The 72,089-nt window shown below is 39.4% G+C and overlaps 3 protein-coding genes and 1 non-coding gene across 5 annotated transcripts; 2 read left to right on the top strand and 2 right to left on the bottom strand.

The window, feature by feature from the left end:
* The first annotated feature begins 40,894 nt into the window (after positions 1-40,894).
* Positions 40,895-42,652, top strand: LOC138868192 (cytochrome P450 71AU50-like). 2 transcript variants are annotated; one of them, XM_070174091.1, is made up of 3 exons: positions 40,895-41,339; positions 41,442-41,518; positions 42,022-42,652. In XM_070174091.1, exons 1-3 carry the CDS (start codon positions 41,015-41,017, stop codon positions 42,052-42,054), a joined length of 435 nt encoding a protein of 144 aa, XP_070030192.1. In that variant the 5' UTR covers positions 40,895-41,014; the 3' UTR covers positions 42,055-42,652. The 2 variants fall into 2 exon arrangements, with proteins under 2 accessions (XP_070030192.1, XP_070030191.1); XM_070174090.1 differs by having other exon boundaries at positions 40,895-41,518.
* Positions 42,081-42,497, top strand: LOC104236981 (cytochrome P450 71AU50-like). The gene has a single exon (XM_070146957.1). It carries the CDS (start codon positions 42,081-42,083, stop codon positions 42,495-42,497), a length of 417 nt encoding a protein of 138 aa, XP_070003058.1.
* A 3,767-nt stretch (positions 42,653-46,419) lies between the features above and the next one.
* On the bottom strand, positions 46,420-47,199 carry LOC104236983 (uncharacterized). The gene has a single exon (XM_009791039.2). The coding sequence runs from the start codon at positions 47,197-47,199 to the stop codon at positions 46,420-46,422; it is 780 nt and encodes a 259-aa protein (XP_009789341.2).
* Positions 47,200-50,038: 2,839 nt separating this feature from the next.
* Positions 50,039-50,144, bottom strand: LOC138869802 (small nucleolar RNA R71). Its single transcript, XR_011400055.1, has one exon. It is a non-coding gene; the product is annotated as a small nucleolar RNA R71 (small nucleolar RNA).
* Between the last annotated feature and the right edge of the window lie 21,945 nt (positions 50,145-72,089).

Raw genomic sequence — 72,089 nt, 5'->3', positions numbered from 1 at the left:
TGTAATCTGAAAGTTGCTCAGTAGTGAAGTTGAAATCGTACAAGGGTAAATCATGGTTTTTAATCCTATTGAGCTGAGAATTTTCCACGTAAAATTTCTCTTGTCATTTATTTACTGCTGTAAGTGTGTACTATGAACCTGATAGAGAATCTGGTTCTAAGTAGAGTTTGGTGGACCCTTATATTCTATCATGGAGGAAGTCTCATTTTTCTGTCAATATATGTATTTTACCCAAAACAATATTTAAAATTAAACATCAAAATGGTGCGTGCCCACTTGCTTCCATAAGGATAACATAATACTCCATCATATTCTTTTTTGGTGGCTACAACATATCTTGATATGTTGACCACTTTGAATCATGATTTCCTTGTCTATTTCGTCTATTTTTGTCTATTTTCTCACCCTCTCTCCATAATTAGTAATGACCTTTTCCTTTCTTTAGATATAGGGGCGGCTCAACAGATCTTGTAGCCTAAGGCGAAATCATACTGAGAGGCCCTTAAATGTTTTCCATAAAAGTTTTACACTAACAATAAAATTTTCTTTCTAAATAAGAAATTAATTATTTAAGACAAAAAATAGTGAATTTTAAAAAAAACTAGGAAGAAAAGCACAAAGAATAAAGTGGTGGATTATTAGATGTTGAGGTCCAGAACTCAAAGTAAAAATTTTGATTTGTCTATCATCACAATCAAGAAAAAGAAATAAAGTCCATTATATAAAAGCTTATGTTTTGATCATTGACGGTGTCAAAAATATTTACTCCTTCTAATGAATTCAAACTATAATTGTAGTTTATTCTATTAATTAGTAGCACTTATTGGTGAGTATCTAAAATAAATTATAAATAACCTAATATAATATGTTGAATTACACAAAAAAAGCGGTGCATGAATACTTTTGTGTTCATGTAGCTTCAGAGAAGATTTTAAAAGAAATTCTTTATGTTGTCAATATATATAACTTAATTCCTATATAAAAAGGATAAAATTAAAATTGAAGAGTGAAGAAAATATACTAATTAATGAGTGGGAAAATGTCACGACTCTAAAACTGACCCGGTCGTGATGGCGCCTAACGTGAAACTAGGCCAGCTGACACAAACCCCAAACCAACCAAAAATTTCACAATAAGTCATTTTAAGTCATTAATTAACTAAAATCCCAAAATATAAGTTAAGATAACAGTGCAGAAAATATATAACACAACCCGGCATCGGGGTGTCACTAGTCATGAGCAACTACAACTTGTCTAGGAATAAGAAAGGACAACATAGTCCTAAAACAAATGCTAATACAAAGCTGAATAAGATAGGAAGGAGAAGCACTGGGCTGCGAATGCCAAGCAGCTACCTAGTTAACTCCGTAGACCTGTTGGATGACTGATTAGCACTCACTATCGTGCCTCGAGACTCCTGGATCTGCACACAATGTGCAGGGAGTAGTGTGAGTATGCCAATTCAGTAAGTAATAAAAGTAAAAGGAGATGAGCAGTAAGAAAACACATAAGTCACGTCATAACGCTACATCAAAAGAATATAAGTCCAGAACAGTACAGTAAAGAAATAAAACTCGTAAAGACATCTCAGTTCAGTAAAACCTTTTAAAACATCTTTCAATAGTTTCAAACGAGTGATGAAAATAGTGAGTAAAAGGATAGAAACGTAAACAGCCCCTCGGGCAAAACAATGTACAACGACCGCCCCTCGGCCAAAACATCAACAGAACAAGGCCCTCGGGCTACCTCACAATCACTCGTAATCAGCCCTTCGGGCAATTACATGAAACAACAACGGCCCCTCGGGCAATATCATATCTCATACTGGGTACCCACGCTCACTACGATGTTCAGACTACGGAGGGGATCCTACATCCCAAGCATTATCACAAGCCATCTTGTGGCATAACAAATCAGGCCCTTGCCCTCTCATATATCACAAATAAATACATATGTTGCGGCGCGCAGCCCGATCCCATAATGTTCTCACAATACAGGCCCTCCGCCTCACTCAGTTAGAAATCTCTCAAGCCCCCCGGGCAATAGTAAAACATGATGCTCAGCCCAAAATATCATTTAAATATCAAAAATGGAGTAAAAGTACGGCTGAGTTATGAAAACAGTAGAATACAACATGACTGAGTACAATTATGAAATCCAAACAGTGAGGAATCATAGTAAAAAGCCCTTAAGGGTCCAAAACAGTTGGCACGAGGCTCAAATATGGCATTCAGCCCCAAACATGATAATGATTTCCAAAACACAATGATATCAAACAAGTTTTAATCAAATATGCGACTTAACAGACGTACGGGACGGACCAAGTCACAATCCCCAACGGTGCACGACCCCACGCTCATCATCTAGTATGTGTGTCACCTCAAGGTGGCACAACGATGTAAAATCCGGGGTTTCATATCCTCAGTACAACATTTACAATCATTACTTACCTCAATCCGGTCCAAACTCTAGCTCGCGATTCCTTTACCTCTCGCTCGGCCTCCGAATGCTCCAAATCTTGCCAAAAACAGTACCATACCATCAAAATATGCTAAGGGAACAAAGCCCACTCAAAATTAACCAATTTACATCAAAAATTCCGAAATTGGCCAAACCCGACCCTCCGGGCCCACATCTCGGATTTCGATAAAAATCACAAAACTAGAATCCTTACACTCTCACGAGTTCATACATACCAAATACTTTAAAATCCGACCACAAACGACCCCTCAAATCCTTAAATCAAAGTCTCCAATACCAAAGCCCTAATTCTCCAACTTTTAACCCTTAATTTCCATTAATTTCAAGCCTAATCAGTGAAATAACACCATAGAAACGAGTTTTAGTTCTCGAAGTTCCCTTGAATTCCCTCTTCAAAATCCCCCAAAATGCTTCAATCCCGGATGAAAATGGTGGAAAACAACTCAAATTTCGCGAAGGAGGGCTTATATACTTTCTGACCTGTGGTCCTTTCCCCGCTTCTGCAGTTAACCAACCGCTTCTGTGGGTTTCACTTAAGTCTCCCAGGGCCGCATCTGCGTCCAGGAACCGCACCTGCGGTCCCGCAAATGCGCCCAATGCACCGCATCTGCAGCCAAGCTCCAACTAGCCAAACTCCGCTTCTGCGGCCTCCTCTACGCATCTGCGGCGTCGTACCTACGGTCCCCAATCCGCTGGTGTGGAAACAACAGGAGCAGAATATTCTGCAGGTGCTCAAAAATTCCAAAGTCTTCGTCAACCATCCAAATCCATCCCGAGTTCTTCGGAACCTCAACCAAACAAGCCAACAAGTCACGTAATATCATTCCAACTTAGTCGAGCCCTCAAATCACTCAAAGCAACACTAAAACATCAAAACACCATCGGATTCAAGCCTAAGAATTCTAAAACTTCCAAATTCCGCTTTCGATCAAAAAGTCTATCAAACCTCGTCCGAATGACCTGAAATTTTGCACACACATCCCAAATGACACAACGGACCTAGTCCAACTTCCGAAATTCCATTCCGACCCTATATCAAAATCTCTGTTACCAACCGGAAAATGCCAAAATTTCAATTTCGCCAATTCAAGCCTAAATCTACTCCGGAGCTCCAAAATACATTCTAATCACGCTCCTAAGTCCTAAATCACCTTACGAAGCTATCCGAACCATAAAACCCACGTTCCGAGATTATTTACTCACAAGTCAACTTCCGGTTCACGTTTCCAACTAAAATGCCAACTTAAGAGACTATGTGTCTCATTTCTTTACAAAACCACTTCGAACCCAAACTAACCAACACGATGCGATGAAATACAGCTAAACAACATATAAGGATGCAGAAATGGGGGAAACGGAGCAGTAACTCATGAAATGACCGGTCGGATCGTTACATCATCCCCCTCTTAAACAAACGTTCATCCTCGAACGGGTCAAGAAACATACCCGAAACCTCAAATAGGTGAGGATACCTGCTCCGCATCTCCCGCTCGGTCTCCCAGGTAGCCTCCTCCCTGGGCCGATCTCTCCACTGCACTTTCACTTAAGCTATATTCTTTGACCTCAACTTCCGAACCTGACGCTCCAAAATAGCCACTGGCTCCACATCATAAGTCAAATCACCATCTAACTGAACCGTGCTGAAATCCAAAACATGAGACGGATCACCAATGTACTTCCGGAGCATAGAAACATGAAACACGGGATGCACACTCGACAAGCTGGGTGGCAAAGCAAGCTCATAAGCCACCTCCCCAATCCTCCGAAGCACCTCAAAAGGCCCAATGAACCGGGGACTCAACTTACCCCTCTTTCCAAATCTCAGAACACCATTCATGGGTGAAACCTTCAATAGAACCTTCTCCCAACCATGTAGGACACATCATGAACCTTCCTGTCAACATAACTCTTTTGTCTCGACTGCGCTGTACGAAGCCGCTCCTAGATTACCTTGACCTTGTCTAAAGCATCCTGCACCAAGTCTGTACCCAAAAGCCTGGCCTCACCCGACTCGAACCAACCAACTGGAGATCTACACTGTCTCCCATATAAAGTCTCATATGGATCCATATGAATACTCAACTGATAACTATTATTATAAGCAAACTCCGCGAGCGGTAGAAACTGATCCCATGACCCTCCAAAATCAATGACACAAGCGCGCAACATGTCCTCCAATATCTAAATAGTAAGTTCGGATTGCTTGTCCGTTTGAGCGTGAAAGACTGTGCTCAACTCAACCTGAGTACCCAACTCTCGCTGTACGGCCCTTCAAAACTGCAAAGTAAACTATGTACCTCTATCTGAAATGATGGAAATTGGGACACCATGCAAGCGAACAATCTCCCGGATATAGATTTCTACCAATCGCTCTGAAGAATAGGTAGTACACACAGGAATTAAGTGCACGGACTTGGTCAACTAATCCACAATCACCCAAATAGTCGAACTTCTTCAAAGTCTGTGGGAGCCCAAATTCAAAGTCTGTGGGAGCCCAAATACAAAGTCTCTAGAATATCCATTTGCTGAAGCAAGCCACCCGGTCTCTGATGCTCATATTTCACCTGCTAACTATTGAGACATCGAGCTAGAGATCCCACAATATCCTTCTTCATTCTCCTCCACCAATAATTCTATATCCGATCCTGATATATCTTCGCGGCACCCGGATGGATGGAATACCGCGAGCTATGGGCCTACTTCAGGATCAACTCCCGAAGCTCGTCTACATTGGGCACACATATCCGGCCCAGAATCCTCAACACCCCGTCATCACCAATAGTAGCATCTCTGGCATCGTCGTGCTGAACTCTGTCCTTAAGGACAAGCAAATGAGGATCATCATACTGGCGCTCTTTGATGCGATCAAACAAGGAAGACTGGGAAACCATACAAGCTAAGGTCCTATTGGGCTCCGAAATATCCAACCTCACGAACCGATTAGCCAAGGCCTGAACATCAACTGCGAGAGGTCTCTCCCAACAGGATTAAATGCAAGACTGCCCATACTTACCGCCTTCCTAGTCAAAGCATCGGCCACTACATTGGCCTTCCACGGATGGTACAAGATAGTAATACCATAGTCCTTTAGAAACTCTAACCATCTTCGCTGCCTCAAATTGAGATCCTTCTGCTTGAATAAGTGTTGGAGGCTACGATGATCAGTAAACACCTCACAAGACACACCATAAAGATAATGCCTCCAAATCTTCAACACATGAACAATAGCAGCCAACTCCAAATCATGAATGGGGTAGTTCTTCTCATGGGGTTTCAACTAACAAGAAGCATAAGCAATAACTCTACCCTACTGCATCAACATACACCCAATACCCACTCTCCAAGCATCTCAATACACTATATAAGAACCTGAAGCTGATGGCAAAACTAGAACTGAAGCTTTAGTAAAGGCAGTCTTGAGCTTATGAAAGCTCGCCTCACACTCGTTCGACCACCAGAATGGAGCACCCTTTTGAGTCAACTTGGTCAAGGGTGATGCTATAGATGAAAATCCCTGAACGAACCGACGGTAATAACCCGCTAAACCAAGGAAGCTGCGAATCTCTGTGGTTGAGGACGATCTGGGCCAACTCTGAACCACCTTTATCATCTTTGGATCAACCTGAATACCCTCACTGGACACCACGTGCCCCAAGAAAGCCACTGAACTGAGCAAAAACTCATATTTGGAGAACTTTGCATAAAACTTCTCCTCCCTTAATCTCTGCAACACAACTCTCAAATGCTCCGCGTTCTCCTCCTGACTACGCAAGTATACCAAAATATCATCAATGAAAACAATCACGAACGAGTCATGATAAGGCCGAAACATATTGCTCATCAAATGCATGAATGTTGCTGGGGTATTGGTAAGACCAAAAGACATCACAAGGAACTCATAATGACCTATCGGGTCTTGAAAGTTGTCTTAAGAATATCCGAGGCCCTGATCTTCAACTGGTGATACCCTAAACGGAGATTATTCTTGGAGAACACTCTCGCTTCCTGAAGCTGGTCAAATAAATCATCGATACGAGGCAAAGGATACTTGTTCTTAATTGTAACTTTGTTCAACTGCCTGTAATCAATGCACATCCATCGTGCTATCCTTCTTCTTCACAAATAGAATAGGCGCACCCCAAGGCGACACACTAAGCCGAATAAACCCCTTATCAAGGAGTTCCTGAAGCTGCTCCTTCAACTCCGTCAACTCCACTGGTGCCATACGATACAGTGGAATAGAAATGGGCTGAGTGCCCAGCACCAGATCAATTCCAAAATCAATATCCCTATCCGGTGGCATGCCCGACAAGTCTGCAGGAAACACATCAGGAAAATCCCTCATTACTGGAACAAAATCAATACTAGGAGCCTCTACACTGACATCCCTCACAAAAGCCAAGTATGAAAGACAACCTTTCCCAATCATCCGCTGGGCCTTCAGAAATGAAATTACCCTACTGGGAACAAAATCAGTCAAACCATTCCACTCAATCTGTGGCATACCCGGTATAGCCAACGTCACTGTCTTAGCATGACAGTCTAATATCGCACGACACAGAGATAGCCAATCCATGCCCAATATCACATCAAAGTCCACCATACAAAGTAACAAAAGGTCCACTCGGGTCTCTAGACCGCCAATAGTCACCACACACGACCGGTACCCACGGTTCAGAATAATAGTATTGCCCACTGGAGTAGATACACGAACAAATGAAATAAGGGACTCACGGGGCGTATCCAAATAACGAGCAAAATATGATGACACATATGAAAAAGTGAAACCAGGATCAAATAACACAGAAACATCTTTGTGACAGACTGAGATAATACCTATAATCTCATCATCTGAAGCAATAGCATCGGGTCTAGCTGGGAGTGCATAAAAATAGGCCTGACCACCACCTGATCGACCTCCCTTTCTGGGGCGACCCCTAGCTGGGTGGGTGGGTGGTGAAGTAACTGGTGCTGAAGTCGATGACTAACTCCCTCTACGGAGATGAACTCCCAAGACAACGAGGGCACTGCCTCCACATGTGACCCAACTCTCCATACTCATAATACCCCCCTGGTGCTAGAGATGGGGACTGAATGGAACCCCTAGCAGAAGAACCTGGCATAGAAGAGCCCTGAACTGATGGAGCATGGGACAAACTCTGGGCTGGAAGGGCACTGAGGGATGAATGGCCCTGATGAGAACTGAGAACCATGGCCCGATGATGCCCTACGATAACCTGGGCGAGCTGACTGAGTAGGCCTGAATGGACGGCCTCTACCGTGCTGAAACTGACCCTATGAGGAGTACTACTGAATCCACCCTGACCACGAGGCCTTTTAGCCTCCCTCTTAATCCACTCCCGACCACGAACCATCTCAATCTGTCGAGCTATGTCAACAAACTCATCAAAGGTAGCACCAGATACTCTTTCTTTCTGGTTATAAGCAACCGAAGCTGAAAACCGAGGCCATCTATAAACCTCATGATCCTATCTTGATATGTGGGAACCAACTAAACCACATGATGAGCCAACTTAGAGAACTGCATCTCATACTGCATAACAGATCTGTCACCCTGACGAAGCTGCTCAAACTACCTGCGCAGCTCCTCTCGACGAGACTCAGGTACAAACTTCTCCAGAAAGACAACGGAGAACTGCTACCAAGAAAGGGGCGTTGCGCCAACCGACCTATGCCTCTCGTAAGCCTACCACCAACTAAGTGCATCCCTTAAGAACTGGAAAGTAGTGAACGAGACCCCACTGGTCTCCAAAATACCCGCTATCCGAAGCATCCTCTGACACTTGTCCAAGAAACCCTAGGCATCCTCGCCCTCTGCACCACTAAAAGTCGGAGGCTGAAGTCTACCAAACCTCTCCAATTTATGCTGCTCATCCTCTGGCATAACAGGAGCTACATAGTCCTGAGCAACTGCAACCGACTGGGCTGGATGTGCCCCTGGTGTTTGAAGTCCCTGCACGACCTGCTTTGGTATGCGAGCGGCGGGAGTCTGAGTGCCTCCCCCGGCCTAAGAAGTAGTTGCAGCTGTAGTAACTTAGACCGCTTAAGCTAAGCCAGTGCACACTGATAGAATCTGGGCCAGGGCCTCCTAAAGGCCTGGAATCACAATAGGCACAGCCAGTGCTGCTGGAGCGTCCACAACTGGGACCTGATCATGAACTGGGGCAGTTGGTGGATCGGCAGGTGCTGCCCTAGCTGTTGTGTGGGCTACACCCTTATCTCAATCATGGCCTCGACCACATCCTCAGCCTCTTGTGGCCCCAGCTGGTGGTACTACTGGTCGTCCATCCAGACCGGTAGAACATGTCCTCACCATCTGTGAGAGAATAGAACAACAGAAGTTTAGTACTATAATCAACAGATTCGCATGATAGGAATTCAAGAATATGAAGTTTTCCTAATGGTTCTGCAGCCTCCCGAGGATAAATACAGATATCTCTGTACGGATCCATAAGACTCTACTAAACCTGCTCACGATTCGTGAAACCTATGTAACCTAGGCTCTGATACTAACTTGTCACGACCCTAAAACTGACCCCGGTCGTGAGGGCGCCTAACGTGAAACTAGGCTAGCCGACACAAACCCAAAACTAACTAGAAATTTCATAATAAGTCATTTTAAGTCATTAATTAACTAAAAGCCCATAATATAAGTTAAGATAACAGTGCAGAAAATATATAACATAGCCCGACATCGGGGTATCACCAGTCATGAGTAACTGCAACTCGTCTAGGAATAAGAAAGGACAACATAGTCTGAAAAAAATGCTAATACAAAGCTGAATAAGATAGGAATGAGAAACACTGGGCTGCGAACGCCAAACAGCTACCTAATCAACTCCAGAGACCTGCTGAATGACTGATCAGCACTTACTAGCGCGCCTCGAGACTCCTAGATCTGCACACAATATGTAGGGAGTAATGTGAGCACTCCAACTCAGTAAGTAATTAAAGTACAAGCAGCGGAGCAGTAAGAAAACACGTAAGTCACGTCATAACACTACAACAAAATAATATAAGTTCAGAACAGTACAGTAAAGTACAAAAACTTGTAAAAACATCTCAGTTAAGTAAAACCTTTTAAAACATCTTTCAATAGTTTCAAACGAGTGATGAAAACAGTGAGTAAAAAAATAGAAACATAAACAGCCCCTCGGGCAAAACATCAACAGAACCAGCCCCTCGGGCTACCTCACAATCACTCGTAATCAGCCCTTCGGGAAAAAACATGAAACAACAATGGCCCCTCGGGAAATATCACATCTCACACTAGGTACCCACGATCACTGGGGTGTTCAGACTCCGGAGGGGCTCCTATAGCCCAAACGCTATCACAAGCCATCTCGTGGCATAACAAATTAGGCCCTCGGCCTCTCATATATCACAAATCAGTACACATGGTACGGCGTGCAACCCGATCCCATAATGTCCTCACAATACAAGCCCTTGACTTCACTTAGTCATAAATCTCTTAAGCCCCTCGGGCAACAGTAAAATATGATGCTCAGCCCAAAATATCATTTAAATATTAGAGACAGAGTAAAAATATGGCTGAGTTATGAAAATAGTAGAATACAACATGACTGAGTACAATTATGAAATCAAAATAGTGAGAAATGGTAGTAAAAAGCGCCTAAGGGTCCAAAACAGTTGGCATGAGGCCCAGATATGACATTCCGCCCAAAACATGATAATGATTTCCAAAACACAATGATATCAAACAAGTTTTAATCAAATACGCGACTTAACAGTCGTACGGGATGGACCAAGTCACAATGCCCAACAGTGCACGACCCCAAGCTCGTTATCTAGCGTGTGCGTCACGTCAAGGTAGCACAACGATGTGAAATCCGGGGTTTCATACCCTCAGGACAACATTTACAATCATTACTTACCTCAATCCGGTCCAAACTTTAGCCCGCGATGCCTTTGCCTCTTGACTCGGCCTCTGGATGCTCTAAATCTTGCCAAAAACTGTACCATACCATCAAAATATGCTAAGGTAACAAAGCCCACTCGAAATTAACCAATTTACATCAAACATTCCGAAATTGGCCAAACCCGACCCCTTGGGCTCATGTCTTGGATTCCAATAAAAATCACAAAACTAGACTCCTTACACTCTCACGAGTTCATACATACCAAATATTTCAAAATACGACCATAAACGACCCCTCAAATCTTTAAATCAAAGTCTCTAATACTAAGCCCTAATTCTCAATTTTTTAACCCTTAATTTTCATTAATTTCAAGCATAATCAGTTAAATAACACCATAGAAATGAGTTTTTGTTCTCGAAGTTCCCTTGAATTCCCTCTTCAAAATCCGCCAAAATACTTCAATCCCAGATGAAAATGGTGGAAAGCAACTCAAATTTCATGAAGGAGGGCTTATACTTTCTGACCCAGGGATTCTGCACCTGCAGCCCTTTCCTCGCTTCTGCGGTACCGCTTTTGCGGTCAACCAACCGCTTCTGTATTTTTCACTTAAGTCCTTCAGGGCCGCATCTGCATCCAGGAACCGCACCTGTGGTCCCACAGATGCGTCCAATGCACCGCATCTGCGGCCAAGCTCCAACGGGCCATTCTCTGTTTCTGTGGCCTCCTCTACTCATCTACGGCGTCGTACCTGCGGTCCCCAATATGTATGTACGGAAACAACAGAACCAGAAAATTCTGCAGCTGCTCCAAAAATCCAAACTCTCAGTCAACCATCCAAATCCATTCCTAGGCCCTAGATACCACATCCATCTTCTTTAGCCTAGGGTCTATTGGAAACAGTCTTTTTGCCCTCCCAGGGTAGGAGTAAGGCTGTGTACACCCTACCCTCCCCAGACCCCACTTGTGAAATTTTCACTGGGTTGTTGTTTTTAAATAAATGATACCACATGTATCGACTGTATTTGTTCCTACAATGAATACAACGAAGGTGAAATACAGAAAAAATAAAATATTCTTGTGGAGAGTTGTACTCAAGACCTCCACTAACTAAGTAAGCGCTCTAACCAAGAACGCTACGAGAGTTGTTGTTGTTATATAAATGATACAACAAGTATAGGCTGTATTTATTCCTGCAACGAATACAACGAAAGCGAAATACAGAAAAATAAAATGTTCTTGTGGAGAGTTGCACTCAAGACCTCCACTAACTAAGCAAGCGCTATAACCAACTAAGTTATGAGAGCTAGTATCGGTTCGTGCAATCGTATTCATTCGTGCAACAAATACAATATGTATCAACTATAACCAAGGTGAAATATAAGGGTATATACAAACGATACAACATTCATCTTCTTTAGCCGAGGGTCTATTGGAAACAGTCTCTGTATTTGTTCCTGGAACGAATACAACGAAAGCGAAATACAGAAAAATAAAATGTTTTTGTGGAGAGTTGTACTCAAGACCTCCACTAACTAAGCAAGCACTCTAACCAACTAAGCTACGAGAGCTTGTTGTTCACTTGAAAAGTTCAAAATAATTAATCTCTTATTTCATGAATTTGCTACAAAATTCAAATATAACTATGAATGATAAATTTGCTAAAAGTATAATTACGAATGGCAAATACAGTGTAAATATTTGATGTGTCGCGCAATTTTTCCAAAGAATATTAAAGCACAAAATGGAATGTTCTTGTGGAGAGTTGTTGTTGTTATACAAATGATACAACAAGTATAGGCTGTATTTGTTCCTACACCGAATACAACGAAAGCGAAATACAGAAAAATAAAATGTTCTTGTGGAGAGTTGTACTCAAGACCTCCACTAACTAAGCATGCACTCTAACCAACTGAGCTACGAGAGCTTGTTGCTCTCTTGAAAAGTTCAAAATATTTAATCTCTTATTTCGTAAATTTGCTACAAAATTCAAATATAACTACGAATGATAAATTTTCTAAAAGTATAATTACTAATGACAAATACAGTATAAATATTTGATGTGTCGCGCAATTTTTCCACGGAATAATAAGGATAAATGGAATCTGTGAAGTGATAGTGTTAATAAAAAGTTGAAAACAAAAGTAGCTCAACTTATTGAAATTTCTTCATTCAAGACTTCAAGTTAAATCATAAAATGGTATAAGTAGGACGCCATAGGGGTGCCTTTAAATTTTGGCCTTTAAGGCATATCGCTTGATTAATGAAGAAACTTTCAAGGTCAAAAGTCAAATATTTTATATTATGGGCAAAGCTTATTAAGCTTAAAGTTTTGCCCATTAGTCAAGCAATCTGCCTCAAAGGCCAAAAGTTCAAGACCAGCTCCTTTCAAGGTCTCGTGAACTTAACCTAAATTAAAGACCAAAACGGATCAAAGGTCCCATTTTTGAGGTCATACTTTAAGTTCTATTTCCAGCAATTCAGTGGGTTAAATTTCATCTAATCGGATGATTATTTTTATAGGTAAATTTTGTTTGGTGAGTTAATGGAGAACAGAATTTAAATGATGGCATAAAAAGGGTATCCACACTATGAATTAAAAATATCGCAAGCTCAAATTTTGATCTTTACTCTTCCCTTGTTAGCTCTGTAAAAGTAGCATATCCTTTGTGGTCTAACCATGATAACTGAGGCGTACGTAGAATTTTTTAGAAGCAGTATCAATATTTATAGAAGAGTGGAGAATAAATATTATTAAATATAAAATTACTTAGCAAAAAATAGCCTTTATTCATTGGTTTTGTTGAGTCTTGAGTTAAAATAGATCATGAGTTCAATTCTGCCTATCTACAATTTTTTAACAATAGAGGCTCTCTCAAATATTTCTTAAGAAATGATATTGCTGAGGTTCATATCTCCCTGTGTCACGATCCAAATCCTAACATGTCGTGATGGCGCCTATCATGGTACGAACTCAGCCGACATTTCTAAGATTTAACAAAAAATGAATAAAAATAGTTTTTAATGACTAAATTCTCATAAACGGGGTAAACCCCAAAACACAAATGTGGAACAAAACTCCCAAATCGGGATGTCACTGAGCTCATGAGCATATGTACATCACCAGTCTAGAAAAGAAATGTCTATGAAATTCTGGATCAAAATACAATAAAAGAAAAGATAAGGAAGGAGAAACAAGGACTGCGAACGTCGGGCGGCTACTTCAAAGTCTCCAATGATCGGCTGTGCGAGATATCAACACCCACCGTGTCCGAAAATACCTAGATCTGCACATGAAGTGCAGGGTGTAGCATGAGTACAACCGACTCAATAAGTAACAAGACTAAATAAAGAACTGAAGATAGTGATGGACTACACAGTTATAGTTCAATTTTAGTGTTCTCTTAGACATGCTTTCCAATCCGCCCATTTAAGTCAAATCAGTTTGTACATGCCAAGTTCAAGTAGAAACCGAGTATAATATCTCTCAGAAGTTTCAAAATAATGATAAATGGCAACAAGGTGCAACAACAATGAAATCAAATACACCTCTCAGAGCAACAGTCACTCAGTCCTCCCAATCACTCCAACCTCACAATCACTCATTCCTCATAGTCACTCAATACTCGATACTCGCACTTAGTAGGTACATGCACTCACTGGGAGTATGTATAGACTCCGGAGGGGCTCCTTCAGCCCAAGCGCTATATCAAGCCAATCATGGCAAAAAATTAATGAAACATGTTGCGGCGTGCAGCTCGATCCCATAATTATCCTCACAATCATGCCCTCGGCCTCACTCAGTCATCAATCTCTCCAGCCTCTCGGGCTCTCAGAAATCATAAATATCAATATCATGTTGAACTACCTGTTAATTATTCTTTGTACTCAGTCTCATTTCTATTTACATATTATATCTCAGTCTCTATTATCATGGCCGATGTGGGTCCCAACAGTACCGACACATATCCTAAACATGATTTCTAACATGACACACGAAAAGAATATAGCTAGCAATAAGTCATTTAACTTCATGGTTTCATGGAATGGACCAAGTCCAAATTCCTACAGTGCACACCTACACTCCTGTCACCTAGCATGTGTGACACCTCCAAACCAATCACACAATACATAATTTGGGATTTCATACCCTCAAGACCAGATTTAGAACTGTTACTTACCTCAATCCGAGCAAAATCCCTACTCCAATACGCCTTTGTTTCGCAAATCGGCCTCCAAACTACTCGAATCTAGCCACAAACTATACAATACAATCAACACGGGCTAAGGAATCAATTCTACAAGAAATTACAAAGCTATAACTCAAAAATCCAAAATTGGTTCAAACCGGCCTCCCAGGCCCACGTCTCAAAATCCAACAAAACTCACAAAAAAAAACCGAAAGTCCATCCAACAACGAGTCCAACCACACAATTTTTATCAAAATCCAACACCAATTTGTCACCCAAATCCCCAAATTACACTATCCAATTCCTTAGCATTGAACCCCCAAATTACACCTCAAAAACACACCTACTAGGTGAAAAAATCAATGGGGAAGCATTATTATTGAAGAAATTTAACCACAAGTGACTTACCTCAAGAATCCCTTCGAAATCTCTCCCAAAAATTGTCCAATTCCAAGTTCAAAATATAAATCCAAAATCGTGAGCCCTAGTATTTATATGTTCTACCCAGTTATACCGTACCTACGGTCCCAAAATCCGCTTCTGCGGTCCCGCTTTTGCGGTGAAAACTTTGCTTCTGCGGAAGTCACTAATCCCAGCTGCCTCAGCTTCTGCGACACCCTTACCGCATCTGCGCGATCGCAGGTGCGGAAAACCCATCGCACCTACGGTCGCTGCTGACTCCTTTCAACTCCTCTTCTACGCTCTACCTACCGCACCTGTGGCATCGCACCTGCGGCTAAGATCCTCGCAGGTGCAATCACACCAGCAGAAACCAAACTTCAGCTGCCTCTCAAATTCAATTCCAAGTCTATTAACCACCCGAAATCAACCCGAGTCCCCCTGGACCTCAACCAAACATATCAACACGTCTTAAAATATCATACTTCAAATCACCTCAAACAACATCAAAAACACGAATCACACCCCAATTCAAGCCTAATAAACTTTGAAATTTCCAAATTCTACAAACGATGCCAAAACCTATCAAATTAGATCTGGATAACCTCATATTTTGCACAAAAGTCACAAATGACACCACGAACCTATTCCAACTTCCGAAAATCCAATCCGACCCCGATATCAAAAAGTCCACCCCAGTCAAACTTTTCAAAATTCTGACTTTCACCATTTCAAGCCTGTCATGACCCAAAGTCTCCCTCCGTGAATTGTCGTGACGGCACCTAGTCTCTACGACTAGGTAAGCCTAACATTTGCGGAAACGAAATTAAAAACTTAAGAATTAACAACCATCAAAAACAGATAATTTAGATAAAACATTTGAGATGTCGTTGGACATGTAAAATAATCACTCTCGAAATGTACACAACTCTCTCAAGACCCGGAACACCGTAAGTCACAAGCTTCTATGAATCTCTAACTGTTCTATACATCTGTACTAGAATAAATAAAAGGGAAGCAACATCAGAAAGGAGAGAAGGGGACTCCGAGGTCTGCAGACACGATAGATGTACGTTGAAGTCTCCGGAATGGCAGCAATTGAACAACTAAGAACGCGGCTGGTAGGAGGCACCTGGATCTGCACAGGAAAAACATGTGCAGGGAAGGCATGAGTACACCCAACTGTACCTACTAAGTTCCAAGCCTAACCTCGGTCAAGTAGTGACATGGTCAGGTCAGACCCTACTGGTAAATATATATATAATTAAAACAAGATAGAATGAAATATTGCAGTAAAATAAAGACTAAAATTTAAAAAGAATGAAATCATAGAAGGTAACAGCTCAGTACACAGAGATAGCAACCGGGGATCTCCCGAGATACCGTCTCGTAGTCCCAAATGTAAATATGTAGGGGGATTCATTCTGTATTCCCAAAGTATAGGTGTGTAGGGGGATCTCACGGAATACCATTCCGTAGTCCAAAGTAAATATGCAAAACATGGGGGATCTCCCGAAATACAGTTCTGTAGTCCCAAAGTAAATATGCAGCTCAAACAACAGAAATAGCAATTACATCAAGAAAACCTACAGTTTGGACTAAGTTCAAGTCAAGGGAAAAACAGGAAATTCAATAAACATGCTGCAAAGAGTTCAGATAAACAATTAAGGCAAGTAGACATGCTATTCTAAGCTAACGGGATACTACACATGCTGATGTAACTCAAATAGGAAGAAGACAGGTTTTTACTCAGTAGAAATCAGGTTTTCACAACAATTAGCCCGTGTACCAACTCGTTACTTCACGTGCACGATGCTCACATATCAACTGTACCAAATCCTAAGGGAAGTTCCCCCCCCCCCCCTCCCCACAAGGTTAGGTAAGCCACTTGCCTAGAACCAAGCTCAAATCAATTCATAACAATGCTCTTTCCACGACTATCTGACTCTGAATGGCCAAAATCTAGCCAAAATCAATTACATAACATAAATATAACTAGAAGAAACTAATCTAGCTAATAAAATCTAAGCTAAAGCAAGAAATTAGAAAATTGCCCTAAAAAGTCTCCCCGGGACCACGTCTTGGAATCGAGTAAAAGTCAGAAAATATGAACACCCATTCACTCACAAGTTCACTCTTAAAAATAATCCTCCAAATCCGATGTCAAAATCCCAATCAAAAACCAAATTATTAGTTGAAGAACTTCTACCATTTTCCCCAATTTCTCAACCAAGTTTCTTAATTAGATGATTAAATCAACCATAGATTAGTGGAATATAACCATAATGGAGTTATATGTCGATGGATAAAATCCCTCGAAATTTTGCCTTAATCCGAGCTCTCTAGGTCCAAAAATGGAGAATGAAATCAAACCCTCACACTTAGCCCTTTTTCTGCCAGTGATCTCGCTTCTGCGAAGGGTCCACTGCATCTGCAATCCCGCACCTGCGGAAAGACCATCGCAGGTGCGGATATCACTTAAGTCCACAAAAGTCACTTCTGCAATCAGGGGGTCGCACCTACGTGTGCGCACCTGCGGATCCATGTCTTCTGCGGTCCTTCACTGCTCCTGCGATCACTATATCGCATCTGCGGGCATCACAGATGTGGAATTTACCTCGCACCTGCGACCCCTGACACTCCTCCACTTTTCCGCTTCTGCACTTGACTCACCGCACGTGCGATCCTGCATCTGCGGTCTCCCCACCGCATGTGCGAAAACACCAAATACTTGAAGACTTCAGCAACAACACAAATCCAACTTTTGAACCGTTAAGCACCAAAATGTCACCCGAGGCCCCCGGGACCTCAACCAAACATACCAACCAATCCTTAAACACCATACGAACTTATTCGAGACCTCAAATCACATCAAACAAAGCTAAAATAACGAATCACCTTCCAATTCAAACTTAAAGAACTTGAAACTTCAAATTTTTACAACTGATGCCGAAACCTATCAAACCACGTCCCAATGACCTCAACTTTTGCACACAAGTCATATTCAACATTATGGACCTACTCCAAGTTCCGGAATCAGAATCAGGCCCCGATATAAAAAATTCCACTATTGGTCCAAATCTCCAAAAATTTGACTTCGCCATTTCAAGCCAAAATAAGCTACGGACCTCCAAAATACAATCCAGACATGTCCCTTAGCTCGAAATCACCCACGGAGCTAACAGAATTGATGGAACTCCATTTCAGAGTCGTCTTCACACAATACCGACTATGGTTCAAATTTTAAGACTTAAGCCTCTGTTTAGGGGACTAAGTGTCCTAAAACACTCCAAAAACCAAAATGAAACCTCCCAGCAAGTCACAATAGCAGAAATATATATGGGGGAAGCACTTTATAGGGGATCAGGGCTATACAAATGACTGGCCAGATCGATACAAAGTCTAGTTCCATTGCGGACCTCCAAATCACAATTCGGACACGCTCCTAAGTCCAATATAACTCAACGGAGCTAACGGAACCATCAAAACTCAGATCCGGAGTCATTTACACATAAGTCAATATCCGGTCAACTTTTCCAACTTAAGCTTTCAATTATGATACTAAGTGTCTCCATTCACTCCGAAATCTGTCGAGACCCGAACCAACTAACCTGGTAAGTCATAAAACAACAGTAAAGTACAAGAATGAGCAGTAAATAGGGGAACAGGGCTACAACTCACAAAACGACCGGTCGGGTCGTTACACTCTGACCTCAACAAAATTAGGAAGCTAACCAACATGCCAAGCAACAACATATGTCAAGTAGTGTCATTTCTTTTATCTTATTATTTTCGTACAATATTACAATCTCGTAAAAAATTTCAATGACACGATATCGCATTACACCGCTTTATTCCACGTGCATCCGCCCCCGACCATGAACCAACCATGACTTGGAGTCATTGAGAAAGCGAAATAAGAAGAATAACTAATTTGCGTTAAATTGAAAAAATTGTACAGACTGCCAAATTTGGCAACAAATTTTTACCAACCCATTTATCTGGCCTGTACTGTTTAAAAACTTATAATTTCATGGGGTATTATCACTTTTAGCCTGCGTCAGAAACTATTTACATTCAATAGCCAAAAAAGTATATAAAATTTGTATAATTTTGTAGATAACATACAAAATATATATATATATATATATATATATACAAAATATACATTTTTTGGTCATTATTCTGAGAGCGGATATACAGTATCATTTTCCATAATTTCATCTGCGGCAAACTGTCACAACCCAAATCTACCCTGTCGTGATGGCGCCTATCGTGGAACTAGGCAAGCCGATTCTTCTACCCAAAATATCCCGATATTTCAATTTAAAGATTTCTTAAAGGTATTTAAACAATATAACTTTATAAGATAATCTGAATATCAAAGTGCGAAAAGAAAAGCCCGACATCGGGGTGTCACTAGTCATGAGCATCTACTAAGAACTGTCCGATAATACTAAGACTACTACAATCTGGAAACCAACTAATAGCATCTATAGGAAGATAAGAGGGAAAAGAGCCAGGTTGCGATCGCCATGCAGCTATATTGCTAGCTTCAACATATCCGCGACGGATGAAAACAACACTTACAAGCACGTCCATCAACCCCTGGATCTGCACACAAGGTGCAAGGAAGAATGTGAGTACGCCAACTCAGTAAATAATAAAGGTAAATAAAGATTTAGCGGTAGTGACGAGCAATAAAACATATACAGTTCATATCATGAAGCCTTAGTAGAATATAACAAGCTTTTAAAACTAGGATTTTGAATCAACTCAGCTCATTTAAATCCAGTTTTAGTAAAACCATTTAAAACATCTTTCAATAGTTTTCAAACGAAGTGATTAAACAATGAGTAAAAATGATGAAAACATAATCAGCCCCTCGGGCAAAACTCACTCGTATACAGCCCCTCGGACAACATAAATCATAAACAGCCCATCGGGCAAACATCACTCGTATACAGCCCCTCGGGAAAACATCACTGTCTCTCATATACAGCCCCTCAGGCATACCTCACAATCACTCATAAATAGCCCCTCGAGCATAACATGAATCAATAACAGCCCCTCGGGCAAAACATCATATCACTCACTCACGGTACCCACGCTCACTAGGGGTGTACAGACTCCGGAGGGGCTCCTACAGCCCAAACGCTATAACAAGCCACCTCGTGGCATAAATCAATCAGGCCCTCGGCCTCATAACAAGCCACCTCATGGCATAAATCAATCAGGCCCTCGGCCTCATAAAATCATGAATTACTAACAACATACTGCTGCGTGCAGCCCGATCCCATAAATATCTTCACAAAAATAGGCCCCCGGCCTCACTCAGTCATAAACCTTTCAAGCCACTTGGGCTATCAGTAAAACAGGATACTCAGCTGAAAATAACATTTTTATGCATCAAAACAAAGTAATAAAGACTGAGTTATGAAATCAGTAAATATAATATGACTGAGTATAGATTCTTAAATCAAAACAGTGAGAGGATAATAAGAAAAGGCCCCTAAGGGTCCAAACAGCTTTGGCACGAGGCCCAAATATGGCATTCAGCCCAAATTTATAGAAATTCTTTCTAAAACACAAAAAATCATATAGTTTCAGTCAAATACGCAACTTAATAGTTGCTACGGGACAGATCAAGTCACAATCCCCAATGGTGCACACCCACACGCTCGTCACCTAGTATGTGCATCACCTCACAATAGTAAAATGATGTGAAATCCAAGGTTTCATACCCTCAGGACAAGATTTACAATCATTACTTACCTCAAACAAGTCAATTCCAATATCGAGCAAGCCAAGCGATGCTCCAAAAATGCCATCTCACGCGTTCCAAATTCTGAATAGCTCAAAACTAACCAAAAACAACTCAAATACATCAAACAATGCTAAAGCAACCAATCCTAATCGAAAAAGGTCGAATCTTTAATCAAAAACCCAAAATCGGCCAAAAAGTCCAACTCGGACCCGCATCTCGGACCCCGATTAAACTCACAAAATCTAATAACTAACTCAATTATGAGTCCAACCATACTAGTTTCATCCAATTCCGCCTCCGAATCGATGTTCAAAACTTAATAGTTCACTTTTTGAAACTTTAGGCAAAAACTCCCAAATTTCACTTTGAAATCATTAATCGAATGCCAAAAATGAAGATGGATTCATGAAATATAACCAAAGCCGAGTAGAGAATACTTACCCCAATACATATGGTGAAATCCGCCTCCAAAATCGCCCAAATCCGAGCTCCCCAACTCAAAATATGACCAAATGAACAAACCCTTATTTTATATATTTTTCTGTAAGTTATTCTGCCTTGCTTCTTGTGTCAAATGATCCCAAAACTCGTTTTTGATGCCTCCAATGGATTTCTTGTGAAATTTTAGTCAAGCTAGGCTCTTGAATCACTCCATTTGACCTTATATTGAAGGAGATATGTTGGGTTTAATATTTAAAAATAGTGTAGATTTTTAAATACGAATTCAGTGGTAATTTCGTAATTAATTTGAAAAATCTAGCAACCCAATTCTTAGTAAAATGATCATAAAATCCTCATACGATGTCCAAATTAGATGATTCTTTTTCTATGGCTTTGTAATTATGATAGGGATCAAATCCTTCAATAAAAACAGAAATCAGAGCTCATTTGCTTAATGTAGTACCATTTATGCTTGGAAAACGACGCCGCAACATAAAAAACGAGCGCAACACAACTCAAACCTATCTGAAACTCACCTGAGCCCCTTGGGACCCTGTTCGAACATACCAACAAGTCTCATATCATAACACGGACCTAGTTGAGGCCTCAAAACACACATAACAACATCAAAACGACGAATCACACCTTAATTCGAAATCAATGAACTTGAAACATCAAACTTCCACAACCGATGCCGAAACCTATCAAATCACGTCCAATTAACCTCAAATTTTGCACACAAGTCACATTTGATATTATGGACCTTTTCCAACTCTCGGAATTCCATTCCGACTCCGATAGCAAATTTTCCACTGCCGTCTGGAAATCACCAAATTTCCAGTTTCGCGAATTCGAGCCTAATTCTACCACGGACCTCCAAATTACATTCTGAACACACTCCTAAGTCCAAAATAACCTAACGGAGCTAACCGAACCATAAAGATCCAAATCTGAGATCGATTACTCAATAGTCAAAACTTGGTCAAACCTTTCAAATTTAAAGCTTCAAGCTATGAATCATTCCTCCATATCTATTCCGATTAACCTGAAAACCAAAACCGACGATTTACATAAGTCATATTACATCATACGGGGCTACTCATGCCCTCAAACAATCGAGCGAAGTGCAAATGCTCAAAACAACCGATCGGATCGTTACATCCTCCCCCACTTAAACATACGTTCGTCCTCGAACGTTCCTAGAGTTGTTCCAAAAGCCATCAAATCGCTGTATAACCTTACCATACACATACATTGGGGTGATCCCACATCACCCTATCCCATATAGGTCCAATAGCACAACATAACCGAAATTTGAGAATTCACCCTAGCACATAACCTTAGAACCAAATTTCCACTTCCGAAATTATCTATAAGATCAGAATCTCACATTTACACACTGAATAAGACTGAACAAGTTGTATCCAATCATAGCCATAACGCAAGATAAAATCACATGATATCCACCATAACTCAAACACTCGTAGTGATAATTTATAATCACAATAGTTGCTCAAACAACCCAATACCAGTAATAAACCTCTTATTAAACAAAGCCTCATTCCAACACTTTCGTATACTACCAATGATGAAAGAAACACGCAGAAATCATAACCATTCCTCAGATCAACTAGTCATGGAGTTCCCTCTCCTTCGGCAAGGACTATAGTAAATATCTAAGTCTAATTTCGATATTATCCTTCCAACATGTTGAAATCAATTCCGATAGTATTAATTTTAGGTCCAATGACCACTAATCTAGTGACATGACATGTCAATACCATCTAAAGCCACAACCCGTGCAATCTGCGCACCAATAAGCGACAATCCAAATGTACTCAAATCATGGAAAATGACACAAATGAGAGAGTTGTACCGCAAGCTCACCAGTACCACCTTAACACGATGCTAAAAACCCATCACACACCGTAGAACCAGAACAAACGAATCAAACCCAAAGGATCATATCCCAACATAACTTTGCTGCAAATGCGCGACCCCATCCAAATACTGGTCTGCATATATATCTCGAGCCACCCCTGCTCAAAATCCATAACCACGTGCAATTTGATGTCTAGTACCAAAAGTGAATTACCACAACCAAGGAGAAGTAAATGACGCAATGCCATACCAGCCCGAAAGAACATATCCAATGCGCAATCAGTCATGCAACACCCAAATACTCGTCTCACTCAAATTCCACTATAAAGACCAAATAAAACAATATTATTGTGCATAAAATCAAAGAATCACAAACCTGCGTAGTTTACAAGAATAGCTCACAAATAAATCTCGGGACACGAATAAGCTTATAACAACCTAATGGCGCATTCCTCAATAATAGCAGTTCAGAGTCAACATATCCAACTCGATGCAGAACACACATCCATATTGGCCTGCCAATGAACCCAAATCAACTCTGGTCACTCACAATAGATAAATAACTCTCCGAAAGTTCACAATGACTGAATCATGGCACATAATAACATCTGACTAGCTTTGCCCACATCTTCACAACCCACGATCACGAAATAACCTATTTATGAGAATTCCCGGTCTCCAAACCCATAAAGGACACGAATCACCATATCTGATCCCAACTCTACCGCCCGTACATCTAACACACCTATGATACTCGATCATTTCGCCAGGGATACTCGTATAATTCTTCTGTGCCACCAAGCAAACTTGAATATCAACTGTCGATCTAACAAGAGAGTGCCACAATACCAATGAAGTATCCTTAGCTCGAACACATTGCCCTTTCTGAAATGTATACCCTCATCAAGCCATACCAATTAGTAATATCATTTACCTAGTCAACTGAAACTGTCCATGCTGTCTAAGAATTTATGACCTTCCTTTCAGGACTGAACCGTGACCTTACACAATGAAAATCTCAACCCTACACAACATACTGCATATACCATGCCATCTTATGATAAATATGAGAACTTCATAATCCACTCCGAGCCACTAGCAACTACGGACTCAACTAGCCAAGAACTTTCCATTTGATCCCATCTTGGAGAAAATCACTATACATCGCATGCGCCTCACGTCAGTAGAAAATATACATCTCTAACCGTGGTAGAAACTACCAAGAGCTCTCCAAACCCTATTTGCACAAAACCAAACCGTCAGGACTGAATTCTTCTAACTCAACCAAGCTATGCAAGTCACCAAAAACCCAAGAGCATTGCCACGAAACACCTGTAGAAATTCATTACCTCATAAGCACCCCAAAGAACTAATCATATCCCTAACCATCTCGATCCGACCTACTACCAAGCTGTCCTATTTATCCAAGTCCCTTCTGAATTACCTTCGAATTCGATACTTCTCCTTACCATAATACCACAATCCTTAACCCAGACTCACCACACGAGACCCAAGCATAAAACCAAACTATATAAGGCTCATAAGCCGCTGAATACTCTCTTAAATATCCCCAAAAGTACCACATTCAAAATACTTACCCTGAAGAGACTTCCTGCGAATCCAAAGCCAATACCTTCATTTTCCTGATACTGATATGCAGAATCCATAATTGATATAAAAATGCCACAAGTCTTACACCCTCCAATGTAAACCCCCATTTTGTAGCCAAGTATACATACTGAAGATCTCCAATTAATACATGTAAATCTTGAATCCTTTAAAACCATTCTCGGGAATCATCCACTCTACTCAAGTTTCAATTAAACTAGTCAAATGAACCGAACTCCCTGTGCCCCATTAGTACAACAACACCTAAGGAAGTAACCCATTATTCTAAGAAGCTGAGTGATATCCTACTTCATACCCATTACATCCCTTACAACAACAACTAATTCATCCAACGATTTCCCATATACCCATAAAGCATAACACAACCCTTATTCAAAAATTCCTTTGCTCGAGTCATCATCGGTATCAACCTCTGTAAGCCACAACTGATTCACCGGTATAACTCAAACTGAAACTAATACGACACTTAGTCGCGTAATCAACTTATCAATAGCAGACTCCCCCACTTGGCTCAAAGCCATAGGTCAAAACACATAAAAACTCACAATACCCATGCTCTATTACTGCCATAATACCATAATGAGATTAAACTAAATCCTTCATAAGCTCGTGCAACGCAAACCATCTGGTACTTCAAATCATCTGCAAATCTCACATTCACCCTCGAAATAGTCAAGCTCACTCTCATAAGCGATCCAAACTCAAATTTCAACACACATATTTCACTAGTAAAAGAGGACTTCCAACAAGCAACATAAGGATCACACAAACTTCAAAATATTCCGCAGGAGATAACCCACCTGCTTCGCCTCAAACAAACATCTCTTTCTACCCTTCCACCGTCATAAACATTACGCAATCACTTAATCTTCCTGAGTCTGAAATCATAACGCAACATGAAGATCTACTTCACTCCACAACTAAACTACACGAGAGGTCCGTCAACACACCCATAGCTCGAGTCCATACGCCAAATAAAGATAGAAGCCAAGCACCCAGTGGTCCTTGCTACATCCCCAGCAAGCTCTTTTCTCCATATTCGAACAATCTGAACACATCTCACAATCAAATCATACTCATCACGTAGCCGTCCAGCCACAAACTCCACTAATAGGGACACTACCAGACATATGAATCTAAAAGCATGTGCTCACACAATCAACACCTCAATGCTCAAGTTATAGCCAAAACCATTCCTCAAGTCCTCCAGATTGGCCCATCATCAGCATACTGAAATTATATCTCGCATTTCATTAATGGAATCACAAGTTGTCAATGCATAGATGGTACCGAGCACTCATGTGCGCATACGAATGTGTGGAAGGAATTCAAAGAGTTATATTTCAAGCTGAATCAATGTAACACGATAAAAGTTCAAGAATGTGGGATTTCCTAAAAGTTCTGCAGCCTCTAGAGGATAAGTACAAACGTCTCCATACCGATCCGTGAGACTCTACTAAACCTGCTCATGACTCATGAGACCTATGTAACCTAGGCTCTGATACCAATTTGTCACGAACCAAATCTACCTTGTCGTGTTGGCGCCTATTGTGGAACTAGTCAAGCCGACTCTTCTACCCAAAATAGCCCGATATTTCAATTTAAATATTTCTTTAAGCTATTTAAACAATAAAACTTTATAGGATAATCTGAATATCAAAGTGCGAAAAGAAAAGCCCGACATCAGGGTGTCACTAGTCATGAGCATCTACTAAAAATTGTCCGATAATACTAAGACTATTGCAATCTAGAAACCAACTAATAACATCTATAGGAAGATAAGAGGGAGAAGAGAAGGGCTACGATCGCCATGCGGCTATCTTGCTAACTCTAAAAGATCCGCGACGGAAGAAAAAAATACTCACTAGCACGTCCAGCAACCCCTGGATCTGTATCACAAGGTGCAGGGAGTAATGTGAGTATGCCAACTCAGTAAGTAATAAAGGTAAAATCTGAGGTTTCATACACTCAGGACAAGATTTACAATCATTACTTACTTAAAACAAGCCAATTCCAATACCGAGCAAGCCAAGCGATGCTGCAAAAATGTCATCTCGCGCGTTCCGACTCCGAACGGCTCAAAACTAACCAAAAACAACTCAAATACATCGAACAATGCTAAAGCAACCAATCCCAATCTAAAAAGGTCGAATCTTTAATCAAAAGCCCATAATCGGCCAAAAAGTCCATCCCAGGCCCGCATCTCGGAACCTGATTAAACTCACAAAATCCGATAACCCATTCAATTATGAGTCCAACCATACTAGTTTCATCCAATTCCGACTCCGAATCGATGTTCAAAACTTAAAAATTTATTTTATGAAACTTTAGGCAAAAACTCCCAAATCTCACTTTGAAATCATCAATCAAATGCCAAAAACGAAGATGGACTCATGAAATATAACCAAAACCGAGTAGAGAATACTTACTCCAATACATATGGTGAAACCCGCCTCCAAAATCGCCCAAATCGAGCTTCCCAACTCAAAATATGACCAAATGAACAAACCCTTATTTTATATATTTTTTGCCAGCTATTCTGCCCGCTTCTCATATCAAATGATCTCGAAACTCACTTTTGATGCCTTCAATAGATTTCTTGTGAAATTTTAGTCAAGTTAGGCTCTTGAATCACTCCATTTGACCTTATCTTGAAGGAGATATGTTTGTTTTAATATTTGAAAATAGTTCAGATTTTTTAATACGAATTTAGTGACAATTTCGTAATTAATCTGAAAAATCTGGCAACCAATTCTTAGTAAAATGACCATAAAAATCCTCATACGGTGTCCAAATTTGACGATTCTTTTTGCTATGGCTCCGTAATTACGATAGGGATCTAATGCTTCAATAAAAACAAAAATCGGAGCTCATTTGCTTAATATAGTACCATTTATGCTTGAAAAACGACGCCGAAACATAGAAAACGAGCGCAACATAATCCAAACATATCTGAAACTCACCCGAGTCCCTCGGGACCCTGTTCAAACATGCCAACAAGTCCCATATCATAACACGGACCTACTTGAGGCCTCAAAACACGCATAATAACATCGAAACGATGAATCACACCTTAATTCGAAATCAATGAACTTGAAACTTCCCCACCGATGCCGAAACCTATCAAATCACGTCCGATTGACCTCAAATTTTGCACACAAGTCTCATTTGACATTATGGACCTGCTCCAACTCTCGTAATTTCATTTCGACTCCGATATCAAATTTTCCACTGCCTACTGGAAATCACCAAATTTCCAATTTCGCCAATTCGAGCCTAATTCTACCACGGACCTCCAAATTACATAAAGATCCAAATCCGAGATCGATTACTCAATAGTCAAAACTTGGTCAAACCTTTCAAATTTAAAGCTTCAAGCTGCGAATCATTCCTCCATATTTATTCCGATTAACCTGGAAACCAAAACCGACGAATTACATAAGTCATAATACATCATACGTGGCTACTCATGCCCTGAAACAATCGAGCGAAGTGCAAATGCTTAAAACAACCGATCAGATCGTTAAACAAACTCCCCTATCACTGCAAAATGTATTTTGTCTAATCCCCACCGACCACATTTCTGAACAACTAAACCACCAAAGCCCAACTTAGTGAAAAGAAGAATTAACCTAAATGGTAGTTCACTCGATCAATTAAATAAAAAATTGTCGGCGAAAGTATAATAGTGTGTTTGTGTGTGTATATATATATATATATATATATATATATATATATATATATATATATATATATATATATATATATATATCCAACTAGCGTAAGTAAATAGTGAATTTAACCAGCTATTTCCAATTTCTTCTTTTTTCAACCTTGCATTTTCAGCAGTGGCGGACCCAAGTGGTGGCTAGCGGGTTCAACTGAACCCGCTTCACCAAAAAATAAAATTGTGTATATGTATAAATTAGCATTAAAGCTGTGTAAATTTTGTATAAATATTTATTTAAACCCACTTGACAACTACTATTTTACAATTTAAGTTATATACTTCTAAGATTGAACTCGCTTGCACAAAATCCTGAATCCGCCACTTATTTTCAGTCTATGTTTTAGCTTTTTCCCATATACAAGAACTGTAGTTTTGTTAATGGAGAGAAACTGAGAGGGGCAACTACTCTATAACAAAAAATCTGACGCACCTATTTTGCACTTTTCCATAAACAAGAGTCGTTAGTAATTTAATTAATTTTAAAGGAAATTTTCAAAAAAGATATATAAAATTATCCAATTAATAAAACAAAAAGTATATTAGTCATGGCAAGATAGTCAAATTAACAACTTTTTACAATAATGAATAATCGGTAAAAAGAATTATTATCAAAAAGATTAAAATAATGAAGAAAAATGTAATATCGTAAACAACTATAGAGGACAGTATAATAAAGTAAAATTATCTCAGGGGCAGATGTAGCTATGCTGTATCGGGTTCCTTTGAACCCAATACTTTCGATGTGAGGTATAAATTTATATGTAAAATTCATTAAAAGTATACTCCCAATAAAATCTACATATAAACCCATGACCATGACTTTAAATATATAATGTGTTCAATGCTAAAAGTTATAAATGTTGAACCCACAAAGATTAAATTCTAAATCTTAGTCTGAGTTACCCCTAGAGTTTAATATGATATCAAAATAAGCCGAGATAATTAATGTATTCTAGTATCACTTGTGACAATCAATAATTTTTCCCGTGTTTGAAAAAAAAGAGACATAATATTATATGGAGGGGATATCATATCTGAGCAAGCCTCTTTCTCAAATTTCATACCCCGAGAGTTCATTTTCATATCATATTAGGCTTGCTTTTGGCACCAGGAAATGCATAACAGTAGATATTACCGTTTGACCCAAAAATTAATTTTGAGATTACACAATTAAATTTGTATTTCTCCAAGCCACGAGCAATTTGTTTGACTCGATACAGTTGTAGATAATGAATAAAGATAAATTATAAATTGCGAAACAGATTAAAAAAAAAAGAATAATGCGACGGAGAATTTTTTTTTTTATCTTCAGTCCCGAGTGATCTATGCTCACAAGTATGACTAGATTACAAAGCTTAATCAGAAAACGGCCAGCACAAAATGATATTTTTGTTACAGCGAAAACTTTTCTATGTATATTTTATAATCCTCCTTTTGAGAATTGGAACAACTTTTATAGCGGTGAGAAGAGAACTGCCCTTCCGAGTTTTGCGCCAGCACGCCAATGGATTAGGTACTGGAGGATCCTCGATAGTGGCTTCCGTTTCGTCATAACGTAGGTACCCATAATCTAGAGATAAGGTTGACTGAGTCTCCGAACTTATTCGACCACCTCTCGAATTGTTGACCCTTTGATGACCATACCTCAGAATCTTCCGAATTCGGCGACAGGTCCCGTCACTTGATTTCTAGATCTTAATTGCCACGTGAAACTTTTCGGTCAAGCCGCATGGAGAGGGCAAACGCAGTGCTTGGTGTTGGTTGATCGTCAACCAAAGACGGTATGGATACGGCGCTCAGCCCCACAATACCAGGCGCAGCGACTAGGATCCGTAAACAGGCGTTGGCATTTTCCACCATCTCAAACTCCCCTAGAACGCCGAAGCATCTTCCTCGGTCGGTGTAACTAACTCAACAGATTGAGCAGTCTTTTGAGCTAAGGAAGGTCGTCGTCTTCTGTGTAGAGAAGTCCCCTCCTCGATGGCTTATCCATCATCGTCAATGATCACGATATCTATGACCGACCTGGGCAGAGGGCGCATCACCACGACTTCCGGAGACAACTCGGGGGCGGCATTCTTTGCCCTCTTATTCTTTCCCCCGGTTGTGGAGGAACACTTTTTTTTTGGTTGCTTGTTCTCCGGCCGGTGACTCTAAAAAGAAGCACTCGTACCAGAAGCAGGCCCGAAGATGCCTGTTCGAGTAAACGCCTCCTAAAGTAGCCTCGCCGTATCAGCATGATCAACCAAAACGTCCTCCTTGGGGACGACAACCGAGACCTGGGGTAGACCTAAATTCAGCAAAAAGAGAAAGGATTAATTAATTTTCTCACACAAAAAGCAAAGACGAGATGAGTCTAAGTTACCATGGTTTTTGGCCTTCCACCCGTATTTAAGGGCCAATTATTCTCACGTGCGGGTTTCGGGCGTATTGACGTCCAAGCTTTTTTTAGACCCACTGGTCCAAGCCTTCAACCCTAGGTGGTACCCATCGAGTTGTTGAAACAAGCAAAAGAAGGGGGATCAATAATGATATGAGATGATCTCTAATGAAAGAAAGATTAAACAAGGAACTTACGAGTGCGGTTCCATGATTCCGGGAAGGATGAAGCCGTTGCTGGAATGATATTATTGGTGGAAATTTCAACGAACTGTTCCATCCACCCATGGTCGTTGTCATCACCTATGCTAGATAGTAAAGCATGGTGGCCACGTTTGTTGAAATTCACCATTCCCCCGTGGAAGATCTTGGGAGAATAGAGGTTCATGACATGAGCTAGGGATAACTCCTCTTCCATTTCTTGGCACAAGCGCCGAAGACAAGTAATCGTCCTCCATACTGAAGGACTTACTTGTGCCAAACACACTTGGTAGCGGAGGCAGAACTCCACGATGACAGAGTCAAGCTCTCCACTCAGAGAAAACGTCCCCAAAGTGAAGGGATATGTATAGAAGTACGTAAAACCCTTCTTGGGAAGGTTACCCGCTCCACCAAATCTGGATCGATAATGTCTAAATCCTAGCAATGAAAAATCTTCCTTCACAGCAGGAATACTGGAAGACGGATGGAAGAAGGGTATCTGCCAACAGCCCATGTACGAGGGTTAGCGAAAAGAAATTTCTCTTCGAAGTCTTTAGTTGTGACGAGACTTATAGGGATGATGGCACTCACTATAGGAGGAGGAGCCTCATCGGCTTTGCCTTTGTTCTTTGAGGAACTAAGGCTTTTAGAAGAAGAAGCCATTCTATGTTAGAGAAAAAGGAAAAACTTTTCTCTTATGAAAAAAATCAAAGAAAGGTTAAAGAACAGAGTACGAGTTTAATGAAGAGAGTTTGAAGAATTATGAGGTGTGAATGAAGGAGTTTGATGCGTATAAGTGAAGAAATAGGCGGCCAAAATTGTGGCCATAATTACCTCGATAATCGGCAAAACTAATGCTAAATCATGGGATGACGCGTCTTTGGGGCATTAAATGCGGAGAGACATGCCTCTAATCAACCGTCAGAAACTTTTCAGAGGGGGTCAATAAATTTCCCGCCAAAAAGAATGTCTCTACCAACTTCCCGGTGACATAAAATTATACCACCGAAAAATAGGAGGACTATTTGTATGGGGTTAAATATGTTATTTTAAATGATCGCATGAGAAAGTGACGTGTGGAGTCGAAGATAGAGGATACTTGTAACCGAAGGCAACGATCTCGTCTATTACCGAAGAGAATGATACTCATAAAGATGAAATAAATACCTACCATCCGGTAGCATTTAATGAAGAATATTCTATAGCATTTAGTACATTATCCGTTACAAAAAAAATATGGCATTCATGGCCACTGTTACACAGATATTAAAGAGGGGCTTGATCCTAGGACATTTTTCCCTAGGTACAGCTATAAATAGTGAGCTCTACTATCATTGTAAAGGACACGAATTTTATGGCAAAAATACACTACACTATATTCAAAGCTTAATATAATCTTATTTTCTTGCTTTTTGATTTCATTGATGTTGTGGCCAGAAGCCCTGCTCCCGAAACTATTATTTCTTTTATTTCGTCTCCATCTCAAGGCTAAGTATTGCATATTTATATAATTCATTTATTATTTCAGGATCAAATTAATTCACTTGTCTAAAAACTACGTATAAATTTAACTGTACTGTTTTACAGGTAAATTATAGTAGATCGTTAAAACAACACCAATGCAAAAATGTTCAAGATACGAAACCTTTAGATTATACAAAGAAAATTAAGGACCCATTTTTCTATAGATATATTTTCTTTTTTGGAACTTTTTTTTCAAAATCGTGTTTGTTCATGAAATTTTGCAAGTTTTTGAAAATTTTTTGAAAATAAGTTTTTCAAAAAGTTACCTTTTCAAAAAATTAAAAATTTTTTGTTTCCCCACTCATAAAACTGCAACATTTTTCAAGTAAAATGCATGTTCAAACATAATTTTAAATTCCAAATACTAATTTTTTCAAAAATTATAATTTTTATCTCCAAACGCCTATTAAATATCTGCCTAATTAAATTGAGATTAAGGCACAATGTTGCGGCCAAACGCACACGCAAATATACGTGTTTGTCAAGTAATAAAGAGATAAGATAGAGTGTCGAGCTCACGAGGACTTGTTATCAATTATTAACTAAATTAGACTATCTTAATTATCTAAACAAGAATTAATCATAAAAGTATGTGACTCTAGATTAGTAAAAATGAAGAAAAACAAATAGTGAACCCTGAACAAAGAAAAAAAAGATTTTTATGTTATAAATGCAATGAAAACTCTAGGGTCATGGGTTATCTAACAATCTTACTGTATTCTTCAAGTGAATTAACTAGTTAATTTATCTGATTTATTGATTGATGGGGTTAATATTACTCATAAAAATCTATCGAGTTCTTACCCGCCTATTCAAGCTGACAAAATGCATTTATGTCTATAGAGTTAGAATCGATAAGAATGCGTTTATAATTCCCGTATAATAACCAACCAAGGCAATTAACATATGTTTATCCTAACCGCGAATCCGTACGTGTTCTCTGATATCCGATTTCAAGAACTTGTTCTACTCAATTCTATATGCAATCTAGAATTTTCACTTTCGAATTCAATTCTAAATTTGTAGATAGTATTCAATTGGTGATCAATCAATCAAATGATCAAGCGCAAGATTGAATAAATAAGCCAATACGATAAATCAAGAAATCAAAATCAATATTTGAATAACAATAGTCATGAAAGAACCACAACCCTAGAACATGAAGTTTAGCTCCACATAGACATGGTAGCCAAACAACAAATCATACAAAGAAATACAAAAATTATTAAGTTTGGTAGAAAAAAGATGAAACACGACCTTCACGGCGGCTCTGTGTTCTCCCTTAATCAAAAATTGTATAAAAATTATATTTTAGGACTATTTATAGGTGTAGAATCAAAACTTAGACGAAATAACCAAGTCCAAACAAAATAGCTTCGAAAACGAACCTGTGTGTCACCACGCGGAACGCGCGACGAACCCGACGCTGGACCTCTCGTCCTGAGGCTTAGCGCGAGGTAAAAGTTTCGCGCCACCTGCTGCTGCCCACTTTGTTTCGTTTTCAATTTTGGCTTATTGCCTAACTTTTCTTTTCCGGTGTCTGATTTTGTTTGCTGCTTCAACGTTACTTTCGTATCCTTGACTTATTTTCTTTTGTTGTCTCATGCCGCCCTTAAATTCTCTCCTATCATTACATCATAATCACCCATTATCTTCCCATATTACTTTAATTCATCAGCAAAATCCTATGAGCACAACGACTTCTTTGACTACTTTGATGACTATTTCTTCGCCAAAGTATCTATATTATTCATTTGTTTACCTTGAAAATACGAATACCAATTAAATTTGATTTGTGGTAAAGATATGCGATTTAGTTTAATATCAATTAATAATCAAGAAATATGAAGTATAGATGAAGGAAATAAATGAATCAAACTAGTGTTACTTAATCAATATCGACCTCGAGCTTAGTGACCTCGAGATGAACCAAGAACAGCAAAATAAGAGCAATAAGGATAAAAAGACAATTCTGATGAACAGTAAGAGAGAAAAGTAGGATAGTATATTCTTTGTCAATGATCAGATTATTTACAAAATAATTGGGGTCCCCTTTATATAAAAGGTGAACCCTAAATAAGGTATCTTTCTATTTACTGCAAGGAATATCCTTGATACAGTTATCTAACCCTAGTACATAATCGTATGATCCTATTCCGGGATTTGCGCCATGATCTTGGGGACGTGACAGGAATCTAGCTCGTTCTGTTACAACATAACGGTACTATTTTGAGGTCGAACATACTCGGCTTCGGTATTCCTCGTACTCCTATATCCGGGCATTGCATTCTGTCTTCAAACTCAGATCTGGTCTCTCGAGCTCGAACTCGACCTTACCTGGACTCGGGCTTCGGATGACCTCTCGAGCCTATAAATCGGGTAGCCCTGATTCCTACCGTATACAGATAGTCCCGCCGTTTCTTAGAGTATAACAACAAAAAATGAATTGAGTCCTTGATTTTTACCTCGATTTATCACGACATTATCATCGTGACGCAAGCGACTGGGGAAACCAAAGCTTGGAAGCTGGCTTTTCCCGAGGAGAACTTCGAGAACCTTTATCGAGTCTAGCGGCAGGGAAGATTTTGAGGGAGAAGACACTCCCGCCAATAAGGACTGCATCTTAGTAATTTTTTGCTCTCGAGGTTGATTGGCCCTAGCAAGGAACTCTCGATCGTGACCTATTACTTCTTTTAAAGAGGTTTATACAAAGTCCCTTTTCCTTCCATGGCTTCTGAATCTATTACCATTTTGCACGGGTCAAAGTGCCTTAGCATAAAATTCCCTTTGAATGTCCAAAGTTTGAGATGGTAATGACCGATAATAAATTTTTCCCTCGAACGTTTCTGATCAATGGTCCCCGAATGACCATTCGAACTTGAGTTTGAGTAGCTCTTAGGCTCAACAGTCGATGAGGTAAGGTAGCTTTTGGTCTTGATAGTCGAGTGAGTGCACACTCGAACTTGAAATGAAAATAGCCTTTAGGCCTTATGGCTAAGTGAGGACATGCTCGAACTTGAGACGAGGTGGCCCTTGGGCTCGAAAGCTAGTCCCCGAGTGAGAATTTTCTTGAACTAGGGTAGCCCTTGGGCTTAGTAATCGAGTGAGTACTTGCTCGAACTCGAAATGAAGTTAGCCCATAGGCTTTATGGATAGTCCTCGAGTGAGAATTTTCTTGAACTCGAGTAGCCCTTGGGCTTAGCAGTCAAGTGAGTACTTGCTCGAATCCGAAATGAAGTTAGCCCTTAGGCTTTATAGTCGAGTGAGGATTTACTCGAACTCGAAATGAAGTTAGCCCTTAGGCTTCTTTATATTGGCCCTTAGGCTTTTTTATATCGGCCCTTAGGCTATTTTAGGCAGGCCCTTAGGCTTTTTTATATAGGGCCGATTCGGCCTCTAAAGCGGCTATAATTTTTCCTTTTTTTTTTTTGGCTAAAAGACTTATTGAAAATTTCTTTATGCTTTAGCATGTGTTTTTTGTACCCGTTGGGTTTTTTGAGGGTTCAATCGATCAGAACCCATTCGTGTTAATGCCTCTTGAGGCTTTTTCGAAGGCTGATGTTATCAAAGCCTTTAAATTATTCGAGGGCTAATTTTATCGAAGCCCTTTTTGCTTTTGCCTAGGGTAGCCGAGTTTAACCGGTTTTTTGAAGTATTTGAAGGCCTTTAATTTATGGCGGAAGTCAGACATCTCCGAGCCGCATTATCTCGGCCATATCCTTTTACATGACCGAAGTCTTTAATATGGCCGTAGCCTTTTAATATGGCCGTAGCCTTGGGGTATGTCTCTAGACTTATTTTCCGATAGCCTCTCGAACTTGTCCGAAAGGTTAGTCTCCGAGTATGATGGCCTTGGCCTGTATATCGGGGGATGCCTCTTTGAGGTCTTATGATTTCGAACTTGGATAGCTCGAGTAGGTAATCCCCGAGTGTTCGAGGTATGCTCGCACTAGGGTTAAGATAGCCCTTGGGCTTTTATGATCGAGTAAGGATTTGCTCGAACTCGAAGTAAAGTTAGCCCTTAGGCTTCATAGATAGTCCCCGACTGAAAGTTTGCTCGAACTCGGGTTAAGATAGCTCTTGGGCTTTTCTATTTGTTACGAACTTTGGACGCCTCCGATCCGCGTTAACTTGGTCGTAGCCTTTTTTAGTTTGGAACTTGCCCTTTGGGATTATCTTCCGGTTCACTTCGAGCTTGACCAAAGAATCAGTCCCCGAGTGGGGCGGCCGTGGCTCGTAAAATCGAGGATCGCTTTAAGGTCTTATGGTCTCGAAATGTTATCAGTTTGTACTTCTATTGTGATCGGCCCTTAATCCTGTTTACACAATAAAGCAAGAGTATGAAATAGAAAATTTTTCTAGAAGCATGAGATAATGGCAAGGAAAAATACTTCTCTCAACAAGAGATTATACATGCATGCTTGTTTGATGTTAGAGCTCGAGTAACCTATATGGGCACGGCTCATCTGACCGTTTGACCCTTAAAACATTTTCCTATCGAGGCCCCGTTGTCATGAAGTAACTTCCTTGAAACGAAGCGGACATTCGAGGATAATGCCTTCCAGATCTCGAGGCTTATCCCAGGGAACCTCGGATACCGTTGAACTGCCCTAAATCAGCACGAACATTGGTTGCCTCGTTAAAAACCTTATCGGAAAAACCCAATTGGGACAAAAACCGATCTAAGGGAAAAAGAGTGCAATGCGTGCTTTAAGATTCAAAGCTTAGTGTCGATCCTTATCGATAGCCAGTAAGTGTTAGTCGAAAAATAGAGAGAATCAAAATGGGGTCGTACCTTTATTCGGATTTTGCATATTTAATGTGATCTTCCTTGACATCAGGCCCTCGTGAATTTTTACCTCGACCATTTCTCCTCTCATTTTGTGCGAAGCTTCGCCCAGACCCGCTGCCTCTATGGTCTCCGTTGTACGGTTGATATCGATCTCTATTTGACCTCGGCTCTTGATCGACGTCCCCTTTGATCCTACCCATGGGCCTACTAGGATAAATGGACCCCGAAGGAGTCCCAAGTTGATCACCTTCGACTCTAATCTTCGACTGGTACCGATTATGTACGTCGGCCCAAGTGACAATCGGGTACTCGAGCAAACTTTGCTTCAACTGATGTGAAACTATAGAAATCTGAGTGTTGAGACCTTACGTTAAAGCTTGAACGGCCCAATCATTGGTGACCGGAGGCAAATCCATTCTCTCTCCTTGGAATCGAGATATGAATTCCCTGAGCATCTCATTTTCTTTCTTCCTTATCTTGAAAAGGTCCGACTTCTTCGTTGCAATTTTAATGGCTCCGGCATGTGCTTTTACAAAAGAATTTGCAAGCATAGCAAACGAATCAATAGAATTAGGGAGTAAGTTCTGATCGATACCATATCAAGGCACCCTTGGACAGAGTTTCCCCGAACTTCTTCAGCAGTACAGATTTGATTTCATCATCTTCCAAGCCGTTTCTTTTGATGGCGCACATATACGAGGTGACGTGCTCAGTCGGATTGGATATCCCGTTATACTTAGGAATCTCGGGCATACAGAACTTCTTAGGAATTGGCTTCGGAGCCGCACTAGGAGGGAAGGGTCTTTGCACGAACGTTTTGGAATCTAGTCCTTCTAAGAATGGGGGTACCCCCGGTATTTGATCAACACGGGAGTTATAAGTCTCCACTTTTTTGTCATTATCCTCGATCTTCTTCTCTCTGGACTTGATTCTATTAGTGAGTTCCTCCAGCATCCTCATAATTGTGGGGTCAGTCCCCGAGCCATTACCATTTGATACCTCCGGCACCGGCTCAACACGTCGAGTGTTCCCTGGTTCGACCACACTTGGAGTTTATTCTGACTTTAAAATTGAGCGACGAAGATCTGTTGAGCTTGCAACATCTCGAATATCACTTGGAGGCTAATTCCCCCATATCCCATTCCTTGTTCTCCTTGGCCACCAGATCGGGCTTCCCTGCGTACACTCCCTCCGGGGTCTGTGCCTAAATCCGCGTTTAGAGCAACGTGTGAGCTAACATCAACTGGTTCTATATTTGGCACTTCCCTAGGGTTTATCGATGGTACACCGACCCCTGCATTGTTGTTTTCTCCAAGACCTTCATTGTCATGAACATGTGCATTTTGTGAGCTAGACATGTTTCAGCCTGAGAATCAAAAAATCTTGACAAGCAAAAGTGTAAAAACAACGTGTGTAATGAGAATCAGTAAAGAAATAATCACTATTATCTTTAGCCCCACGGTGGGCGCCAAACTATTTACCTCGAAAATACGAGTAACAATTAAATTTAATTTGTGATTTTAAAGATATATAATTTAGTTCAATACCAATTAATAATCAAGAAATATGAAGTATAGATGAAGAAAATAAGTGAATCAAACCAGTGTTACTTAACCAATATCGACCTCGAGCTCAGTGACCTCAAGATGAACCAAGAACAGCAAAGTAAGAGCAATAAGGATAACAGGACAATTCTGATGAACAATAGGAGTGAAAAGTAGGATAGTATATTCTTTGTCAATGATCAGATTATTTACAAATGATTGGGGTCCCCTTTATATAATAAGGGAACCCTAAATAAAGTATCTTTCTATTTACAGCAAGGAATATCCTTGATACAGTTGTCTAACCGCCTAGTACGGAATCGTACGATCCTATTCCGGGATTTGCGCCATGATCTCGGGAAGTGGCAAGAATTTAGCTCATTCTGTTACAAATCCATAACGGTACTATTTCGGGGTCGAACATACTCGGATTCGGTATTCCTCGTACTCCTATCTCCGGGCATTACATTCTGTGTTTGAACTCGGATCTGGTCCCTCGAGCTCGAACTCGACCTTACCTGTACTCGGGCTTCAAACGACCTCTCGAGCCTATAAATTGGATAGCCCCGATTCTTACCGTATACATCATTAACACCCTAAAAGTATAAAACTTAATAATTTAGGCATATTTAATATCAAATATAACCAAAAAGCAATAAAAATATGAGTAAATTAATATCGAGCAGCACTTTTGAGAAAAATACACTTAGAAGCACTTTTTAAAAGCTTGACCAAATAATAATTGCTGCTTAGAAGTACTTTTCAAATTATTTTGCCAAACACAAAATGCTTCTCACCAAAAGTACTTTTGAAAAAAATGCTTCTCAAAATAAGATGATTTTTCCAGCTTGGCCAAAATGGTGCGTGCCCGCTTGCTTCCATAAGGATAACATAATACTCCATCATCTTCTATTTCTGTGGTTACAACATATCTTATTATGTTGACCACTTTGAATCATGATTTCCTTGTCTATTTTCGTCTATTTTTGTCTATTTTCTCACTCTCTCTCCATAATTGGTAATGACCTTTTCCTTTATTTAGATTTATTTCTCTATTTCCAAAATAAATTAGCCACTTTCCCTTTTCCTAAATAAATAAATTTCAAATTAGAAGAATCCAGCTAATATTTTGATAAATTGAATTTGCTTAAAATTATTTGATATTTTAGGAAGTTAAAAATTATTTCTAATTTTTTTAAAGTGAGGTCCAGAAAGAATAGTGTATACGTAGACCTTACCCCTGTGATGAAATATTATAATTATTAAATATATTTCTTAAGGAGTTGATTAAAAAAGTGACTAAAAGATAATAATATGGACTCGAAGAATGCATTTTATTACTATCTTGATATAAGAGTTTAATCTCTTCTTCGAAAATTGGTCAAAGAGACAGGAGGAATATTTTTTTCCTTTCTTAGGAAAATCCAGTAAGTACAATTACGTTTATTTTCCAGGGAAACCCGCAACCGTTATCCTTCGGGTGTGCACTAGGTAACCTGTTCATTGTGCAATAACTCGCAAATCATACAGGAGATGTAAACCGCGCTAGGCACGCCCGGTACGACGAGCTCTGATTGAGGAGACTGCTGGTGAGAGAAATCTATCCCAGGTCTCCCATGTGGAAAACCACTCACCCAACCAACTCAGTACAATTGAGTTATACTTGCATTAACTATCTTGATACAAGGGGGTTGGTGGTAGTTTGCGCTCCTTTATAATAAACATTATCTATCTTGAGGCTCAAGGGACTATATTCTAGTATAACCAAAGTCAGCTATTAGAGCTCCCAAGTCCCAACCATGGCTTTAATATGGACTACACTTATACTAGCTCTAGACATATACATGTTCCATAAGTTGTAAATAGGAAAAAACTTCCACCAGGTCCAATAGGAATTCCAAGTTTGGGACATCTCCACTTAATAGGTAAAAATGCACACCAAGATTTTTACAAATTAGCCAAGAAATATGGCCCTTTTATGTACTTGCGACTTGGGTTGGTACCAACAATTATTGCTTCTTCCCCTGAGACAGTTGAAAAAGTCCTCAAGACTTATGATCATGTATTTGCTAGTAGACCTCATAACGAGGCCTCTCAATATATAAGTTATGGCCAAAGAAACTTGATTTTCTCCAAATATGGATCTTATTGGAGGAACATGAGAAAATTATGTACTTTGCAACTTCTGACTAGTCAAAAGATTAATTCATATCAATCTTCAAGAAAGGAGGAAGTTTCGATTTTGGTTAAATCAATCAAACAGGCTGTTCAAGATGGTGTTGCTGTTGATCTTAGTGCTAAAGTTTCATCCTTGAATGCAAACTTGAGTTGTTTAATGGTTTTTGGTAAAAGGTTTATGGATGAAGATTTGGACAAAAGGGGTTTTAAATCTATAGTTCAAGAAGTTGTACATTTAGCTGCAACACCAAATCTTGGTGATTTCTTTCCTTATCTTGGTGTTTTGGATCTTCAGGGACTTACTGGTAGGCTAAAGGCTCTTTCAAAGGTTTTTGATGAATTTCTTGAGAAGATTATTGAAGAACATGTTCAGTCTAAGGAACTGAGGGAAACTGAGGATTTTGTAGATACCATGATGGCCATTATGCAATCTGGTGAAGCTGGATTCGAGTTCGATCCCCGTCATATTAGAGCTGTTCTATTGGTATGTATAATTTCATTGAATCAATATTTAGTTGGTGATTAATTTACAAACATATGCTAGCATTTGAAAAATGTGTATAGAATTTTTTGTGTTGTTAAAACTTTAGTTTTATGAACCTCTCTATAGCAACCTCATTTGATCCGATATATTTTGGTTGATATAGAGTAGTGCTGTTATAGTGAATACATATTATAATATAACATGAAAATTGGTTTCGAGAAAAACTTGGCTTTTATAGTGAATGACTATTATATAGGAATGATGTTATAGATAGGTCTGACTGTACTACATCATACATTGACTAGTTTTATGTTGGTTGTCAACCTACTACTTCCAATGAGCAAGCTCACATAAGCGGCACATTCATATGACTGATCTCAACTTGTTTGGAATTAAGATATAGTAGTTGTTATTTTGTTGTTTGTCATTGTTACTACATTAATTTGTTTAATTCACATTTCTGGGGACAATTTGTGCACATGACATGCTTATGGCTTCAATAGACACTTCAGCAACATCAGTGGAATGGATATTGACAGAGCTTCTTAGGCACCCTAATTTGATGAAGAAACTCCAAAAAGAGTTAGAAGAAGTGGTAGGAATTGAAAGGATGCTAGAAGAATCAGATTTGGAGAATTTGAAGTACTTAGATATGGTTGTAAAAGAGGGCCTCAGGCTGCATTCACCTGCACCATTACTGATTCATGAGTCCATAGAAGACTGCGAGGTCGGTGGCTTCTACGTACAAAAGGGATTGCGAATTATTGTTAACATATATGCAGCTCAAAGGGATCCTATTGCCTGGCCTGAACCAGACATGTTTTTTCCAGAAAGATTTGTTGGGTGCAACGTAGATCTTTGTGGATACGACTTTCAACTTCTACCATTTGGCTCTGGTAGAAGAAGTTGCATTGGTATGCAGTTGGGGATAATAATTGTTCGCCTTGTGGTCGCGCAATTGGTGCATTGCTTTGGTTGAGAACTTCCAAATGGTATGCAGCCTAGTGAATTGGACATGAGTGGGAAATTTGGTGTTGTAACTTGTAGGGCAAAGCATCTGATGGCAATTCCTACATATAGACTCCACTATAGCTGATTTAAGTAAGCATTTTCTTGTATATGTACCATGTAATTTTCAATGTATTTTAATGGATAAGTTTAACGCTTATTATATGCAGTCAATTTGATTGCTGTTTTTTTTTTGGGTTGGAAAGATAGACAATATTATAGCATACTAAACAAATACAACGTATTAGGTTCTTGGATGCATACAGGGCATCCGTTGTACAAAGATAGAGCTAGGTGCTTGATCTCCCACTTGGGAAACAGTACTAGTAGTAGAAGTAGTAGCTACTAAAGAGTTTCTACTATTACACATAATAGATAAGCTAGATAAACTAGAGAGAGATTGTGTAACATTCCTACTAAACTTCCTAATCATCCTGTTGTGGAGTGTGCCCTGGTGATCTTGTTCATAACAAGACATAGCAAAAGGTGGCGGTGTCCCAAAAAGTAGGCAGTGCTCCTGTGCGTGCATTGCTCCATATCTAGCTAACCTATCTGCTACACAATTCTACTCTGCTCTCTGTAGATAACTTGAACTGATGGATTACCCAGCTATTGGAGCAATGACATGCAATCATTAATGATATTAGTATAGTGCATTGTAGGTTCTTTGAACATACCGATTATTACTTGTGTATCCATCTCAATGATGATTGGTGTGAGCTGTTGTTGGACAACAATTTGTAATCCTTTGAGGAGTGCAAGAAGTTTTATTTGTATAGTGGGGCCTGCTTTCACGGACCCTGCAAAGCCTATAATCCAATTGCTTTGTTGGTTGCGGAAAATTTCACCAATACCATAGGTACTTTGAGCCAGGGAGCAAGATCCGTCAATATTTAATTTATAAAAAGTATGATTTGGTGGATGCCATTTGATATAGATAGGGGACTTTGTATTCTTCTTAAGTGAATGATTAGTTAAAAAGTAATATTCAGCCACCCTTGATAACAGTGAAGGCATATGTAAATCCATTTTTTGATGTTCATAAATAAATTTATTTCTTTTAATCCAAATTTCCTATAATGCAAAAAGAATCATAGTTGTATAAGGAATTTTGTGAGGTGTCGAAACCAGTAGGGTATGTATAAGCTTGTACAACCAATTCATAATATCATTTTGGGGTATTGAGAAAGTGCTAGTGGGAGGTGGTACCCTAAGGGATTTCCAAAGATGTAGGGCGTTAGGACAATGTTGAAATAAATGACTAATTGTTTCAGTGTCTTTATGACACTGTGGACATGTTGCTAAATTGGTAATACCTAGTCGTATAAGATACACAGCTGTTGGAAGTCTGTCATGGCAAATTAACCAAAGGAAAAGGATATTTTATGAGGAATTTGATGTTTCCAAATCCACTTGTACGAGGTGGTTATGCATGTACCACTAGGTGTATTAGTGGTGCTAAGATACTTGTACATTGAGTTAACTAAGAAGATACCATTCTCTGTTAGATCCCAGTAAATTTTGTCATAGGTAGTGGATACAAGTGGTATATAAATATTATTAATTAGGGAAATTATATGCGGGGTAAGTCAAAAGGTATGTTATCTAGGTGCCATCTATTATTGTAATAATAATTAGAAGCCAATTTATTCTCCTCAAATTGAGGCATAGGTCCATAAATGTAGTTTCTAATTATTAGATTATGTTTGAGCCATGGGTCATTCCAGAACCTAACATGTTGTCCTGTTGTAATATTCCATTTATAACCTAACCTGCAATAGTTCCAGCCGTTAATTATATTACGCCAAGTATTAGAACATTTATAATTTATTAAAGATTGTGGCCGTGCATAATTATGTAAAAGAACTTTTGCCCACAGCTGTTGTGGATCATTGAACATTCGTCATGCAAGGCTTGCATGAAGTGATTGGTTTTTTGTACAGAGATTTTGTATACCTAAACCCCCCAGTTCCAAAGGTTGCGTGATTGTAGACCACTTTATGAGATGTAATTTTTCTTTTGAGGAGTTGTGCCCCATAGAAAATTCCGTTGATACCGATTAAGGTAGCTTAGTATATACGTAGGTATTTTTATATATTGCATCAAGTGATTAGGAAGGTGATTGAGGGTATATTTGATTAAAGTTAGTCTTCCCGCTCGAGATAGAAAATTAGTTTTCCATCCTGCCAATTTTGTTTTAATGATATCAAGTAAGAATTGATAGTCATTTTTGGAAAGCTTAGTTTTAAAAATAGGGAACCCCAAATACTTTCCAAAACTACGCCCTTCCTTCATACGAAAAATTTGAAGAATAATATTCTTAGTATTTGGTTGACAATTTTTTGAAAAGTAAATATTTGATGTATCAAAGTTTATAGATTGGCCAGACTGGTGAGTAAACTATGTAATAGTATTAACCATTGATTGATACGTACTAGCTGTAATTTGTAAGGTGAGGATAATATCGTCTGCAAATAATAAATGAGATAATTGTGGGCCATTTTTTGATAAAGAAATTGGTTTCCATGCCTGGTAGTCAACTGCATTATTTATTTTCCTGGAAACATTTCGAGACATAGGATGAACAGATAAGGTGACAGAGGATCACCTTGTCTAATGACTCTTGTGAGTTTAAAAGAATCAATTGGACTACCATTAATTAAATTAGAGGTTGTAGTGATGGTAATACAAGACATGATTAATTTAGTAAATTTATCAGGGAAGTTTAGACTTAATAAAGTATTACGAATGAAGGACCATTCTAATTTATCAAACGCTTTTTCTAGATCTATCTTAAGAAGCATACTAAGATTGTTACCCTTCATTTTCTGAAATTTATTAATAATTTATTGTACTATGATAGCATTATCTATAGCTCTTTTGTTTTGTTGAAAACTAGATTGTGTGGGATGGATAATATGATCCAGTATTGGCTTTAATCAGTTAACTAAAATTTTTGTAATAATTTTGTAAATAGTATTACAAAGACTAATAGATCTATATTAAGCAATTGTGGATGCGTTATTATTTTTGGGAATAAGACAGATAAAAGTAGAATTTATTTTTGGGTCAATTTCATAGTCAGTGAAGACCTTATGGTAGAAATATTTAACAAAGTCCCCTATAGTGTCCCAGTAATTTTGGTAAAAAAGAGGGTGAAAGCCATCTGGTCCAGGTGCTTTCATAGGTTTGAATAAATTAATAGCATTAAGAATTTCAAAGTCTTGTAAAGGTTGTGTGAGGGATGTTTGATCAACAAATGTTAGGATGTTTGAAGGAAGAAGTTTTGTTTTTGAAATTGAAATTGTTTTTTGAGTGGTAAATAAGTTTTGATAATAAAGGGAAATGTTATCAAGTATTTGGGTGGGATTCGTTATCCAATTTCCCCCCTGATCTTGAATAGTCGTTATTCTATTATGTCTTCTACGATTAATAGTACGTAGGTGAAAAAATTTAGTGTTGGCATCCCCATTATTAAGCCAGTCAATACGAGATTTTAGTTTCCAAGAATCTTCTTCTAACCTAAGTATTCTATTAAAATCTACCTTTAATTCATGTTCCAAGTTCTGTAAGAAATTGCTAGTTGGATAGTGGATAGATGACTGAATTCCACTTAATCTGGCTAGAATCTTCCTCTTTTGCTTAAAAATGTTACCAAAGGTAGACTTATTCCATTCTTGCACTGTGGTTGTGAAATTATCAATGACAGGAAGTAGTGCCAAGTTGTCCATCCAAGCTTGCCTAACCACAAATTGAAAAGCAGGATGACTAGTCCAAATAGTCTCAAATCTAAATATTTTTTTCCTAAGTAAAGGACAGTGTTGAAACTCTAGTCGAATGGGACAATGATCTGAGTGAGTACGGGGAAGGTGTGTAACAAGAGTGTTAGGGTATTAATTAATCCATTCATAGTTAGCAACTATACGATCAATACGTTCAAAAATGATATACTTCTTATGTCTTCCATTAGTCCAAGTATATCGACTACCCTTATATCCTAAATCAGTCATTTGGCAGTAATTAAGGCAGTCCAAAAACTTATGAGAATGTGAGTTATTTATAGGAAGTCCACCAAATTTATCAGTAACATGTGTTATTTCATTAAAGTCTCCTCCAATAATCCAAGGTCCTTTATAATTATCATATACAGACATGAAATTTTCCCATAACGATTGTCTATTAACTAATTCATTACTAGCATAGATGATAGTGAATAAAAATGTAAAAGGCAAGGGTTTCACCAGGACATGGTAGTGTATTTCTTGTGCAGTGGTGGCTACTGGATCGACATCTAGAACACTTGATAACCACAAGATTGCAATTCCTCCAAAATGGCGTGTTGCAGCAACCTCAATCATACCATCAAAGTTAAAATTTTCCTTCACATTTTGGTGAGTTTGGCAGTGTGTTTCCAAGAGAACAACTAAAGCCGGCCTATTATAGTCAAGTAAAGACCTAAAGTTACGTCTAAACTCCGTGGAAAGGGCTCCTCTACAATTCCAGATGATGAAATTCATATGATTGTCGGCTTGTTCAGTCGTTGGGCTTCTCCGTCTACTCGTCCAGTTGCTCCTGCTCTCTCCTGGACGTAGGCCAAAAGTGCGTAGTAGAAGCATCGCATATTTCCCCACCTCTGAGTTGGTGGTGGGACTTAGAAGAAAGGATACTCTCATTAGATTTAGAGGACACCTTACGAATATTTTTCTTTCGTATTCCTCCTTATGCACAAATACCTTTATTTTGTCGAGCCATGCATGTATTGGTTGTATACGACTGCTGCTTCGAGTTCTTCCTGGAAATTCTCGTCTTGTTCTTCTTGATTGGGACTGTGTGGTGGTGAGTTGGCTAGTGTTGGTGTTGGTGTTAGTAAAGTTGGTGGTTCCAAGAGAGGGAGAAGTGGTTGTGGATTCGTATAAGGCTAAATCCAGGGTGTTGCTGGGGTCGGGGGTGGATAAAACGGCATGCAAATAAGATGAGGATATAGGTAAGTAGGATCTCAAACTGGTGTTGGAAGATTGAGAGGTTGATACGGCGAGAGGTATGGTGCTTGCATCATTGACCAATGATATCTTGTGAATGGTTCCGTCCCTAGTTGCATTCTTTATGCTATTATTTGAGCAAGGTCGCGTGGATTGTTGATTAGGATTGTCACCTCTTGGTGATTGACTTCCATGGTGAAAATTAGGGCATGATTTTGAATCCCCGTCTCTAGCCAAGATGCAAGAGTTAACGGTGCTTGGGGTGATTGAGCTGTGTAAATTATCGTGTTAGGCTCCATTATCAAGTGGGATGGAGGAAATGAGATTGGATTCTAAGAGTGGTGTAGCCGATGTATATTCTGGTGTTGGGGGTGGGGTTGTGACCTTCTTAGATAATTGAGGTTGTTGGCAAGCATTGTGTAACTTAGTGGAAATTGTTGAATGAGTGATCGATGGGGATAAGGCCGAGTTGGAAGATGAAATTGCAACATGCAAGATAGGAGGATGAGTATGAGTGGAGGTGATAATAGGCTAGATTTATATAATTTGGCAATTGTTTATGCCCCAACTTAATTATGTTTCAATGTTATAATATAGTTAAATGATAAAAAAAATGGGCTCTAATTATGAATGTCACACGTTGCAGGAGTGAGGAGCTTGTATGAGGTCTTAAAGATGTGATTGGAGCTACATTGAAGCAAGAAAAAAACCCCTAGGAGCTGAGTACGGAAGAAGACGAGAAAAAGAATAGTTAAAATGAAGGCCTAGACTAGCGCGGCCATTAACGCACCCACTAGCGCGACCGCGCTAGCTCAGATGGTCGAGGCAGAATGGTAGGGCATTAGCGTGGCCATTAGCGCGCCCACTAGCGCGGCCGTGCTAGCCCGTTCCGGAATATTAATTTTCAGGGGTAAACTTGGAAGTCTGGGGGAAAAACTCACTTAACCTATAGAAGGTCAAGCTCGCCCAAGAGAGGATTAGGCAGCTTTTGATAGCTTACTGCAAGAAAAGGAGAGGCAAGAGGCAAGGAGGATGATTCAACATCAAGTTCTTCCTTTCTTCCTTTTGTTTTTATGATTTGTGATGAATTTGATTATTGTTGTGATGCACACTAGTATGAGTAGCTAAATATTTAGTCTAAGGTTTGATGGAACCTATTGAAGGATGAACTTCTTGATTATGTTAATAGTTTGCCATTTTAATCTCTATTTGTTCAACTACGTGCTTGTTGTAGTTAATTGATAGGATCCTCAATTAGCTATGCCTATATAGTATGCATAAATCGGAAGAGAGTGCATATTTAAGTAATTGTTGAACAACACCACTCCCAAAATATATGAGGGATCAATAATTGCGGGTTTAAAGGCGGGATTAGGGATAACGAAGCCTTGGGTGCATTCTAAATGAGCGGTAATAAACAAAGCCAGCTAGCGTAACTTTGGAGAGTGCGTCTAGTAGATTATCGTGATTACTCAGGAGAGATTTACGGTAGTAATAGTGCTCATGATTGATAGAGATGATTTGGTGATTCTATGTGAAGCATAATCGGAAGGGAGTCCATCAATAGGGGTAATCCTAGCCTTAGAACCTTCTCTTAATTGGTTACAACTCAATTATAGTTAGTTGTCAGTTGCTTATTTACATTCATTCGTAGTTAGTAGAAATACCCTTAATTGTTATTTACAACGTTTGAGTAGTTGATTCCGTGGAATTTAGTAAGTCTAACGAGAAGTAATGATAGGTTAAGTCCTCGTGGGTTCGACTCTGGGCTAAATACTCAGATTATATTTGCAACGTCCGCGTGTCTTTTTTATAAGGCATAGTTGGGCGTGATCAAATTTTGGCGCCGTTGCCGGGGACTTTTAACGGTGTTATAAATTATAATTGAGAGAAGTACAAAAATTCTTAGTGTAGTCAGTTTTCTCTATACCCAATCTTTACATTGAAATTTTAACGTTTGTTGACTTGGTTGCACAGGTGCATGCCTAGAAACTCATCGAGAACTTGTGAAGTATTTGAAGCATTATCAGATCCCGAGAAAGTTTTCAAGGCCTTGAACCGGGCCAACCGGAAAAACAAACAACTGAACACTTCGAAACAGAAATGGGAGATCACGAAGAGGACCCAACTGTACCAATAGCGCCAGTGGCACCTATTGTGCCAGAGGCAACTCTCTATGACTGGGCACAACCCACAGCTAAAAATCTGGCCACCTCGATTTTAGTCCCGCAGATACAGGCTGAATCATTCCAAATCACGAATAACATGCTGCACTTATTGCAAAACAAGGGACTATTTTCGGGGTCACAAGTCGAAGATCCTCAACAACACTTGAAGAATTTCCTGTCAATCTGCAAAGCCCAAAGGCAGCCCAACGTAACTCCAGAAGCAATCAAGCTGTTATTGTTTCCATTCTCAGTGACAGGAGCTGCCCAGACCTGGCTAAACTCACTCTCCATAAATTCCATAACAACTTGGGAGGAGTTAGTCAAGCAATTCGTGAACAAGTTCCACCCACCTAACAAAACCGCTCAACAAATTGATGAAATTTTGAGTTTTAAACAGAGACCAATGGAGACACTACATGAAACATGGGAACGATTCAAGGGGATGCTGGTTATATGTCCGCACCATATATTCCAGATCTGATGTTGGGGCAACGGTTTTACATGGGATTGTCAGATAGCATGAAGAACATTGTTGATGCTTTAGCTGGCGGAGCATTTTTGAGCAAAACATGGAGAGAAGGCCAGGGTCTTCTTGACAAGATGGCACAGAATTCAGGATGGATAACCAGGAATGCACCTATCACTCCTGTGGTGCACTCAATGCCCTTAGATCCATCCAACTCTATGGCTGAAAATATGGCTACTTATTGACACAAATGAGCATACTCACCAAAAAGGTGGAAGAGTTAGGGAAGAAGCAGCAGGTACACATTGTAGATACTACCAATGGGGGCTTGTGCACATCATGCATTAATCATCCAGTTGGTAACCAGTTGAATGAAGAACATGATCATCATCACTACCCTAAAGACATGAACTATGTGTCGAATTATGGAGGCCAGAGACTGGGTGGTCAGAATTGGGGCCAGCAGAATCAGCAGTACAGGCCAGCCCAGCCACGGTTCAACAATGGGAACATGGGAGGTATGAGACCCCCTAATAATATGGCGCCTTACCCAAAGGCCACAGAGATATAATAATCAGAATCAACAACATGGATATCACCCTCATCAGCAGCAGCATGGTGGAAGGTAGGAAGATGGGTTTGCTAGACTTGAAGCAATGATGCAGCAGGTTATTAGGTCTAACGCAAAGATTAGTGAGAGAATAGATGCACATGATTCAGCGATCAAGAATATTGAAATACATATGGGCCAAATTTCAATGTCTCCGAACAATCGTCCTCATGGGACACTACCTGCAGACACCCAGATCAATCCAAATGATCAAGGCCCAAAGCACCTGATGGCTGTGAGTCTACGTAATGGCAAAGATTTGGATGTAGAGCAAGAGAGGGCTTGAGAATCTAGACAAGCGGAGACACTCATACCAGTGCCCATTGAGCTGGATGAGTCAACGAAACTGACAGAGGTGACAGTCCAGCCTGCCCAAGAAGAAAATAACATTCAGATTGAGATCGAGAAAGAAGCTGACACAACCCAGGAACCATTAGTTAAGGTGGCAGCTGATAAAGATCAATCCCAAATGATTGGGAAGAAGAGACCTCCTGCACCCTTCCCTCAGAGGCTGGCTAAGTACCAAAAGGAGGAGCAATACAAGAAGTTCTTGGAGATGCTAAAACAAATCCAGGTAAATATTCCATTGATTGATACTTTGAAAGAGATGCCTGGGTATGCAAAAATGATGAAAGACTTAGTGTCTCAAAAATTTGATTTCCAAGACTTGGCCACAGTTACTCTTACTCAGACCTGTAGTGCAGTGGTGACTAGACCAATGCGGAAAAGCTATCTGACCCAGGGAGCTTTACAATTCCATGTACTATTGGTAATTTTTCTTTTGCTAAGGCACGGTGTGATCTAGGGGCCAACATTAATCTTATGCCCTTGGCGATTTATAAGAAACTGGGTATTAGAAGAGCTAAACCCACCTCTATGTTGTTGCAGCTGGCTGACAGGACTGTAAAGCAACCCTCATGTATCCTGGATGATGTGTTGATTCAGGTAGGGAAATTTGTATTCCCTGCAGATTTTGTGATCTTAGACTACAAAGTAGATGAAGAGATTCCCATAATTTTGGGAAGGCCGTTCTTGGCCACTGGGAGAGCTCTCATTGATTGTGAGACTGGGGAGCTCAAGATGAGATTGAACGACGAAGAGATAACATTCAATGTACAGAAATCTATGAGGCGACCAAGTGAATTCGCCAATTGCTCTCTTATTGAAGCCGTGGATGTAATCGTAGAGACTGATGATGAGATGCTGACTACTGAGGACCCTCTTGCTGCATGTCTGATTAATTTAGATGAGGTACATGGAGAAGAACTGGCAGAATGGGTGATGACATTAGAGGGTAGAGGGTTCTGGGATAGAACTCTTGAATTTGAGCCCTTGCACTTGGAAAATAGAGAACCACCAAAGCTGGAGTTGAAGCCACTGCCCGTCCATCTCAGGTATGAGTTCCTTCGACCTGACTCCACATTACTTGTTATTATCTCATCTAGTTTGTTAGATGTGTAGGAACAACAACTTTTGTAGGTACTCAAGGAGTGTAAGACTGCTATTGAGTGGACCATGGCAGACATAAAGGGGATTAGCCCAGCCTACTGTACACACAAAATTCTGCTGGAAGAGGGACACAAACCTTCCAGGGAATACCAAAGAAGGTTGAACCCCAACATGAAGGAAGTGGTGAAGAAAGAAGTGATAAAGTGGTTAGATGCGAGAATCATTTTCCCAATATCTGACATCAGCTGGGGTAGCCCGTTTCAATGTGTACCTAAAAAGGAGGGCATGACGGTAGTTAAAAATAATAACAATGAACTGATCTCTATGAGAACCGTCACGGGCTGGAGAATTTGCATGGATTACAGAAAGTTAAATCTAGCCACCCGGAAAGACCACTTCCCACTTCCCTTCATTGATTAGATGTTAGACATATTGGCAAGGAGGCCGCATTTTTGTTTTTTGGATGGGTACTCAGGGTACAATCAGATCTCTATTGCACCAGAGGACAGAGAGAAGACCTCTTTCACTTGCCCGTATAGCATTTATATCTTTCGGAGGATGCCCTTTGGCCTATGCAATGCACCAGCCACATTCCAAAGGTGCATGATGGCCATATTCACTGACATGGTGGAGGACACAATGGAGGTATTCATGGATGATTTCTCAGTGGTGGGGAACTCATTTGATGAGTATCTTATAAATCTGACTCGTGTGCTGAGACGGTGTATTGAGACTAACCTGATTCTTAATTGGGAGAAGTGTCATTTCATGGTACAAGAGGGCATAGTCTTGGGGCACCGGGTGTCAAGCAAAGGAATTGAGGTGGATCGTGCTAAAGTGGATGTGATAGCAAAGCTGCCCCCTCCAACTTCAGTCAAGGAAATCGGGAGCTTTCTCGGGCATGTCGGTTTCTATCGGAGATTCATAAGAGACTTCTCAAAATTGCCAACCCTCTCTGTAAGTTGTTAGAAAAAGATCACCCTTTCTTGTTTACTAATGACTGCAGGGTAGCATTCGAGGAGCTGAAGAAGAGGCTAGTCACAACACCTATCATTGTTGCCCCCGATTGGGAGCAACCATTCGAACTCATGTGTGATGCCAGTGACTACGCAGTGGGGGCAGTGCTGGGACAGCGGAAAGACAAGCTGATGCATCCAATCTACTATGCTAGTAGAACGCTGAGTGAAGCCCAACTAAATTACACTGTGACTGAGAAGGAGATGTTGGATGTGGTGTTTGCTTTCGACAAGTTCAGATCATACCTGATTGGCTCTAAGGTAATTATATACACTGATCATGCAGCTCTCATGTACTTGATTGAGAAGAAGGAGTCTAAGTCGTGCCTGATTCGTTGGGTGCTACTATTGCAAGAATTCGACCTCAAAATTCGTGACCGTAAAGGCATAGAAAATCAAGTCGATGATCATCTATCGCGACTTGAAGGAGCTAAAAACTCAATCGAGGTTGAAGATATTCTGCAAACCTTTCCAGACAAGCAAATGCTCGCTACTAGTCTTGAGGAAGTTCCATGCTATGCAGATTATGCAAATTACCTGGCCAGCGGTATAGTTCCCTATGACCTTTCATCTGTACAAAAGAAAAAATTTTATCGTGACTGTCGCATGTATTATTGGGATGAGCCCTATCTGTTTAGAATATGTGTTGACAATATGATCCATAGGTGTGTCCCCGAGATACAACAATCTTCTATTTTGCAGGCTTGTCACGCATCGACATATGGAGGACATTTTAGAGGGGTCATGATAGCTGCGAAAGTACTAGAGGCCGGATTCTTTTGGCCAACAATGTTTAAAGATGCGCACCAATGGGTGAAGGGCTGCAATGAATGTCAATGGACTGGGAATAGTCGCCATGAAATGCCCATGAACCCGATTCAAGAGGTGGAAGAGTTTGATTTTTGGGGGATTGACTTCATGGGTCCTTTCGTCATCTTTTTTGGCAATAAGTACATACTTGTTGCTGTGGATTACGTGTCCAAATAGGTAGAAGCTGCAGTGTTGCTCACTAATGATGCAAGAGTGGTGGTGGGATTTTTGAAGAAGAACATATTCACCCGCTTTGGGACACCAAGAGCGATCATCAGTGACTGAGGCGCACACTTCTATAATAGAACTTTCGAGAAGTTGCTCGCAAAGTATGATGTACGCCACAAGGTGGCTACCCCATATCATCCCCAGACTAGTGGGCAGGTTGAAGTGTCCAACAGAGAGATCAAGAGTGTGCTAACCAAGACAGTGAACGCCACAAGAACTGATTGGGCGAAAAAGCTAGATGATGCACTCTGGGCGTATAGAACCACTTTTAAAACACCAATTGGTATGTCGCCATATAAGTTGGTGTTTGGGAAGGCCTGCCACTTTCCAGTGGAACTTGAACATAAAGCTTGGTGGGCACTAAAACAACTGAACCTTGACATTAAAGCTGCGGGCACAACGAGGATCACTGAATTGCATGAGCTCGACGAGTTCCGACATCTTGCTTTTGAGAGCACAAGATTGTACAAGGAAAGAATGAAGCGGTTGCATGACTAGAACATTGTTGAGAGATATTTCAAACTCGGGGACATGGTACTGCTCTATAATTCAAGATTACAGCTATTCCCGGGTAAGCTTAAGTCACGATGGTCTGGGCCATTTCGAGTGGTTGAAGTATTCCCTTCAGGAGCTGTAGAGATCGCCTCAGAGAAAGACTCTCACACATTTAAAGTCAATGGGCAGAGATTGAAGTTATACATAGGCATGAAAGAACCAAAGGAAGTGTGAGAGGTCCACCTAACGGAACCTCCGAGGTCGAGCGAGACTTAAATGCGCTTGTCTGCGTCATGCCACAACATTAACTAAGGCGCTGGTTGAGAGGCAACCCAACGATAGTAGTGGTTGTTAATTGTGAGTTTTAGGAAGTGCTAACCAATGCAGGTGACAATGGGCGGGGTGATAAAACCATCAGAAGTGGTAAGAACAGGTGGAAAATGTGAAAACTTTCCGTCCAGGAGCGCGCCTTTTAACGCGCTACTGACCGCGCTAATGGGAAAACATTCTTCTTGGCCTGCGCTCGTGAACGCGCTCCTGGCCGCGCTACTAGCGCAATCGCCCTAGTGAGCGCGCTAGTTCCGACGATTTTTTTGTGTTATATTTTCTAAGTTATTCTAATTTTATTTTTTTTGTTAGTTGTAATAAAACCCCACCTCCTTTAATCCCCCAACCCCATGCCCCACTCCCTACGCCCCAATTCCAAACACAAGAGAAAGAGAAACTAAAACCCTCCCCAAATCCTCTTCTTCATCAAATCCCGTTCACCTTCAACTCCCCTCTTCCACAAATTTTCATCTTTTTTTTCAATTGGCCCCAAGTCTCTAACCACATTCTCCTCCACCTTTCTTCTCTGTTCCCCACCTTCTATCACTACAGGTATGCATTTTAGGGACCATTTTTTTTCTTTTGTTCCTTTTATTTCTGATTTTTGTTTTTATTTTTATTATTGTTGCTCTTGCCTTTGTTTAGTCGAAATTTGTAGTATATGTTGTAGTAACTATGTATGGAATTGTTGGTGGAGTTAGAGAATGATTTAGTTGTGCTTGTGGCTACATTGTGGTGGTTTTTGATGTTGTCAAATGCTTGAAAAGGGTTGTGAGTGCCTAATGCCCACAAGGTGTTTGTGGAAATGCCTCAATGAACGTAACTATGTAGTTGTAACCACTTATGCTTGTGAAGTCTGAGTAACCACAATGCGTCACAATTTGTGTTGGGCTGTGCTAATGTGTTCCCATTTTTCAGGTACTATGACTCCATCTCGGAAGCGCCGTACCACAGGTGCATCTTCTAGCAGCTAAGCCGGCTCGTCCAGGACACGAGGAGCAGCCCCTGCACGCCCCTTTGATAGCACCAGATTTGTCTCGACCAAGGCTCAGGACCTCTTTGCGGCGAAGGCCTTTAAAAAACTGATTCCGGAGAGGTGTATTAACATCGGAATGGGCCAGCGGCACTGCCCTCACATGTACACTGAGCTGCTAAGGTGGGGGTTGCAAACCTTCATTAATGAGCCAGGTGAGGGCAATGTCATGGTTGTTAGAGAGTTTTACTCCAATGTCGAAGCATGACAATGGTGTAGTCACGGTGCGCCGAAAGGCGGTGAATTCTTCTATTAAGGTGATACGGACGACATACCAGTTGCCCCCTCCTATGGTTGATTATGATGGCTTTTATGAGTATGGTCGTAACCCAACACACGAAAAGTGGTAGAGATTCTTTGAAACAATCTGTGTACCAGGGAAGGAGGTGGTTTGGATGAAATATGGTAAGAAGTTTCACTCCTTGGCACTAACCTTTGAAGGAAAGTGCTGGCTGTATCTTATCAACAACCGCCTGCTTTCGTCCTCCAACACTACGGAGGTAAATGGGCCCCGAGCAGCTTTGATTTGGTGCTTCGTCAATGGTCACAACTTCGACATGGCTAAAGTGATACATGAAGAGATGTTCATCTGCTGCCCAGTGAAAAGGTATAGGTTCTTTTTCCCTTCTTTAGTTACTCAGCTTTGCAGGGAAGCTCGGGTGCCAAAAATCTAGCTGTGGATGGGCTAGTACCAAAAGACCGCAAGTTCCGGACTGACAAGGTAACAATGGGTAAGGAGCCGGCGGCAGCTGAGGGGGAGGATAGTAGTGGCTCTGATGACTCGGACGAAGAGGAAGATGAGCAGGAGGATGTGGAGGCCGAACTACAGGCCCATGAGCACAGTGCAGCAGTTGCATCACCACATAGGGCTTCAACATCTTCACAGCCACGTCGTAGTACCCGCATGACCGCTTTGGAGCAGGATATGGCTGGGTTGCGTACCTCCGTCACTGATTTAGGTGTCCGCATTGACGCGGTGGCTGAGCGGTAGGTGAAGTTGAAAAAGAAATTCTTAGGCTAGCTGAGAGCTCTAGGTCGCGCATGTAATGTGAACCCAGACACCGTCTCTGATCAAGAGTGATCCTTCAGGGAAGTTCCTTTACCTCACTATTCTTTAAATTTTGATGCCATGAGGACATGTCTACATTTTAAGTGTGGGGTGGGGGATACTTCAATGTATATATGTAATTGTACACTTTGACTGTTTGATGTTTCTTTGTTTTGCGTTGATTGTTTTCGGTGTTTGAGTAATAGTTTCATTAGGTTAGTTTAAAGTAGGTAAGTGGCTTGTCCCGACGACGGATCTCTTTCGGCGGGATTCTTGAGGGACTAAGTCGATCGAAAAAAAAAGAAGAAGGAAATATGGAGACTCTTCCTGATGACGGAGCCTTTAGACAATTTTCTTGAGGGAAGTAAGTTTAGAGAAAAGACCAAAAAGATTTTTTTTAGGTAGTGTAGTAACCCCCCCCCCTTGGTTTTTCTTTGGGCCACGATTCTTTTCCAAGGGTTTAGCTTGAACCGGGTATAGGTAGTTTTTGTTCATTTTTTTTTCTTTTTAGTAGATGAGGATTAATGGGCTACAAGCTAAAATCGAAATTTAAGCCTCTAGCATTGATACACCTGAACACAATAGACACTAGAGTGTAACACTTAGTCTCAGTAGTTGATTCTTGCTAAAGTGCCTTAAAAATTGTATGTTTGTTACTGACTTGAATACTCAGAAGAGAGTGTCTTGATAAGCCAATATAGAATGAGTCATGTGCCATATGTGTGTGAGCTTTACTGTATTTCATGATTCACATTTGATGCCTAGAACTTTCCTTGTGTGTTTGCAAAGCGAAATAGTAGTTTCATTCAGTCCTAGAAGTGATATAGACATTTCTTTGTTGAGCTAGACATATAAAGTAAATCCAGCTAATTGTATTACATCTTAGTTAACCCTGTTGAGCCTATAAGCCTGTTTCTTTGGCAACCACATTGCGAACCTTACCCATTTATTTAAATAGCCTGCTGTTTGAACCCTTTTACCTCCCATAAGCACTTGAATGGTATGGAAATTATGCAAAGGCAAAAGTTTGGGGTGGTGGTTTGGTTTTTGAGTGGAACTGTTGAAATAGAGAAAATGTGCAGTGTTTGGAAAAGTAAAAGAATAAGCACCACCAGAAAAAAAAGAGTAAATGTAGTAATCGATAAGTGGTGGTTGGTTATAATTGCATCTAATGGATGAGGTTGTTGTAAATAAAAGTAAAAGTGGTTGGATGTCTGGTTGACATAACTATGGCTTTGAATGTTAATGTAATTGTACTAAAAAGTGCTTAGGAAGGTTAGTCACTATATCCAAATATATCCTACCCGTTCCTTAGCCTACATTACAACCAAGTGAAGTCCTATTGATCTTAGACTGCGTGGGCTCGATTAGTAGAGTAGTACACTAAGGGCAAGCCTATGGTGCATCTTTGTGGCATGTGAATGTTCTTTTTGAGAGTGAGCTAGTTTTGTCTATCTAAGTTCCTAATTGTTCTAAACATCATTATATGTGGAACTACTCTTTTGTGTGAATGTGAGGGCATGTGATTCATGAAGGAAGGACAAGTCTTGACCTCTGTCTAGAGTAGCTTGAGAAAATATGAATATTGCACGGCACGTGAGAGTCGACTTTTGAAGCTAAGATTGTTCACTACTAGGCATAACTCATATGATTTGTTCTTGGTGTGATGCGTTAGGGAAGAATGCTTAGTGAAGGAACCTCTATAGAGTGTGGTGGATTGCTCGAGGACTAGCAATGATTTAAGTGTGGGGTGTTGATAATAAGCTAGATTTATGTAATTTGGCGATTGTTTATGCCCCAATATAATTATGTTTCAATGTTATAATATAGTTAAATGATGAAAAATGGGCTATAATTATGAATGTCACGCGTTGCAGGAGTGAGGAGCTTGTATGAGGCCTTAAAGCTGTGATTGGAGCTACATTGAAGCAAGAAAAAAAACCTTAGGAGCTGAGTACGCGAGAAGATGAGAAAAAGAATAGTTAAAATGAAGGCCTGGACTAGAGCGGCCATTAGCGCGGCCACTAGCGCGACCGCGCTAGCCCAGATGGTCGAGGCAGAATGGTAGGGCATTAGCGCGCCCACTAGCGCGACCGCGCTTGCCCAGTTCCGGAATATTAATTTTCAGGGGTAAACTTGGAAGTCTGGGGGAAAAATTTATTTAACCTATAGAAGGTCAAGCTCGCCCAAGAGGGGATTAGGTAGTTGTTATGACCCGTATTATTACGTCGACGTTATGCTCTACAACACTATAATACGATGATATTACCCTCTGCAGTAGTATATTACGAAAATATTACATTCTGCAGTATTACATTACGGTGATGTTATGCTTTATAGTATTAAGTTACGACAATGTTGCGCCCTGTAGTATTTTTATGTTGAATTTGTCGTAAGGTAATTGACATCAGTCCAAGGAAAAGATTATTTGGGGATTATAAGGATTATGTTATTTCACAAGTGATTAGTAAATTCATGAAGGTGAAAGGGGGAGCAAGTCTAAGAAAAACGAATTTGGTCAAAGTTTGGCATTTTGAGATAAAATATGGCACGAGCTAAAATACCCGATATTTATGGATTAGTACCATACAAAGCACTACATGGCCATGATAGTAAGGTATTCAAGGTATGTTAAAACAGAGTAGTATTTAATTAAGTTGAGACAATTTTTAAATTATGCGGGTAATTGATTAATTACCGGGTACCAGGATATTACCTAATTAATCCAAATGTTTGGATAAGTATTAAATCAAAACGTGGCAGCAAGCCACTACACATCTGTACGACTCTTAGCCTTTGTTAATTATCTGGCAACTTAACAATCTATATACAAGACATTCTCTTTTAAAATTTGAATACAAAATCAAAACATGAGCTTTTCCAAATAACATGAATTCTTACAGAAAAATTCCAACTTTAATCCAATGCCAAAAATGGATGGACAATACTACTTTGGAGGTGTGCTTGGGAATTTACATTTGGTTGGTTATTTATTCAGTGAGTGGCTTCAAATAGATGTCTTTGAATTAGGAAATGACCGCTCCTCCTAGAGCTTGAAGTATCGGACTGATGAACATGAACTGTGTTCCTTTGCAATTTTAAAAAAAGTACAGTGTAATTCTTCTCAAGAATATCACACGGATTATTTCCTACTCCAGGTATGTGAGGCTATCCATTTCCTTCTTTTGCACGACTCCGATTGTACATAATGTAATGAACGAGCTTCCAAAGATACTCTACTCATAGAAGCTAGCAGTACTTACATTGTTTCCCTTTTTATAGAGCGATTGATGTTGATATTGCTTCTCTTATTCTTTTGTTATAAATGTTGTTGGTACTTCCTTATTCTTATAAGATTCATTATGAAGAGTTAGTCCTAATAACGTGTACAGAGGATACCGACCTTCCGTCATTCCGAAAGGTTCAGAATATTATTCTAATGAGTCCAACATGCATTATATATATGTGTCTATTTTACTCTACCAAGCCGCGCTATAGTCGGCCAGGTACGACATCTATTGTGCAACCACTGATCAGTTGAGTTTACCGAGCTCCACGTGGCCGGGTACGATTCTACCGAACCTTATGATGGTCGGGTACATTTTTACCGAGTCCTCTTTGAGGCCGGGTACGATATGATGATGATGATGCCCACAGAGGTGAATGTTTTAAAAAGTTTATATATATATATATATATATATATATATGTATTATGCATTTCATATCATAGCCCCTAGAGGCACTCAGATGTTACAGGTTGTATCTCCTCTATTTCTCTCTTTACCTACTGTTCTTGTTTATGCTTTCCTGCCTAACATACTCGGTACTTTATTCGTACTGACGTCCCTTTTGCCTGGGGATGCTGCGTTTCATTCTCGCAGGTCCCGATTGATAGGTTGACAGTCCTCCTAGTAGGCTATCAGCTCAGCGAAGGTGTTGGTGCACTCCACTTGCTCCGGAGTTGCCTATTTGGTCAGTATGCTTTGGATATATATTGATTGGTATGGCGGGGCCCTGTCCCGACCTTTATGATTTTATGTACTCTTAGAGGCTTGTAGACAGATGTCAGGTGTATGGATAATTGTATGGCCTTGTCGGCCTATGTTTCGAGTTTACTAATGGTCATGTCAGCCTTATAGGCCCGTATGTCACATATATTAGTTTGTTTATCATGTTGGGTCTTCATATGTTGAGTATTCCCTTATGTTTTATTCTTGTTATCTCATGACGGGTTTTCTAGCTCATTTACTCATGATAACATGATAAGAAAGATATGTTACGTTGGTACTCGGTTGAGTAAGGCACCGGGTGCTCATCGCGGCCCTTCGGTTTGGGTCGTGACAAGAGTGGTATCAGAGCAGTTCTGTCCTAGGGAGTCTACAAGCTGTGTCTAGTAGAGTCTTGTTTATGGGTGTGCTATGCACCACACTTATAAGCAGGAGGCTATAGGGCATTTAGGTTTGTCACTCTTTCTTCTTACTCTAGATCGTGCAGTAGAGCTCAGTTGTAAGAATTCAAACTCCTAAATTCGACTTTAGTCGTAATACAACGATACCTACATCCACAAAGACAGTTGGTAAGAGATTGCATGTGGATGTGGAAGAGTTGAGTCAGAGGAACTCGATTTCACATCATGCTTATGATGAGTAAATATGAGGTCTTCAACAGATCATGTGTGTACTAAGATGTGTATGCTTCTTAATAAGGAGCCTTAAGGCACGGATATCTATTCACGAATATGGTGAAAATTTATGAGGAATTCAGAAGCTAGATACAAGTTTTAACAAGTAAAAGAAGTAAAGTGAAGATGGGTACGAGGCACCCAGATAATGAAGATTATCAATATTTTCAAATCAGGCAGAGAAATATAAGTATTTTGGTACCTTCATCAATGACAGAGGTAAGTACAATTGGCCACACCCATCTCAGTTATGTTCTATGGGAGCTAACATATATTATTTAAGAGAAAGATGGGATATCAGGATCCAGTTGGAGTTAGAGTAACCCAAAAATTGTGGATAGGTTGTTATCATTAACTAACGTTTCCGAAAGATGGTGCAAATGTGGTAATAGATCTCCTTCTAAGACACCCAGATGGTGAACTCTAGAGTAGTACAATCAGATACGAATACTGGAATATTCAAAAATTTCAGAAGATAGGCAGTGGGATCCTAGAAGGGACAAATATTTACCTTAGTATGAATCTAGCCCCGAGTAAAAAAAATAATGTTAGGCATTCCCAAGAGCCAGTGAGATGAAGCTAGAGGAGCTTATAGGGAAAGAACTTTTTGTTGAAGTTTTTAGAATAAAGTGATAGACAAAAAAAAATATTATCCGGAGAATAAGAAGAAAATAAATGAAGCATCATGAGTAAGATGTGATATATGGGTGATAACAATAAATCAAAATATGACACGATGACAGAGTCTATAGTCAAGTGAAAGAAAATACAAGAGGTGACAAGCCTTAAGGCAATAAAAGAGTATAAGCCATAAAGTCATATTCTTATTTCGAGAAATGAGATGGTGACTTCAACGTGATTACTAGGAGGAAAGGTTAGACCCCAGAGTAATAAAAATCAGTATGGGCTGGTGAACAAGATAAAACCGAACATGAATTAGGGACCGAAGGATTTGATAATGGTCGACATCGTGAGAATTTCAAAGATCGTGCTCAAACAATAATAGAATAGACAACAGACGAATAACCTTTAAATGCCATTTAGGAAGTCGCTTACCTAAAGCAAGCACTCTGAGCAGAGTTAATCTTAAGGGACTAATTGTGCCAGTTACCGTAGGTGTCACCTTCGTGCGTAAGAAATTTAGTTATCCCTGGTACAGAAGGTTACCATAAGGTGATTAAGGTTCATTGATAATGTGAAAAGATGCCATATATGAAAAGGTAAAACAACTATAGGTAGATCGTCGTAGTACTAAATCTTAGTACTCCCCTATAGGGGGAATATGGTGTGATATGATATTAAGTCGGAGTTAAGCGGTTCAGTTAACTATGGAATGGTAAAGAAAGAATGTGGTAAAAAGGAGAAAGGTATGATGTTGCATTTATTCAGTTCCTGCAGATATGTTGCGACTCCAGAACATTATACAAGCACGACACCGAAGAGAGGCAGTAAAAGTTTCCGGCCAGGATGTTATTGATAAATACTTGTGAATGGACACTTGATACATCAGGAGCTAGTGACGAGAGATAAGTTAAGACAAAGGATATATCCTAAGAGGGAATATATATATATATATATATATGAGAATGGACCAACGAGTAATTAGTAGTTGATTCAGGAAGAGCCCAGTTATGGCTAGATAAGAGGTCACAGATAAATCAATAGATAATACAAGATAAATGTAGTGAATCGCAGCATAGTGAATTCAGTCTCGCAGATACGAGATCACAATCATTTGAAAAAAATTTCAGATAGGAGTTGAGGTAGTTAAAGGTACCATTTTTAAGGTTTATGAAAATAAGAGAGAGTGCCACTAAGGAGACAATAAAAATTTGAGCTTAGAAGTAACCCTACGAGCACAAAGGCATAAATTTATGTAACTAAGGATTATTATAGGCGAGTAAGAATAACGAAAATTACCTTCGGGTGTACGATATATCAAGCTCGCAACTTTACAAGAGCCAGAAGGTCTCCCTAAGTACTACAATGAAAGACTAGCTGAGGAAATAAGGAAGAAGGTTTCCACCTAAGCACAAGGACCTAAAGAGGAAATGATCGTGTAACAACAGTCTCACAACAACATTGTAAGCACTCCAAAGGAAAGTGGTATTCCTACCATGGCAAATGAACGGGAAGTAAAATTAAAAGTAATATCCGAGCCCATATGAGTTGCACAAAAACTCTGGCATGTTTGGGCACTAAGATAAGCTAAGTATGGACGCAACAATGGGGCAGAAATACCATAATATAGCTTACGTTGAAAGAAAGCTAAGATGGAATGAAAGAAATTATTCGATCAATGATCTAGAATTGGTTATGTTATGGATGCACTTAAGGGTTCGGAGTTTTATGCATGCAGCATATACAGCCGTATAAGATTCTGGTATATGTTAAAAGAAGGAATTGAACCCAGGACATAAACGAGGGATTAAATTGTTAAAGGATTGTATCATGCATATTCCTCAGAGCCCATGAAAGGCTAAACAGAATAACTAATACCATTAATCCTAAATCTGGAGTTAACTTAAGTCGACATAAAGGCCGATCAGGAAAAGGATGAAACTAAAGAGTTATATCAATGAAGTAAATTAGGAATTCGATTATTGGAACCAGAAGTGATAGGAATCATGATTAAGAGCATAGTATAATCACTCTTAAATATTAGAGGTGCAAGAAAGATAGCACAACAACTATATTCAATAACGGCTCTACGATAAAGCCAGTTAGAATAAGTACCAGCCTCATAAGAAGTTAGTATGGAGCTCCCACCAGATTGTATAGGCACCAGAGGTGAAAGTATTATAATAGAGCTTCAAATGGTGAATGTGATTTATACCTATGTGGGAGGGAGGTTATGAAAGAAATATAGAAGAATGTAAGGTGGTACTTTAAAGTAAGTAAGGTAAAGGTGCACAACGTACGAAATACCAAGTATAGAAGGATGAGAGTGGTCCATACTTCAGGTAAAAGATTAGAAGCACTGGGATTCAGTATCCAGGGATGATAGCAGCGTCATCAGTAGCATACCTTCCAGCCTATGGTTTCTAAGTACCGAAAGGTCTAATTAGAGAGTAAAAGAAGAGTTAGAGACGATGTGATGTCTCTCTTGATGTCCCAGAAAAGCCTAAGGGAATCGATCGCAAGCTAAAGTATGATAGAATGACAAGGTTTTAGAAAGACAAGAGTAAGGATAAGAAGAAGGCAATGGAGAGGGTGACGAAAACGGATAAGCCCTCGGAATTAAGCCCGTGAAAACAAAGGAGCTGATGGTTCCTCTAAGTTATAAAAATCTCAATATAGCCTGAATGAGCTCAAAGGAGTCTAAGACTCGTGGCATTTAGAAGAGATGGAATGCTGCTCTGGTAATAGAATGAGGGTATAATTTGGGCCTTCGATTGAGTAATGATCTGACGAAGAAAAGAAAGAGATCTCATGAATTGGATAGGATTAAAATACCCACGCAAGGTGAATAACATTGTGAGATACGGTTATGAAATCATGGTATCCCCCAGGTGGATCAGTTTAATCATTTCAGATGTTCCCCAATGAAATGTGAACCCTAACACAATTTTACATAAAAGGTTATGTTATCAGGGGTAGATTATAGATCAATATTGAGGTGAATCAATAATGGATGGATAAAAGTTATAAAGTATGAGATGAGAGTAGGCCGTCATTCTTAAGATGGACAGTAATGTGGAAGCATTAAAGGACATAAATATTGGATAAGTAATGAAAGTAACCTGGAATCTGGTAGCAGACCTCAGTAACGAGAAATCGAGTTAAGATTTACGGTATAATATGACCTATCTTGATGCAGTAAAGTCATATGGATGGATAAATGGATATATGAAAACAGGTATAGCAATATTCGTAAGTTCAACAAAGTACCGAGTGAAGGACTTCATTACACCTATAGATGCCCAGAGGGGCATCCTATTAAGCCTTGTCTATATTTACAAAGTAACGCCTAGAGATTGGCTAAATGACGGAGGAAAATGAGAGGAGAGTCGCATAGGCACACTTACAAGGTCAGTATCGTAGAGGCTGCATGATGAAAGGTAGCAATAGTTATGAGATTGGAAGGATTCTGACTACAAGTTGTGGTGTGAGAAAGAGGCCTAAGGGAGGAATGCCCTGGACTTTGAACTTATTCACAGAACAATCGCCTAGATGGCAAGGGAAGTTCTAAAAGTATTCGGAAGATATAAGTTATAAAAATGATAAGTGAATCAGTCAACATTCGAGGACGAATGTTCCAAATGGGGGAATAGTATTACGCCCCGCAGTATTACGTCGACGTTATGCTCTACAATACTATAATACGATGATGTTACCCTCTGCAGTAGTACATTACGACAATATTACATTCTGCAGTATTATATTACGATGATGTTATGCTTTGCAGTATTAAGTTACGATAATGTTGCGCCCTGTAGTATTTTACGTTGAATTTGTCGTAAGGTAATTGACATCAATCCAAGGAAAAGATTATTTGGGGATTATAAGGATTATGCTATTTCACAAGTGATTAGTAAATTCATGAAGGTGAAAGGAGGAGCAAGTCTAAGAAAAACGAATTTGGTCAAAGTTTGGCATTTTGGGATAAAATATGGCACGAGCTAAAATACCCGGTATTTATGGACTAGTACCATACAAAGCACAAAATGACCATGATAGTAAGGTATTCAGGGTATGTTAAAAGAGAGTAGTATTTAATTAAGTTGAGACAATTTTTAAATTATGCGGGTAATTGATTAATTACCAGATACCAGGATATTACCTAATTAATCCAAATGTTTGGATAAGTATTAAATCAAAACGTGGCAGCAAGCCACTACACATCTGTACGACTCTTATCCTTTGTGAATTAGCTGGCAACTTAACAATCTATATACAAGGCATTCTCTTTTAAAATTTGAATACAAAATCAAAACATGAGCTTTTCCAAATAACATGACTTCTTACAGAAAAATTCCAACTTTAATCCAATGCCAAAAATGGATGGACAATACTACTTTGGGTGTGCTTGGGAATTTACATTTGGTTGGTTATTTATTCAGTGAGTGGCTTCAAATGGACGTTTTTGAATTGGGAAATGGCCGCTCCTCCTAGAGCTTGAAGTATCGCACTGATGAACATGAACTGTGTTCCTTTGCAATTTTAAAAAAAGTACAGTGTAATTCTTCTCAAGAATATCACATGGATTATTTCCTACTCCAGGTATGTGAGGCTATCCATTTCCTTCTTTTGCACGACTTCGATTGTACATAATGTAATGAACGAGCTTCCAAAGATACTCTATTCTTAGAAGCTAGCAGTACTTACATTGTTTCCCTTCTTATAGAGCGATTGATGTTGATATTGTTTCTCTTATTCTTATGTTATAAATGTTGTTGGTACTTCCTTATTCTTATAAGATTCATGATGAAGAGTTAGTCCTAATAACGTATACAGAGGATATTGACCTTACGTCATTTCGAAAGGTTCAGAATATTATTCTAATGAGTCCAACATGCATTATATATATATGTCTATTTTACTCTACCGAGCCGCGCTATAGTCGGCCAGGTACAACACCTATTGTGCAACCACTGATTAGTTGGGTTTACCGAGCTCCACGTGGCCGGGTATGATTCTACCGAACTTTATGATGGTCGGGTACACTTTTACCGAGTCCTCTTTGAGGTCGGGTACGATATGATGATGATGATGCCCACAGAGGCGAATGTTTTAAAAAGTTTATGTATATATATGTATTATGCATTTCATATCATAGCCCCTAGAGGTACTCAGATGTTACAGGTTGTATCTCCTCTCTCTCTTTACATTACTGTTCTTGTTTATGCTTTCCTGCCTAACATACTCGGTACTTTATTCGTACTGACGTTCCTTTTGCCTGGGGACGCTGCGTTTCATTCCCGCAGGTCCCGATTGATAGGTTGACAGTCCTCCTAGTAGGCTATCAGCTCAGCGAAGGTGTTGGTGCACTCCACTTGCTCTGGAGTTGCCTATTTGGTCAGTATGCTTTGGATATGTATTGATTGGTATGGCGGGGCCCTGTCCCGACCTTTATGATTTTATGTACTCTTAGAGGCTTGTAGACAGATGTCAGGTGTATGGATAATTGTATGGCCTTGTCGGCCAATGTTTCGAGTTTACTAATGGTCATGTCAGCCTTATAGGCCCGTATGTCAATAAAAATATGAGTGTATAGTGGTTGATCCAAAGGAACCTGAACACACAACCTAGCATAACGTACCCTTATTGTTGAAGAAGTACAATTATCAATGGCTAATAATTTTCCAATTTTATTTCCCAATTTCTGCAATATTTGAAAATCATAAAACTCAGTTGGTAACTCAGGTAGACGTAGCCAAATAGCAGAGTAATTGATTTTTGTTTCAGATGCCATGAACTTTGGTTCCCATTGCAGAACAGATAAGAAATGATTTAGTATAAACCAAGGTCCATCTTGTATAACATGAATCTTATTCTCCTCCTTCTGGAATTTAAGCAAGTAAAAATCAGATCCTAAATTTATAAGCGGTAGATTCTCAGTAGGTTTCCATAAAGCATAAAATTTTTTGTCTCAGTAATTGGTGGCCGATTTTTTGACCATATAACTTTATAATCACTGCATGTTGCCATGGCTTATAGATTCGTTCCTTTTCTTCGAGAGAAAGTGGGATGAAGATATTTGGATCAGTTGGTGCGTCCAATTCATCATTTATAACCTGAGGAACGAAAACAATTCATGCGAGGTAGAAGTGGGAGTTGATATATTATGTGAAAGTAGGGTAAGGAGATAATTGGAAGGGTTTTGGATTGTTGTACAGCATAAGCAGTCGTATCAATAATCATATTATTATCAAGAGGTGAAGAAGAAGTAGCTTGGAAGGGTTGTAAAGGTGGGGAAGATGGAGGAGTGGAGATATCCGGTGGTTTAGGTTGGATGAACAAGGGTGGTGGTAAGTAATTGTTTGAGAGCATTTTTCAGCTAGTTTTTTTTTTCTTTTTTTTCACTTAGATATATAATATTGATTGCTGTTTGGATGTTACTACATGTTTAAGTAAGACATTCTTTGAAGCAAATGTTAATGATGTTTTTTATATGAAAATGAAAATTTTACTAGTACACTTGAATAATTGAACTTATGTCCTTACATTTCAATAGGTAAGTGATATAATTGTAAACAATAAATAAACCGTTAGAAGTATTTGAAGGTTCTGTGACATTCACACTTAATGCAACTATAAATATCTACTTTGACAATAACTTGTACTTTTAGTATACAGATTTTAATCTCTGTTAGACGGATCTGTCATATTCAAACTTAGTGCAAGTAGAAAATCTTCTTTGACAGTAACTTGTACTTTTATTAGTTTCAAAAAAGTCAATCTGAACCTACTAATGATGAGAAGATCAAAATTTCAATTCCATGAGAACTTGCCGTAAGAGGATGGTCAAAATTGTGCATCATTACTCATTAATAGTTTACAAGCAAAATACATAAGTTATCCCCTGAACTATGGATCAAATCCCTATTATACACTTTTTCGGACAAAATTACCTTACCCCCAAACAGTCTAACACTTTTGATTAAGGATAATTGCACTTCTGATCCCTAAATTATTGGTAAATTCTGATTTTGATTTTTGTGATAGTAGACCTAAGCATATCTAACCTTGAATTATCTAAATTATGTGTTTTTTCTGTTTGTTTAGGAAGTATGTTATATTAAGATTATTTTAGAACTAAATGTTAGGTGTTTGTCCTAATTTTCTTACCATATTTGATTTTCCTATTTCTTGAAGGAAGGACAACATATTTAACATAATTGATTTTGCCTTTTTGTACTCTCGATATTTTATACTCTCTTTTATATAGTAGATTGCTCATCTCCGCTTGTGAATGTTGTCACACCCCTTTTTACCCCAAAAAGATATATATTATGGATTGTTGTAGGTTAACGGGTTTTTTCAATTAAAGTGATAAACCTGAGTAGGGATTATTTTTTATACAGAGCCGCCACTTGGTTGATTTTTCAGTGTTCCAAGTCACCTTTTATTTGAATCCCTAGTCAAAGGAAGGTTTGATTTTATTATTAATTGGTCTGAGAAAATAAAGTCCGGGTAAGGAATTCTGTTGACCTGGGAGAAGGGGTAAGACATTCCCCAAATCCCCTGGTTCTAGCACGGTCGCTTTATTGAGTAAAAGTGGCTTGAATTAATTTTGGACAAACTGTGTTTTATTGAATTTTCATGTTTTACCTATATGCTTATAACAATTATTAAAGAAGTTTGAATAATATTAAATTGTCCTAACAGCACCACGCAAGCGAATGCGCGACCGAGATGAATTTTATTAATTTTATCATAACCGCGATGCGCAAACGAATCCGCAGTCATGACAAGGATTAATAGTACGTTATTACTTTTGGTCAAATTACTATATCCAAAGAAATTAATTTTAAAATATATTAAAAGTTACTATCGCGCTATGCAAGTGAATCCGCGATTATGGGGATTAATTAATTAAAAAATTAACTAAAACTATTGGATATGAGATGAGATTATTGAATTAATTTAATGAAAAAATATCACGCTACAAAAGCGAGTCCGTAAAGTTAAAACACGCCTACTAATTGCTTAGCGTTTAAATTAATTATGAGGAGATTAAGCTGTAAAGTTATTTTAGTAATAAAAAAACTGATTTTTATTGAGATTATTTAACTAAATAAAAATATAAATGTTGGGCCAACTTGTTATTTTAAGGAGTGGGAAGCCTTGATATCAAAAGAAAATGGCCTACTCTCATTGATATTGGCCAAACCCTTTACAATTGAGCTGCTGGCCCATCTTGGTTATTTTGAGCCAAGACTTTTGTCACCCATTTGATATTAGATGGCCATTGGGCCAGTTGATTAATTCGGTTGGGCTGCTGAATTTGTTTTATTTTGGCCCACGTTTTATTGTTCAGCTTAAACTGTCCATTTATTTATTTCCTACTTCAAATCTACTGCCTTTTTTATTTGCTTATTGTAATTAACCAATGTCAAAATGGTCAATAATATGCTTAGAACAAACAGTAATTAGTGAAACCTGCTAACATCGTGTAATGACTGAACAAAATTCTGTGAACAACAAAATAAATATGTACCGGAGAAGAGATGAAATAAAACTCATATTAGCCTGCTTATGGAACCTTGACATTAATGAGCAACAACCTATTGATTAAGGACATAAATGTACTTCAAACACATTTATTTAAGCATTTATCCAAACTACAGTCAAATCAATATAAGCTAATAATAATAAACTCATAAATTAGTATTCAGAGACTACGATGAAATATACACACATTATCGAGCTTGATATACAATCATAACATCTAAAAGTTTCATTTTTTGCCCAACAGAATCTGATCAATGCATGCTCCACACTGAAACAAGTTCAAAACCTTCTCATTATCTTCATGAATCTATCTTCTCATTATCTTCATGAATCTATCATACAAGGATTTAAGGATTACCTGGTTTGCAGCAATATAATATTCAGAGTAGTGAATGAGCAGAAAATCAGTAACAAAAAAAGTAGAAACAACAGTAAGATGAACATTTAAACATCCCGAAAATCTCAGAGTAGAAGCCTAGTACCAATTCTAAAAGACTTATCTTTTTTATAGAGTTTTCATTCTAAGAAAACACTCACTAAGCTCACAATTTCAGCTTACTTTCTTTACGTTCAGCTGTTGATTTTTCTCTTTCAAGTTTTTGTGTGTTCAAATAGCCATAAAGATGTGTGTATTGTGTTAGAGTGTGTGTGTATCAAGTGTGGGAAGAGCAGCCCCTAAGTAAGCAAAGAAAGTCACTTCTTGAACAGATTTTAGTTCATCAAAAGTCCATTGAAAAAGGACTGACATTATGTGCTAAGTACTGTTCAAAGGCTGTCCAAAAGGTGAAAGGACAGCCTGAAAATCTGCTATAGCAGAAGCAATGAGGAAAAGAGTCATTTCAGCCATCCTACTAGTAAAAAGTAGACTACTAGTACTCTATTTTATGATAAAACTACCTAAACTTCAGCTTTTGCAATATTAATACCAACCTATGTAATTCAAAACAAATCAAGAAACAAGTAACTAGAATTGATTAAATTGATAAGGCAAACATACTTGGATTGCAACCAAATTCAGCATTCAAACGAACTAGATTAAAACCATTTCAACTTATGCAAATTAGCGTGGAGCGACT

Source organism: Nicotiana sylvestris, chromosome 5 (assembly GCF_000393655.2).
Source record: "Nicotiana sylvestris chromosome 5, ASM39365v2, whole genome shotgun sequence".
NCBI classification, from domain to species: domain Eukaryota; kingdom Viridiplantae; phylum Streptophyta; class Magnoliopsida; order Solanales; family Solanaceae; genus Nicotiana; species Nicotiana sylvestris.
This window is presented reverse-complemented; position numbering and strand designations above follow the sequence as displayed.

Excerpts from the sequence above, each read along its gene's own strand:
- LOC138868192 (XM_070174090.1), top strand. The coding sequence starts at position 41,015 with ATGAGAAAATTATGTACTTTGCAACTTCTGACTAGTCAAAAGATTAAT. Across the intron at positions 41,519-42,021 it reads ATATTAGAGCTGTTCTATTG|ACACTTCAGCAACATCAGTG; the intron begins GTATGTATAATT and ends TGGCTTCAATAG.
- LOC104236981 (XM_070146957.1), top strand. The coding sequence starts at position 42,081 with ATGAAGAAACTCCAAAAAGAGTTAGAAGAAGTGGTAGGAATTGAAAGG.
- LOC104236983 (XM_009791039.2), bottom strand. The coding sequence starts at position 47,199 with ATGAGAGTATCCTTTCTTCTAAGTCCCACCACCAACTCAGAGGTGGGG.